At 41.9% G+C, this 62,798-nt stretch overlaps 1 protein-coding gene across 1 annotated transcript; it reads right to left on the bottom strand.

Moving 5' to 3' along the window:
* Positions 1–25,995: 25,995 nt before the first annotated feature.
* Positions 25,996–29,808, bottom strand: XCL1 (X-C motif chemokine ligand 1). Its single transcript, XM_039241907.1, has 3 exons — positions 29,730–29,808; positions 27,151–27,265; positions 25,996–26,309 (listed from the first exon to the last, which is right to left on the bottom strand). Exons 1-3 carry the CDS (start codon positions 29,788–29,790, stop codon positions 26,147–26,149), a joined length of 339 nt encoding a protein of 112 aa, XP_039097838.1. The 5' UTR covers positions 29,791–29,808; the 3' UTR covers positions 25,996–26,146.
* Between the last annotated feature and the right edge of the window lie 32,990 nt (positions 29,809–62,798).

Genomic DNA, 62,798 nt, shown 5'->3' with positions numbered 1-62,798 from the left:
GCGCCGCCGCCCCCCCGCCCCCCCGCCGCCCCTGCTCCGCCCCCCCGCCCCTCCCGCGGTGCTGTGAGCCGAGCCGCTGCCTGCGGGTTACAGAAGCCGCGCGCAGGCCCCGAACCCGTCTTCTCGGTCACCCAGACCCCGGGGCGCCCGGCGGAGGCTGCGAGGCCGTAGATTATACCCCCCCCCCCCACGCCCCGGGCTGTCAAAGAGCCGCGCTCCGAAGCAGAAACCGCAGCCGCAGCAAACGCCCTCGGACGGGTCAGAAAGGGGGCTCATCTCGTCGTGAACAGGGACCTGGGGACGGGGCCGCCCTGCGCGCTACGTAGACGGGGACCCGCAGAGAAATGAGGCGCAGACTGGCTTGGGCCGACTCTTCTCAATGACCACACCGACTAACTGACGCTGTCGGTGTTTGCTCCAGCCTGACTTTACCAGAATGTTCTACCCTGCAAACAAGAATGTTCCCCCGGGGCAATGAGACAGCCCCAGTTTCCCGCAGGCAGGCGTGAGGCTCCCGCCCCTTCACCACCCGCCGCGGCCGCTCCCTTCACCCTCGGGGGCTCCTCAGGCCGCACCGAGGAGCCCGCGTTCCAGAAAACCCGGTGCTTCACGGGGCCGGCGGGCAGCTGGGGCGCCGGCTCTGAGACGCAGGAGCCCGCGCCCGGGTCTTTGCAGCAAGAACACACCACCTTTGAAGGTCGGCCTCAGCGCCCCCTGAGGCGGCACGGCCGACCTGGACCCCATTTGCCCTGGATCAAAGGGAGCACGTGAGATTTTCAGCTGAGAGGGCCCCGGGCAGACAACCTGGCCAAGCCGAGGCAGGGAAGGGCTGGCAACACCCCGTTTGCTGGTGACCTGAACCCTAGACTAAAAGAATGTTTTTTCCTTCCCAACTATACGAGAGAATAGCTGCTCCTTGAAGAGAGGCAAGGAAGGGGACATCCCCCCAAGGACGTGTGAGAAATTCGATAAAGAAAACTTGACTGGGGAGGTACAGAGAAGTATCCAGAAACCTGATGGGCTTAATAATGTTCAGGACATTTAATCTTCAGCTCTGCCTTGTCTATGCCAGCTGGAATGGCATAAGCCATAAAAAAAAAAAAACAACAACAAACACACACACACAAAACTTCCATGTCCAAGATGGCAGGATGGTCTCCCCACAGTCCCCCCCCCCCCCCCCGGCTCACACCCTCCCCACCCCCACTCAGGCTCAGACTAGTCCCAGCGGCCTCTGCGGACGGTTGCCGGGCACCCACTGTGGCTACGTTGGAAGCAGGCGGCTGCAGCAGAGTGGCAAGGGCCCGGCCTGGAGTTGGGACACCTGAGTTCTGCTTTCATCAGCCCCGCGCCGTCCCCGACTGTGTGACCTTGGGCAGGCACTCAACTGTAAAGCAGAGAAAACGGTCCCCGCCCCGTCGTCCTCCTGTGTGTGATTCCAAAGACTCGGAACCTCACTAGCAATTCCCGGGCTGGCTTAACTCCTGATGTCCCGGGCTAACCCACGTTTGCCCCCCCCCCCCACTTCAGAACTGATCAGATCCACTCCGCTGGATTTGTTCTGCACCCTCTTCTTGTGCATTTGCATATTCTTGAGGATAAGCCCCTTGACCTCTGATGTTACAAGTTAAATGTCTTCCCGGATAAGCTAGGGGTGGGATGGGAGCCAGCCTTAACCAGCCGCTAAAAGCCTACAGCCACAACTCAGATTTGGGGGGGCACCTGAAGCTCTGCTGACCTTGGAAGAATTTCCAGGGTTGGAATCCCTAAAAGATGAGCCTTTGAAGCTTGAGCAGGAACTCTGAGGGCTTGGGTACAAGTCCTTTCTTTGCAATTTACTACATGAATACTCTGAACTTCAAGTTCATCATCACTGTGTCAACTACACACAACCTGCTTCCTTTAGAAATTATTTCTTGAGGAGAGCACACTGTGTGAATATGTGGTTCAAGAGAGAGATGAGAAAACTGAAAGATGGGCAAACAATTAGAAAATTCTGGCCCAACCGACGGGGCAGCTGAAAGACTACCTGCCAAGGGTGTGGATGATACGCAGACTCAGGACTTCTGGGATCCATTGCTCAAGCTAATGCCTGCTCTTTGCTTTCGGTCTCCAACCCACAAAACTTACATCACTGTCTTAACTTATTTGGCCAGTAATTTGTGAAATTATATTATTGTAATTTCTGCCTGCTGTATACTTGATGAGATGCGCAAGATATATACAATAGCATGATGGGATCCTGCCTCTAATTGCCAGGTCTACTGATGTGTATCTTTCCATTAAGGCTCCCTGGCCCGTCCAAATTGGGTTTTTTAATTTGGATGATGGAGGCTCTATTCATTAGAACTTGAGATGCTCATCACAGAGACCTGCTGTCTCTCCTTCTTCTCTCTTAGTTTCTTTCTCTGCTTCCTGATGTTTTCATATATTTTTTCTTGTTCTTTTGTCAAGGAAAGGACATGAAGCCAAGCTCCCCTGCTCCATCTGAGTGTTTATTCTTAGGCCGGTTAACGGCAAGACAGAGAGGCTGGGCGAGGAAAGGGAGCAAAGCATGAGAAATTACAGCCATGTGAATTCCAAAATGAAGCTGAAATATCTCCGAAGCTATAATCTGTGTCAAAGCAGACTATAATTAAAAGAAAGACAAACAACAGGCTCTTGCCCACAGCATTGTATTTTCTATGTAAAGGAGGGGCACAGGCACCCAGGAAATAAGTAAACTGTGCCCTTTAGGAAAGAACAATGTATCTTCTACTTCTGAGCCTTGGGGACAGGGACCACTATTTGTTCCTTGGTACCTGTTCTCTGCTGAACTCCTGCCGTCACTTGGAAAGAAGACTGTTTCCCACCCTCCTTGAAGCTGAACCTGGCTGGATGGCTGCCTCCTGGGCAAGGAGCGCTGAGAGGAAGGGGATGCCCAGCTTCTGCACAGTATCTTCTAGAAAGCAGAAGCATGCCTCCCCTTTCTCCTTCCTGCTGGATGGGTTGTGGATGCAAACCGGAGAAAGGAAGGTGGAATGAACCTAGTTCGGTGGATCTCATACCAACTGAGATCCTGCTTAACTCCTGATTGTTGCTAGGCAAGGAGACGTAAAATCTGGTTTAACCCACTGGTATTCTGGACTTCGGTCGTGTACAGCTCAACCTGCCCCTTAGTGATCTACTCCTACAACTTGTGGAAGAGCACCTTTTATTCAGTCCACAATTAAAATTACCACAATTGCCATTGACTAAACAAATACGATGAGGGTGTCATTTTCCTCACATTTTTAGAAGGTTTGTTTTTGGAGCCTCAAGAGTATACGTGAGAGAGAGGATTGGGGGCATGATTCACTTTAACGGTGAATGAGGCAGCCTGTGGGAAATGGCGACATATTATAACATATGTTCTGTAATATGAGATACACAACTTATATATCTCATATATAATATGGGGAAATATCTACATAGATGATAAATAGACGGATACACACGAAACACCTTCCGGCAGAAGGTGCAGTGAGGCAGGGCTCCGGAAGAGGCGCTGTCAGTAGCTGGTGGTTGCACAAATCGGTAAAACTTTTTGGAACCAATTTGCCAATATGTATCCCAACCTTAAAAATGTTTCTTCTCTTTTCTACAGGAATTCCGTTATTCAGGAATCCGTGGGAAGAACGTGGACAAGGGGCGATGCCCACAGCTGCGTGGCAGCTCTGGCTGCGCGAGGCTCAGGACACGCACGCCCCAGGGCGCCCGGGGCGGCGGTGGGGTCCGCTGCACGAGCTGGGCCCCCGAGGAGGGGCCTCCGGGAGGGGGTCTGGCGGGGGCGGCGGGAGCGGGTCCCACCCGGGCCGCGGGTCACGTCCGCCCCAGCGGGGGAGGCGCCCAAGCAGGCGGGGGAGGCTGAGCGCGAAGGCCCGGTCCCGGGCTCGGGAAGACGCGGAGGCCGCGGCGCGGGGCAGCCGCCCTCGGGGACGAAGCGGGGCCCCCTCCCCCGAGACGCGCCTCGGCGCGGGGTTGGGGGGGGTCTGCCCTCGGGACCGGCGGTGGCGGGCAGGTGCTGCCCCCCAGTGGCGGTGCGGCGGGCGCGTCCGGGGCGGGGGCGGCAGGCGGAGCCCCGCGGGGGTCACCTGAACCCCAGGCCGACGACCCAGGACGCGTGCGCCGTCGGGACGAGTTAAGACGCACGGGGCGGGGGGGGAGGGGGGCCTGCGCGGCGCGAGCTGAGCTTCCGATGTCTCGTTGGTAGCCGTAGGTGAATAACTGAAACGTACGGTTACGGGGACTTAAGTGAGGTTCGCCGCGTAACCCTCGCACCCTGGGGTCTCCCCGTCTGCTGAGCTTCCGGCCTCGCAGGGGCTGCGGCGCAGATGCGGCACCGCTCGTGGTGCGCGAGGTGGAGGGAAGGCTAGGCCGCTGCCTGCGCAGAAGATCAGGCGGGAGTGTGGGCATGGGGGGGGGGGAGCACTCTCAGGTGCTCAGGTTGTTATGGGAAGGGGGGAGGGGAGCACTCTCAGGTGCTCAGGTTGTTATGGGAAGCGGGGGGGGGGAGGGGAGCACTCTCAGGTGCTCAGCAGCACTAACATCTCTGACATACTTGTGCTTCTTCCAGATCTCAGGCTTTCCCGATCTCTTCCAATTGCCTCCTTCTAATGCGAAGTGTGCACAAGGTCGTATGAGCCTGGCATTCCCCGTATTAAACCCCGTCAGCCAAAACCTGACGGATACAGCACGGCCTATTGTCTAGCACCTGGGCCCTAGGATTGCTCAGACTTGGTTCAACCCCGATTCTGCACTCCATTCTAGAGAAACGTTGACCATCCCCTAGCCCATATTTTCCCTAACTCTTCGTCTGCAAAATGGGTCGATAAAATAACCTACCTCATAGGACTGTCCCAGGGATAAATTATATGATATGTATTCGCGTCCATAAACACTGGATATCATCCTTATTAAATATCACATGACCATCAAATTAAAGTGACATAATGGCAGGTAGAAAAAGAAGAAGAAAAAGGTACATATATAGTATAACCTTGACTCTAAATGCACAAATAGAAATACACTAATGTTTTCTTTCTAGGTGATGGGTTTACAGGTGATTTTGTTTCCTTCTACGTATCTTTCTTATTTTTTAAATTATCTACAATAAGTATGTATGTACTACTTTATAAAAGGAACTAATTAATATATGTTATTAAAATAGCCTACAGGGAAGTTATTTACGTATATATTCAGTACTCAGCATCCATCACAAATTCAACGTCCCATGCAAACACACCAGAATAATTCTGTCTTCTTAGCATCTAATATTCACCCTTTTTTTAGTTTTTTTCCCACCAGCCCAAAGTAAACATTGTTATAATTCCAGATCTGGGAACAGGAAAGCCCCAGTGCAGGGAAGTCATAAAAGGTAAACTCTGGAGGTGGCAGGAACTTTGTAACATTATCCTGGGCAAACTGTTTCCCTCTCACTGCAAAGGAGAGGAGAGTCAGGGGTGCGGCTTCAGCTCAGGACCTCACTCATGGGTTCGGGCCCCGAGTCAGGCTCCAGGCTGACCGCTCAGAGCCTGGAGCCTGCTTGGATTCTGTGTCTCCCTCTCTCTTGGCCCGTCCCCTGCCAAAACATTCTGTCTCTCAAAATAAATAAGCATTAAAAAAAATTTTTTATAGGGGGCGGAGGAGAATCTACTTTTGGGTCAGCTGTGGTTTGACACTGAGAAGGGATTTTATGGGTCTTCAAGTGTCTTTATGTTTTGGTTTGCCCCTACTTCTTTTCCTTCCCTTTGACAGCACTATGGGACTAGCGTGGCCGTACTCCAGCTTTATGTCTGCTGTCATCACAGACTAATTGTTAATAACAGCGCCTCCTTTTACTTCCAAAAGTGTCTCAGTTTACAGAACAATGTGTATGTGTACTCTGGTCAGGACCTTTCTGAAGAGCAGTGACTTGGGTTTTAATAAAGGTCTATATACAACAATATGCCTAGAATCACTCCTTAGTTAACTACCAAGAATGGCATCTGTTTTGTTTTTGGTTTTGCCTTTGTTTAAAAAGTTTGTTTTATTTTTATTGAGGTATAATTGCCACGCAACATTGTATTATGATGGTTTTTTATGAACTTCCTACTTAAAAGGTTGTAGCTGACTTCTGGTCTATCTGACACCACTATTCCTTATATGTTCCCCTTCTCTAGGAGTAAGTTGGGCCCCTGGGGTTCCTCTTAGAACTTAGCATTTTATTTAAGAAAATAGTTTGTCTTGTGTATCTGTGTTCCTATTTATAACTGAATAACATGCCTACTGGCCAGGAAATTCTAAGCAGAGTCATATCAAATGTAACCCTATAACTATGTCTTATTTTTCTCCCTATCACCAGGGCCTAGCACATCAGCGCTTTGTAGAAATGAGACAACCCTGATTGAACTGTATTGAATTTGTTGTGTTACTGAGATGACAGAGTAGTCCATTATTAGGCTTTAATCTATTTATCATTTCTGTGTATGTGGTTTTCCAGTCAACATCTTAAGAAGATATATTGTTTTGGGAATTTTTATTTGCTTTTTAATTTCCTTTTTATTTCTTCACTGTACTTAGAATACGGTCAGCCTAGAACAGATGAATCAATCAACTAAGTCACCGGGCTGTGTGCTGGTAAAGATAAAAAATCATTAACACAGAGACACCGCCTTTGAGTTATAGTGTAGTGCAGAAGATAAAATATATACATGGCACATTTTTGGTTTGTTGGTGCATAATCATTAACCTACAACATGCATCTGCATTTTCTACCTGTTGGCTGTGTCTCCTTTCTTTGCTTCTCTACGTGACTTTAAGGACTTCTTGGCAGCAAGATGGAGTGCTAATTTACCTGAGGAAGTCATATTAATGAGGGTTTGAAGGTAAAGGTGATGGAGCCCATTTCTAGAGAGGCCTACAAACTCTCATGAAAAAGACCCTTGTCCTTAAGGACTAGACAGTCCTTGCATGGCAAGTGCTAGGTGAACACCGTGTAATCCTAAAGGGAAAGAGATGAGGTGGGGTTTGCAGGGACACGGAGGGACTTTTGCAGAAAGTGAAGGCGAACTGGGTCTTGAGATGAACAGAAGGATGGCTCTTCTGGAAAAGACCACCCTATACAGAGAGAGCTTGGGCCTTGGCAGAAGTTCTGGGACCCCGGGAAGCAGCGGTATGATCCCCTCACTAGGAACTAGAGGAGACAGTCACATGGACACAACTGAGGGACGTCCCAATGGTGGCTGCATGGAACAGCGGATGCCAGTGGGAACCGAGGACTGGGTGGGCCCTTGCTCCCACGCAATGGCTTTCCCATGTCTCCTCAAACTAGACTAAACCCCAGGATGATACCGGCAATGGGAAGAGAAGACTCCAAGTTGACTGAGAATGCACTGCCCTATCCTAGTGAAATGGGGCTTGAAATTAACATCGAATAGAGATTTGGAAAGCAAAGCAAACTAGGTGAAAGTGTACGAGAACGTACACTTCTGTTTGTAGACTGAAATGTATACTTGCTATTTGTGTCTCTGTGACAATCTCGAAAATGACAATCTCAGCTCATGCTGCTGGCTTGGGAAGGGGCAGAGGATGCCCCATCTCCAGGGCTCATCACCAGTCCTGTGGCACCTGTGACTTACCAGAGATTGATTTGCAAGGTGAGGTTGTGCAACAGAGCAATGTGGGTCTGGATCCTTTCCTTCTGCCAAAGTGAACTCAATACAAACTTTACCCAATCCAATTTGAGCTGCAAAATTGGGCTATAAATCTCAGAAGAGCAGACAGCATTACCTGTCAGATGATTAACTTACGACTTGTCTCTGTTCCTCCTGAACCAGATGGACACTTTTCCCTCTGGTGGTTGATTTGACATTTCTGCACCCTCATAAGCATAAAATAGGAGGTGTAAGAGGAAACAAAATATTTCTCTTAATGGTGGAATTAAATGTGTATTATACAAGTCAGCATACATGTTGCTTTGTTTCATATAGACTATTGACATCATGTTTATAATCACACATTTCCAAAAATAAATACATATCCTTTGTTTTTAAGAAGACTTTGCATCACCGTACTCTTTAGTAACTCAGATTTATGTGCCTGTCTTGCCAAAGTCAAGTGAGTTAGCTGATTTCCAACATGAGGTGGTCCTGCCTCGTGGAAGGCAAGGGCTTGTCAGGGGAATGAAATAGTGGCAGAACGAGCCTGCTCCAAACAACATACTGTGAACAGCAGCCTGGAAAACAGGCATTCAGTGTCATCGTAAATCCCCTTTTCTCGATTCTCCTGAAATAGGAGTTGGCCAACCCAGTTCCACCCATGGGTCATTTTGCAGACTTCTCCTGGGTGGAGAAAAATTCGCCAAAATCAGAAACACGGAGTGGTGTTTACGATTTGTCCCTCCTCCCAACATCTTGAGGTCCTAATTCAACCTACCAATCATAGCAGCTGGCTGTGCACTCACCGGAAGCGAAGACAAAGGGCTCTGTTACACTGAGGCAGGGCAGAAATGGAAAACGTCAGCTTGCCTTTTTTGACTTACTGTTTTCTTTTTCTTGTGGCTGAGATTGTAGAGTAGGTAGGAGTTAGCCTCCAAAAGAGGCTTCCAAGGTTGCCTCAAAGGAAAACTCAGATTTATTCATCTGGTTTATTTCTTCAATCAAATTAATCGATAATAAGATCTTAAAGAAATCTCTGCTTGTAACATTTGTTATTTTTAGAGGCAGGCACAAAATTAAATATCCCGATTCAATGCTTTAAAAATCATAAGGGCAGAAGGGAAGCAAAATAGAAATAGTACCAAGACCATGATATCTATGGATGGTAAGATTATGGATGATTTTTGTTTTCTCCTTTTACTTTTGTGTGTCCTCTAGGTTTACTATTAAACCATAAATTTTACTTTTTGTGGTTTTTTTTTTTTTTTTTTTTGGTGGGGGGAGGAATTTGTAAGTGCCCATGAGAAAAATATACTTAAAGCTGTGACATATTGAGGGATGCACGGAACTGACGGGGAGTATGGTAAGTGAGAGCTGACACTGAAAAGACTTTGGGTTCTACATCAGAATGGATAAATTGGGTTTAGCCCCGTTGACTTGACTGTGATGGAAAACGGAATATTCACAGGTTCTACCCATTCTTTACAGAAGTCCTTATGCCAATATAATAAATTTTTCTCCTCAGCTGGTGGGTTCATGCTTAGGTCAAATTCGATCTGACCCAACAGAACAGAAGCGCAATGGGATGCGTGGCAAGCGTGCCTCCTTTGTGGGGGTGACAGCGCCCCACCCCCAAGCATCTGCTTGCATCCAGCAATTGACGACAATGTCAGTGAGCCTAGAAGAGGGTGAAAAACTGAGAGAAAGAAGGGAAAACGTAAAGCAAATCTGTTCTTGACTCTTGGGGACCCTCAGAAATACTGGGAAGAAAGTGGCTTTGTAAGGGGCCCGGGAGCTGCATTCACAGGCGCTGGCCTAGAGCCTGCACACCTGCACACCTGCACGCCTGCAAGCCTGCACGCCTCTTCCTGGGGCAACATTGGAACCACAAAGCCGATGCTGCCTGGGTGCAAATACAACAGCAGAAAAGCAGCCTCACTCCTGGATCTGTGTCCGTCACACAGTTATGCAACTTCACGTAGAGAAAGTGCAAGTTCAGAGCCGCAGAAAGAGAACGAACTTTAACCCACCATCCCGCCTTCAGAGTGTGTAACTCCGACAGAAAATGACATTTCTTTAGCTGCTCTGAGAGTATTCCTGAGGATCTCCATGTGTGAGTGTGTGTGTCCCAAGAAATATTTAGGTCCATTTAAGACAGAACCAAGCATGATGTGTCTTAAAAGCAGATTTAAATAGTGCACATGCCAAGCCACCACACACTGGAGCGAAGCCACATGACAATTTAAAAAGTCAGACATGCAGGTTTCGGAGACCCTGCTGCCGACTCAGAAAAGGGAATGAGCATCCTTGGATCACCGGCCCTGTCCCAGGCACATGGTGGCCATTTTGTCTCCTGTCCATCAAACATGGCTCGTCTGGAAACAGATTAAGCATCCTCCTTGCGTTTGTTGCTGCCTCCAAACAGCTGTTTCTCCCTCTCTCCTGCCTTTCCTGAAGAGACTCTGGACATGAGATCATGAGACAGTACTACCAAATGCCCCTCTTTGTTGCAGGCTTCTTCGGAATTAAAGGATCCTAACCTTCATTACTAGAAAATGCTCACGCCCAGAGCTTGTCTCCCTCTCATTAGCCCTGCTACAATTCTTGCTGATTTCAATATCCATGTGGACTGTGTTTTCACATACTGGCCTGCCCTCCCCTCCCCCATCCTATGATTTCCACTACATCTGAGAGCCTCACACACGTGGTCACACTCTAGACACTGTCATCACCAAAGTACGGCATCTCACCTGTCATGTTGGTTTCTTTTCTTTAATGTTAGTTTTTTTACTTTTTAAAATTTTGTTTTAGTGTTTATTTATTTTTGAGAGAAGGAGGGACAGTGTGAGCAGGGGAGGGGCTGAGAGAGAGGGAGAGAGAATCCCAAGCAGGATCCTCACTGTCGCATGGAACCCAACTCAGGGCTCAGTCCCACAAACCAGGAGATCATGACCTGAGCCTAAATCAAGAGTCCAACACTTAACTGACTAAGCCACCCAGGCGCTCTGGCACGCTGGCTTCTGACCCACATAACCTATCTTTTTTTTTTTTTTTATTTCTAGGAGAGAGAGAGAGAGACAGCATGAGCAGGGGAGGGTCTGAGAGAGAGGAAGTCACAGACTCTGAAACAGGCTCCAGGCTCTGAGCTGGCAGTCAGCACAGAGCCTGACGCGGGGCTCGAACCCACGAACCGCGAGATCATGACCCAAGCGAAAGTCGGACGCTTAACCGACTAAGCCACCCAGGCGCCCCCGTCACATAACCTATCTTTGTACCTCATTCATCCTAGTATCCTGATTCCAACAACTCTTCGACCGCACTCCACATGGCCCTAAATACATTGACCTGACCACCTTTCCACCGGCTGTCACCTCCTAAGGTCCTCACTCACCTCCTCTCAATTCCAAGCTCCATCATTACTATCTCTCCCTTACATACATGACCCCTTTTCCCTCCTTCAATCTCACATATTTTTCTAATTCACTAACTCCCACTCTCTTAGACGTCGGCTTTCTTCTTTCTTCTCCCTCCGCAAACTAACAATATCCTTCTCTCCTCATTTCCCCTTTCAGCTGATAACCCTGAAAAAAATAAGATCAAACAGAAGCAAGCTTTCCCATACTCCCACCTCCAGGTTCCACCATATACAACTCTTTTTATGAACTACCTGCTTTGCTCTCACAATGATCAACCATCCATGTTCCTTTCCATAGGCACAAATTCACCAGGACTCAGCGATTACACCCTCAGGGATCTCACTTCTACAATTATCTCCTCTCTCTCTCGGCATCAATTTCTCCCTCTCTGTTGTAGTATCACCGTATTTTAAAAAAGGAAGAGAGGGAGAAGGGGAGAAGGGAGGGAGAAGAGGAGGGAAGAGGGAAAGGAAGGAAACGAAACCTCCCTCCACCCCGCATTTCCACCCAGCTGCTATCCCATGTTTCTGCTCTTTACTGTGGCTAATCTCTTCCTTATGGCTAAACCTTGTCCCTAACAACACGCTGTGCTTTCTCTTTCCCCCATTTGAATCAGACATTGTCCCCATTACTCCATGGATACTACTCTTGCCAAGAACACGAATGGCCTTCATGTCGCCAAGTCCAATAACAACTTCTCTACCCTACTGCCCTGCCTCGCACCAGTTTCTTACTTGTCCCCCAGAACACCTGACACCCCCGACACCCTTCTCAATCTCCACTCGGATTTCTCTCCTTTCCCCTCACTTCTATTAATGTGAGTGCTCCAGGAATCAATTATTTGACATCTTTTTTTCTGTGCATATTCATACCTTAAGGAATATCCTACAGGCTGTGGCTTTAAAAACCCTCTTTCTGCGATGACTCTTGTATTTCTATCTCAGACAGCTGGACTCTAACCGTCTAAATCTAACTGCCTGCCTCACACCCTCACATCAACACCTAATGAGGATCTCAAATCTAACTTGATTTAAACAACTTTGGATTCCCCCAGCCTAACCTTTTCTTTCTCAGTCTCTCTTCACTTGATAAATGAAAACTCCCCTTTTTTCTGATTGCTCAGAACATAACCTTCACTCGTCGTTGACTCTTCTTTCTTACCCAACATCAAATCCGTCATCAGATTCTGTTAGATTTGCCTTTAAAATAAAAAAAAAATCTTAGACATGACACCAAAAGTAAATAAGTTGGACCTTATCAAATTTTAAGAATTTTATGCTTTAAAATATATGTCAAGAAAATTATAAGGCAAGCCACAGATTGGAAAAAAAATATTTGTAAAACATAAATATGACAAAGGTCTTGTGTCCCAAATATAAGAAGCATTCTTATAACTCAAAGATAAAGAAACAAACAAGTCAATTAAAAGTGAGTAGAATATTGAAATACTTCATCAGAGAAGACATATGAATGGTCAATAAATGCATGAAAATATATTCAACATCATTAGTGGTTAGGGACAGGCAAACTAAAATCACAAGATGTCTACCAGATGGCTATAATTTTAAAAAGGTAATAAGTTCTGATGAGTACATGGAAAAACCTGAATCCTCACACACATTGTTGAGTGTTAATATGTAATGATATAGTCAAATTGGAAAAACGGTTTTTCACTTTCTTAATATAAGAAATGCTTAATACTAAATATAAGCTTCCAGTAACATCCAGCAGCTCCATTGCTAGGTATCTACCAAAGGGAAATGGAAACCTATGTCTACACAAAGACTTGTCCATGAATATTCACATAAGCATTATTCATATTAGCCATTAAGTAAGACCATCTAAATGTCCACCAGTTGGTGAATAGATAAATAAAATGTGGTATATTCATGCAATGGAATACTATTTAGCAAAATTAAAAAAAAAAAAAAAGGAATAAACCTAGATTTTCAAAAAGAGAATACTAAGTGAAAGAACCAAGACTTGGGGCACCTGGGTGGCTCAGTCAGTTAAGCGTCCGACTTCGGCTCAGGTCATGATCACACGGTTCATGGGTTCGAGCCCCGTGTCAGGCTCTGTTTTGATGGTTAGCTCAGAGCCTGGAGCCTGCTTCAGATTCTGTATCTTCCTCTCTCTCTGACCCTCCCCTGCTCACACTGTCTCTCTCTCTCTCAGAAATAAATAAAACATTAAAAAAAAAAAAAAGAAAGAAAGAGCCAAGACTCAAAAAGTTACACATTGTATGATTCCATTTATATGAAATATCCAGGAAAAGCAAACGCATAGAGGCAGAAGGCATGTTAGTAGTTACCTGGGATCACACGTGAGAATAGGGGTTAAATGTGAGTGGGAACGGGGCATCTTTTGGGGCTGATGGAAACATTCTAAAACTGGATTGGGGTGATGGTCGCATAAATCTATAAATTTTCTAAAAATACTGATTGTACATTTAAAATGGATAAAATGTATGGTATGTAAATTATACCTCAACAAAGTTGTTTTAAAAATAGAAAACAATCTTCCAAATGTGATCATTTTTTCACCACCTCTCCTACCCACCACCTCAGCCACTATCTCTTGTTTAGGTTATTTTAATAATCTAACTGAAATATTTGCTTCCACCTTGACCCTTTAGAATCTATTTTTCATACAACTGACGGAATGATTCTTTCAAAATATAAAACAAATTGTATTATAACTTTTCCCAAAAATCTCTAATGACTCCTCATTCAGCTCAGAATAAAAGAGTTCTGTGGCCAACAAGGGGCTGCCGCTGTGCTGTGTGAGCTCCATGACTCTTCTCCAGTCACTCACCAGTCCTGGCCACATAGCTCTTCCTCTGCTCTGCAACATATCAATCCTGTTCCTGCTTCAGTGTATTTGCTTTAACTCCTCCCCCTGCATGGAATATTCTTCATTGAGATACCTTCACGGCCACTCTCATTTCATTCAGGTCTCCCCAATATTACATAACAAGACATCCTTGACCATGCCCTTTTTAAAGAGTGCCACTCCTTACTCCCCTCCCCCCATATCATCTCTATCCTGACACATTTTGATTGGTGAGTGTGTGTGTGTGTGTGTGTGTGTGTGTGTAGTTCCCCCACCACCCTGCCTAGAAAGGCAATTCCATGAGAACAGGGATCTTGTCTCGAATCTATTTTGTTCATCACTTTATTCCATTTGATTCCCACGATTATCATGTGAGACAGGTCATCTTATTTATAGGGGAAGACAATGAAGCTCTGAGAGGTGTAGCAGTTTATTAAGTCACACACCCAGTGATTATTCAACCTGGAATTTGAGGCCAGGGCTTTTTGACCCCAATGCCATGGAATCATCATCACTACATCAAGGACTCCCAAGAAGAGCAATTAAACCAGATCCCACTGAACAAAGTTTTATTTATTCTGTTCCTCTTAAATCAGAGTTAATGGTCTTAATCATTTTGAATTCTCTGAGTCTGTATACATCAGCAAGACCTAGAAAAACAGAAAGAAGGAAAGAAAGAAAGAAAGAAAGAAAGAAAGAAAGAAAGAAAGAAAGAAAGAAAGAGAAAGAAAGAAAGAAAGAAAGAAAGAAAGAAAGAAAGAAAGAAAGAAAAAGAAAGAAAGAAAGAGAAAGAAAGAAAGAAAGAAAGAAAGAAAGAAAGAAAGAAAGAAAGAAAGAAAGAAAGAAAGAAAGAAAGAAATGTAGCTGTGCTTTCTTGGCTTTCTCAGATTTACTCCAGCCTGTTAAGAAGTCAACCTTCTTATCCTAAAAGTTGAAATAAACACATTTCAGAAAAATTAAAAATTCGAAGCACTTACATAAATCCAATCTAACATCAAGATTAGAAGGGAAGGAATATGTAAGATAGATGACACCAATTCATCACAGTTACTTTCTTCCTCCAGAGTATAATATATTACACATCTTCATAGCGATCCATGTGATTTAGTAGTGTAATCTGAGGATAGCTATACCTTTTTAAATTGCTTTTTTGCTCAAAAGTTGTACACACAAAATGTAATCAAGGAGAGAATAAAATAGTTATGTCTAAGCTCATCTCAATGCCAAAGAGACTTTTTGCAGTTTTCCTCCTTCTATCTCTTCCTTTATATCTTCGAAATATTCTAAATATACAGATGTACTTACGGACATGGTGATGAAACCAGAATGTTCTGAGCAGATTAATTAGTGCCAGGGAGAAAAGAAAGAACAGAAAGTAAATATGGCACCTTGAGTAATGGGAGCATGATCTCCTCCCAAGGAGGAGATCTTTACCTCCTTACCAAGCCCCCATGTCCATCCTTTTGTAAGTTGTGAATATAGAGGTGCCGTTATGTAGAAGATGGTGCTTCCTCCAAAGACCACCCCCATTAGTCAGAAAGAAAGGCAAGGACATCCTCCCTAGTCCTCTCTGTGGAGTTCCAGAAGGTGAAGTAGAGAACTTACTCATATAGCCGAGGATGAGAGTCATCACCATGGTTACCACTGGAGGTAAAAGCCAGTGTCCTGCAGCCAACCAATTCCAACTCCAGTTTGGGACTCAACACAAGCTAAATATGATGCTTGAAAAAACAAATGCACCTAAACACCATCGTGGCCCAAGAGGAAAAAAGCTGATTCCTTTTCCAGACTTGCTGTTGCACACCAGCACAGGATAGTAGCAAAAAGGAGATAAGCTTTTCCCATCTGAAATCTACCGCTATCTTTACAATGTAGTTTTTAAGTTCCTTGCAGTAAATTCCTATGCGATCTATAAGGTTCCTCCCCCAAGATCTGTTCTGAAGCCCGCTGGCAACAGTAATTAGGGACAGAACCAAACCCTGAAATCACTCGTGCATCCATTTTCAACATAAAATAATAAAATACTCTGTATTTGTATATGAAGCAATACTCGTGTTTATTCGGTAGTAGCTAGAGGTAGAAAATCATTGTACCTTCACACGATCCTTGCAGACTGCCCCTGTCTATTCATGGGCCCTTGGTTCAGCTGTGCTAATTAAGGATGACTTGGCTCCCATCCTTCTTCTTGAACGTCTGTGCCACATTCAGGTCCTCAGAGCTTCAAACACAGAATGTTGACCAGGGTCTTAAGAGACAGCAGTAATGCAAGAGTTACTGAAGTTTTGCTCGTAATCATTAAAATATCCCCCATTCAACTTGAGAAGGCAAAGGACCTGGCTGGAGGAAACTATGCATTTAATTAGAAAGGATTTATGGATTCTCATCACTGCCCAATGCACCCAGCACTCTGTTTTATAGAGGACAGACACTCAATAAAGACTTGTGGGTGTTTTTTGTTAAACAATCCTTATTTAAATCTATTCTAAGTATAAAAATAATAAATATTCAATGCAGAATACTTGAAGAACACAGAAAACAGGACTGGACCAGAGTCAATGCTATGTCTGAGCTCTTACCTTGGCTGTGCAGCCTGGGGTAAGCTCTTACCTCTCTTTGCCCTCATTTGTAAACATTACAATTCCCATCTTCCTACTGGATCCGACCTATCTTTAGCTCTGAAGCTTCTGTGAAGTAATGCAAGTAAAAATGTTCTTTAAAAAAAAACAAGGACACTTACAAACAGAAGCATTTGGCACTGTTTCTTACTTGCAAGGCATCAAGATAATACGCCAGAGGTATACATCAAGGGTGTTCTGAGATCTTTTTCTTTTTTTGAAGTTTTCCTCTGCTTGTTGATCTTGCTTTTGACAAGATAAATGAAGAAACACTTCATTGGTTAGGGGGAAAATGATTTCCAAACCCTTAATCTTTCATCTTTACCTATGATGCTCTTCATTATTAGAATCACACTGGTGATTATGATTAATACTATACCAACTCCATGAAATTAATTGTTCAGGGTGAATGTGCTTAGCAATAGCTTTAGTGACCTTAAAACTTTCACTTTTAAAACAATCTGCTACTGGGGGCACCTGGCTGGCTCAGCTGGAGGACTGAGTCGACAATTCTTGACCATGGCATTGTGAGTTCAAGCCCCACACTGGGTGTAGAGATTACTTAAAAATAAAATCCTAAGGGGCACCTAGGTGGCTCAGTCAAAGGTCTGACTCTTGGTTTCAGCTCAAATCATGATCTCACAGTTCATGAGTTTGAGCCCTGCATCGAGCCCCACATCAGGCTCCATGCTGAGAACACAGAGCCTGCTTAGGATTCTCTCCCTCCCTCTTTCTCTGCCCCTCCCCTGTTTGCACTCATTCTCTCTCTCTCTCTCTCTCTCTCTCTCTCTCTCTCTCTCACACACACACACACACACACACACTTAAAAAAATAAAATCCTTAAATACATAAATACATAAATGAAAACAATCTGCTACCTCTATACTTTGTCAGATTTAACTCTTGTAAATTCTTAAAGAAATCCACTCTTAAATATGATGAAAACAAGTGAAATTTTTCCAGTTTTTATTGAACAATAACACACATATCAAAAAATACACATAAGTTAACAACTGAGAGAATTTTTATGAACTGATCACCCCAGTACAATCACTAGGCAGATCAAGAAACAACCCCAACTACATTAAGCAACTCACTTAAAAAGAATCTGATGTTCATCCTCAATGTGTTCTTTACTAAATATTACAAGTCTAGTATATGGAATGTAAAACTTTAGTGTATCCACATTCAATCATGCAAAAGTGTTAATCCCAACAGACACAGAGCAGTTTCTTTGACAAATGTGAAAGGGCTGTTGGTATCAATGGGGAAGAGTGACCTCTCATCTAATCCAACCATTAGATTCCCCTGCTGTTGTTGATCAAAATATTTAAGTAATTCTGATTCCTTGACACCGAAACAACCTCTTCCAAGCACACTGCAAATTTTTCATACTGTGATGAGGCAGTTAAGTTAGAGAATTCCAACCAAGGTAGAAAAACAATACCAGAGTGATTAAAACAGTCATGACACTACACTGATAACTCACTTGCCTTTTCTGTTTCCCATGAAAACTAAACACAAAGGCCTATATTTTGTCAAGGTGGAGAGTTAAAAGCTTGGGTGTGTAAATCTTCACTATTTCTCTCAACCCATTTTGACGTGGATGTGCATGGAGGCCTCATAGCACAGCTCTTTCGTGGAACTGTCCTGAGGAATGAGACGAATCTTCCTACCAAACTGAGCTGCTGCTCGTGGAGCCGTGAGGCAGAGGAGAGGATTCAGGCTGCAGGTATCTCTGCGCATGATTGTGTGTCCTGGCTCTGAAGCCCCCTCACAGATGGCCTGCCCTTCTATGACAGGACAGAGTGCTCTACCCCTGGGAACTTGAGGCACCCAGGATGCTCCACCTCAGCTGGACAGCCCCAGAAACGTGTCTGGACATCCACGCTTTACTGGGACTTACATTTCCTACTGGTGTGGGTGCTGGCACGTAGGGCTGTGATGAGGCCACTCATGGGAGACGGGGCTGAATGAATGACCTTAACGCAGCTGTGAGATAGAGTGCTCAAATACCATTCATGTCTCAGCGGGACTCAAGGTGTCCCCGAAATAAGTTTAACTCTCCAAAGTGACTGCAAAATAAAGTGAATTCTTCAGTCCCAGGAGCCCTTCCTAAGCCACATTTGCATTTATCCTACTTGTCATCTTAACTCTCCTTAACGCTCCTGGCTCTTTTAATGCAGAGTGTTTGTACTGCTCTGGGCACACTGCCACCATTGGTATACGGTCATGAGGAGAGTAAAAATGAGCTTTGACTTCACAGCATTTATAGTCTAATAGAAGAGGAAAATTAATTAAATAATCTACAAAAATATCTTGGTCTTTTGCCTGACCACACCTTGTCTCTTACATCACTTCTTCCCATTCATTTTTAATTCCTACTCCTTCTCCGTGGCCCATGGAAATCTCTTTATCCATGGCACAAGCTGTCTGTGGCCAGTCCCGATCAGCCCTTAATAACCTGATTCTTCTCAGCCCCATGCATTGTTGACCATAAGCATCACCAAATAATCTAAATCCATGCCACCAGTGAGCTCATAGCACAAGGAAAGACATCCATAACTGACCACAGCCCTCGTTCCGCTGAGCCAAAAAGTAGCTTCAAGATCTCATCAAATACAAAAGATCAGGCAGCCACCACCAACCGACTGGAGTGATTCTTTGAAAGAAACATAACATCATCCTCAGTCCGTTCCTTTACCTAGGCAATTACTACTCACCTCTACTTTCTGCTGTCTTTGTATCCTCCTGTGTGCATATTGTCTCCACAACTGCACCATAAATGACTTAACTGAGAGGGACCATACCTTATGTTACTTTTAACAACTCTAATTCGGCACGTGTTTGTTGAGCACGGACTGTGGGGACACCCTGTTGCTGGTACTACAGGAAATACAGAGATGAATGAGACACAGTCGCTCCTGACAACAACCTCCAATTTTTTTGAGGGATAAAAAGTTCACAAATGTCTACAGTTTGAGGCAGAGTAAAATGAAGGGCCTAAGAAAAGGCCGGAAGTCTAGAGAAGCCACGGGTGAGATCCAGCTGGAAGCCCAGGAGAGGTTTCTTAGAGAAGGTGGCATCTCAGGTGGACCCTAATGACTGGAGAAGGAGGAAAGAGGAAGCAGTGTGTCATTCTCCCGACATAAAGAAGGACGTACACAAAGCCAAGGAAAGAGGAAAGCTTAGAATCCTTCCAGTATTCTCAGAGTACTCCCAGAGTACTTAGCATGACATCTCATTCACAGAAGGTATGCAACGAGGGCTGGTAAGTAGATACTTTAGGCAGTACCTGGTCAATTACAACAAAAAGGAACCAAAGAGCCTGTGAGCACCTCACATGCACACACACCCACACACACGCTCCAGGGTAACAGACATTTCCAAAGCGGGGCTCTAGGCTCCACCAGGTTACAGAGATAAGAAGTGAGTAGACCTGGAGTAGATTCCTCTTTCTCGCTGTGTTGGTGCTGCTAACGCACTGTAGCTTTGTTCTTTCAAGATTATGGATCTGAGTAGATTTTTGGCCTCCGGTGTTTCGAAAATTCTACGTGTTCTCTGGATGCTGATAAATGGTATATGGAAAGGAGTTTTGTACTCAGGTTAACTTGAGACACAGTGAGATAAGCGAGGTTTAACACTGTCTTTTTCATCATGATTATCCGAGAGGAAGAGGGAGAATATGATCATTTTGTAAATGCATATGGCCACAGTATCTTTAATTTAAAAATGGAGACTCTCATGGTATTAAGTATTCCATAGAACACTTTAGGATTTCATAAGTTAGATGCAATTATAAAGGAAATATAGAAAATTAAATCCAGTTTTGTCTAAATGATGGAGACCGAGGCCTCAGCCAGTAAATGTCTTGTAGGTGTTCCATGTATCTAATCCTTTTTCTCCCCACCCTCCATTTTACCACATCTTTTCCCACCCTACGCACTGGGGATAATAAAAGCTCACATGTATTGAGCCTTCACTTTGTGCCAGGCCCTGTTTTAACTGCTGTAACCCTCACAGTAATCTTCGGCATTATTATCTTATATTTTATAAGTGAGGTGACATAATGCACGGAGAAATTGAGGAACTTTCCCGTGGTCACCTGTATCGTAAATGGTAAACCAATATACAAGTCCGGGTGGAGCTCAGGCTCCTAACCACCATGTTAGTATCTACCCCAGGAGGTGAGAAAGTGGGAAGGAGATCTAGCTACCTCAGGAGGTGAGAAAGGGGGAGGGATATCACATGAGGACCCTTGGTTCTCTCTTTTCCCCATTGCTCATGATGGGTTAGTCTGCCAGTGCTTCCCTCCCCCATCTACCCCTCCACCCCTTCCCCCACCCGGTGTTCAGAGAAATGGAATCCAATTATCCCTCACACAGCACCTGCTGGTTCTGATTAAGACCATCTGAGTCTGGCCACGTGGCCCTCTGTGTCCTTACTCTAGAATGTACTCCTTCCCAAATATCTCATCCAGCACCCCACCTTGACGAGAGAAACCACAAGTTTCAGGAGGAAGCAGATCAGACGGCCCTAGCAATTACTGCAGGCCGATGGAGTGACAGAAATCAACAGGCATCGCTTGAATTTCACTGAAATTTCACTGAGAGTGGCTGGGGGAGCGCCACTCTCTCTCAGCTGAGATTCCTTTAAATTTCCTTCCAAGCCTCCAAATGAAGGTCACTCCTGTGCCCTTCCACCCTCCACAGTCTGTCTCGTTTCCACCAGTCCCCCCCAAAGACAGAAAACAGACAAGTGCCTCTGGCCTCCGCCCTCACCCCGTGTCCTCACACACCGCCTCACAGTCACCCCCGATTCCCACTCACAACCTTTTCTTGCGTCTCCTTTCTCTCCTCTCTCATCACGGATTCCTCTCTCCTCTCCTCTCTGCCTCCCACTGCCGAGTGACAAATCCCTCTTAAAATAACACTGGTGACTCACCCAGCAGATACCGTGTTCCATTTCTGGATGCCTTTGTTTCCCCAAGGGGCACAGAGAATCTCACAGATACTCAGTCTTATTTTTAACCTCACCCTTGTCAAAAGGTGGCCTGTCAAAAGGGAATAAAAATCTCGTTGGGGCTTTTGTCTGAATGACTTGAGCACTGAGGCTGATACAGGCCTTTCGCTCTCCCAGGCCTCATCCTTCTCAGCCCCTTCTCCTCGGTGCTGTTTGACTTCAGGGTCTATTAGTAACCTCGCCAGAGAGGAGGCTGAAGCCATTCTCATCCCCTGTGCTCTTTCTTAACCAGTCATGCAAGCGGAAAGCCTCAGAGCAGCCTTACTTCCTCCAGCCGGCTCAGCCCGCACCCCCAGCGGACAACCAAGCCGTGCTGGTCCCCGCCTTGGGGCTCTGACTCATTCCCACCGCTGCGACCTCATCCGGGCCACCACTTCTCCTGCCCGGCCGTACACAGTGGTCACCTCGCCATTCCCGGCCACCGCCAACAGTCTGCTGCGCTCCGCCACGTTAGTATTCCCAGCCTCAATCTGATCACCCTGCCCCCTCCCGGGGGTGCTCCGTCCGCACACCTCCCCTTTTCCAGGGCTTCTCAGTCTAGCCTCAGCCACCTTGCCTTTATGGCCCCTGCGTCCCCGCCCGGCAGTCCCAGACGAGACATTCCTGGGTTCTCGGGCCTTCGGGCTTTCACACACGGGGCCCCCGGGGAAGGAGCACCTGCCTGCAGCTTCTCTTCCCAGAAAGCTCCTTCTCGGGTGTAAGGGTGCAACTTTTATATCACCTCTTCTGCAGAGCTTTTCCGAGCCTCCCTGGGGCACTTTGAACGCTTCTCTCTTCTGCATGCCTATTGCTTGCTACGATAACCGCTGGCGTAGAGATACATAGAATGTAGTTTATATTCCACTGACTGGAAGCCTGTGATGTCTCGGGCACTATGCCAGGCACCAGATAGGGAGAGATCAAACTCACAGTCCCTACCTCTACTACAAAGACGGGAAATAAAGAAAAGTGGTTGACGTTCCAGAGTGATACGAGCAAGAATAGAGCTAAAGCCGGGGCCTGGGTGGGCACGTGAGGGGCCGTCACCTAGGGTTGGGGACATCACAAAACTCTGAGAGGAGATGAGCGCTGAGCTGGAATGCTGGGAATACCCAAGTGGGAATGGCTCTGGAGACTGCACTTTCTCCGCATGAGGTCGTGGGCTCTGAAACAGTGGACGAGGTCCTGTGTCCCTTGGACCACGCAAGTGCTCCACAAGTTCGCAGGGCACTGAAAAATCAGAAAAGGTTTGGGCCGCGGATCTCTGAAACCCCCACCGATACCAGGTTTACTGCTTCTCAGCCCAGCCTCCCCCTCCCTCTTGGTGGTTGACTAATCCTGGTCCCACAGACCTAATCCTAGCCAATAAATAACGCAAACAATAAGATGACTCCACAAATGCAGTTTTTCCCCATCCCGGCCCTGGCTCCCCACAGCTCGGGAATCGAGGACCCAACTGGCTGGCCTGAGGCATCTGGCATGACAGCTGAGCCACCCTTCAGAGTCAGGCGATCACGCGTCACTGACGTGCACCCTGGCTAAGCAGAAAAGGCCCAAGAAGAAAAGGGAAAAGGTGCCACATCAGGCCAGGCCAAGTTCAGAGAGTCACCGGGTTCCAGAACCACCTCCCAGCTGGCTTCCCAGCCGCCATCTCACTCTCTGCACTTCGATTTCTACCTCGAAGCCAGTGTCATTTCATTTCCCACAGCCTTTCACACGTAGTGCGCTCCCCTTGTTCCGGCTGAAGGCCCCGGTGCCATCTCTGTCTCTCTGCCTCACTTTTGCCCCCACCCAGATTATTCTCTAACCTTCTCTTTTTCCCTCAGTCTTATGAAACCCTGTGCGCTTCCTTAACCCATCTCTCTCAGCTGCACGCATTTGGCAGGCTGCCCGTTCCTTTGGCCTGGAATGCCCTGAAACCCTCTGGGTAACGGTCTCATCCTTCGGTCTCAGGTTAAAGGCTACTTTCCAGGAGAAGCCCGACCTGCCCCCATCCACGTGCGGAAGCCTGGGCAGCCTGGCGCCTGCGTGTCACTGCCCCGCTCTGCTCTCCCTCTCATCACCCATGTGGCACGCTGGTGACCTTGTCCCTTGTGCTGGGTAAGCTCCCCGCAGGTAAGGGCTGTGTCTCGTTTCCCCTCTGTGTCCCGGTGCCCGGAAAAGCATCCAGACTGCGTGCACCAGGCACACGTAAGCATCTGCTGGATGAGTAGACGAAAGAATCCTCGAGAAAGAGGAAGAGGGCACATTTTACCACAGTGTAAGGTCTGGGAGAGCAGGGACTCTGCTCTGCTCCCTGCTGCACTTCAGTGTCTGGCACAGAGTGGACCCCCAATAAGTATTTACTGAATGAATGAACCAGCTCATTCGTTGGGTCTCTTCATGGTTCTGTATCTGTGGTTTGGCCTTCAGGGGACTGGCTCCCGAGGACGGGAAGGTAGCCTGACCTAGCGATCACCAGCTTGAACTTGGACCACACCTCCAGGGGCTCAGATCTGAACTGTATCCCTCACAATCTTCATGTGTTAGCTGTTTTGTCTTTAATTGAGTTTGGTTATGAGATTAAACGCCTTAACAGTTGTAAAGCGACAAACTAGAACTAGTGACATAATAAAAACTATTTAAGTATTTGCTATAGAAAACAGAAAAATATTAACACATGCAAAGTCACGAAGTACTGCCCATAGTTGACAGGACGAGAAATAAACGAGAGGTATATATTGTTTAAAGCTATAAACATAACTAACCAAAGACATCAACATAATCATGCAGCGACAATGGCAGAAACTTGGGGCTAAGTGAGCTAAATTCTCATGGTTCATAGAGGCAGTCACAGATAATGTCCAAAATTGACAATCCAGGAAATAGTGATGTGTACCTCTTGGTAATTTGAAGGTGACTATCAGAAGGACCCTCTGCTAAAAGGTTTGTTCGTGAAGAGGAAGACTAGAAAAGAGAAAGAATAGGGCGGGAGATTGTGGGTTTCCTTAGCAGTCCTTTTATACGATTTAAATTTTGTACTATATATATTGGGGGGCGGAGAGAGAAATCTTCTCCTTAAACTACTTATTTGGATTGAATTAAAATCCAGTTAACCATTAGAGTACAGTTAACAGTCTCAGGTGCTACACAAATGAATTCAAAACAGCTAGTCAAGTAGTTAAAAGTGCTGCACACGGCTTGACTGAAACCCCCTGGCATCACACAGCACCACTTCAGATAATGCGACAAGTTAACAAGATGCACATACCTACATTCTTCCACACATCATATTATCTCATGAAAACGTGTAGGGTCTGGGAGACATTGGGGAAATGCACATACATAGCTCATTCAAGAATCTGTTTCTTCCCTCTTCTGTGACTTTGCCTTGTGTCACCCCTCACAAAGCAAGTATTTTATCCTTAGTGTTTATTTCTTCAAGACCAGCTTTCAAAATGATCGTGGGCAAATAGAAGAGGGAAAGGATTTGCTGGGAATAAGCTTTCTGGTGGTTTCCATTCTGGCTCCCTAGCTGGATGACCAGAAGTGAGCTGATTGCAACCAGCTGCCCTTGGTTACTCTCTGAAAGTATTTGATATTGTTGAGGTCCCCCTGAGGACTAGACAGTAGTAAGTACTCTCTCTTCCCTTCAAACAATCAAGCACAGTAAGTTCTTACTATTTAGAGTCAGAACTAGATATATGCATCATCAGCTACTGGAATAGTATAGCCATGAATCAAATTGGCAATTTAATGAAACCATAAGAGAGTATGAGTCTGGGATATTGAGTGACTAGATGAACATTTAATTAAGACTTTACTGCAAGCATGGTCACATTCAAGAAATGTTCCAGGTTGACAGTGTTTGAAGTGTTTAATAGCTCAGTGGCAGACACGCATGCCTAGAACGATACCTAAAGTAGAGACAGATGTCACAGAAAGGCAGCACTGCCCATTTCGAAGAGCATTGACTGTTATTTGAATAAAGTATCTTTTCACCAAACGTCTAACCTTTGACACCTTGACAAAGAACCGACAAGTTCCGTGTTTGTGCTCTTTCATGGGAGACCAAAAGAAACAGAGAGAGATAAGAGAATTTGCCAGGGATCAAGCATGAGCGAAGCCGCTTTTTGAGTAGTGGACTCTTGGGACGGAAATGCAATGACAGTGGGCTTATTTTCTCTCTCATTCCTTAAATAGAATTCTATTAGGAAAACAAGTTGAGGTAGATCTTAAATTGTATCCATTGTCACCGTTGTTACTTGTGACACACGTGTGGAGAACCGCTGCAAGCTGGAACCTAAGAATGAGGAATATAGCTTTCATCTCTGATAAACACTGGCCAAAATCTCTCCCATCATGCATACCATCAAAGGGAGGTACAGCTAGGACAGAGATAGAACGTACGTGATGTATTTGCTTCCCCAAAACGTAGTGAATAGGCTTTGAGACTCTTCAGAATAATAAATATTTATTTATTAAAGCATCTAAATGAATATGAAAGACATAAAAAATAAAATTACAAGAAAGTAAGTTGGCTCGTGCAGCACTTTTATAAAAAGTGAATATAATCTAATTAGTCCCTGAGTTTATAAAGGGAAATGAGCTGGCTGGCTAGTAAGGGGAGAAGGTGTCAGAAGGCCACTATGTGCTCAGGGTCACAGCTGAATTGGTGAACTGTTGAGCTCTTGTTGGCTTGGTCTGTTTCATGTTTCTTCTGGTGGACTTGTCCACGTTTTCTACTGCCTTTTTCACCCAGTCGGCTTGTGGATCCGCACAGACTTTAAGGCCACGTCTGGTAATAAATCTGCAATACAAGGAAAAGATCGAGTCAGTCACATCCTCACAGCCTTGGGACCAGGAGTTAAGATCAGACCAGATAGTAGAGATTTTGTGCAGAAATTATTCTCAAAACTGTGAGACCATAGATGGAAACCTTTCTTCTGCAATCCACGTTAACACAGAAGAGAAATACATGGTCATCCTAATTCTCAGACTCTTTTTTCCATCCAATTACCAAATGTTGCAACTAAACTGGACATTTCAGATCATCTTGTTCAATTATTGCCTCTATCTTCGTATTCAAAGCTAAACACACCCATCTTGTTTTGGGGACAAAGGTGACTTCTTTCTTTAATTTCTTTGGGTAAAATTGCAATTATGTGTTGGGAGGAGCTGCTATTCTGAAAATGAGATTCTGGAAAGCGAATGGTACCCTGTAGGCTAATTTGTCACACATTTCCTGAAGATACAGTAACTGCTAAATCATGGTGCTCAATTTTAGCACACCATAAGGAAAGGGAAGGGAGGAAAAGGGGAGGGAAGGGAAGGATGGGTGTGGTGGGGGAAGGGAGGGGAAGGGAAGCATCTCAGGCCAGTGTAGCCATATGGTCAAATCCTAACCCAGACCAGCCGTCTCTAAACCTAATCTTCAGAACTAAGCACAATAGTTATCCGATTCCCAGTCAGATTGTTCTGCAAATTTTTTCCAATAATTGTTATTTGGTGCTCCATAAAGACATGGCTAATATGGAAAAACAAAGAGGCTGTTCGTTCACATGAAGCCTTCCTCTGTGCCAACTTCCTGAGGAGGGCAGCATTTGTATACTGTGTCCCGTGAAGCCCAGCTTTGGGGGGAACAAACTCACATTACTGCTCTCATGGAGCCCTCCCTGATGGTGTAGGTCTTGATGTTTTTAATTGGCAGTTTCTTGGTCGTTAGACTCACACAGATGCTCTTGTCTAGAACTTCACTCCCCACACCTGGTGAAGAAAACCAAGCAGAAACAAAAATAAAACATCATTTCAAAGAGTATGAATGTTACAGTGCTATAAATAAATTAACGAAGAGTGATGTGATAAAGAATTATTGGGGGAAGGCAACATCAAATGTAGGGGAGGCACATGTGTTATTTTAAATGTTCAAATGTGAGATATATAAAGGATGTAATTCACAAATTGTTCATCCTCTATAGGAATACCCCCGAGGGGGATTACACTTCGGCTTAGAGAGCAATCTCACATTGGAGAAGAGGAAATAAATGGGAAGAGGTAATAATATTAAGAGTTTGGTAGAATCTTTTTTTTTAATGTGTATTTATTTTTGAGAGAGGGAGAGAGACAGAGCATGAGCAGGGAAGGGGCCGAGAGAGAGGGAGACACAGACTCCTAAGCAGGCTCCAGGCTCTGAGTTGTCGGCACAGAGCCCGACGTGGGGCTTGAACTCACAAACCATGAGATCGTGACCCGAGCCCAAGTTGGATGCTTAACACACTGAGCCACTCAGGTGCTCCAGGGGTTGGGTAGAGTCTAATCACAGTGTCTAATTGCTGATTTTATCCTAAGCCAAAGACACTGGCATTTGCTTCCCAGGGAAATAGCTGAAAAGCATCTAAAGAAACAGCTGATGATGATCAGGTTTGATCTATAGTGTTGCTGATATCAGAAGGCTTTTTTTAAACATGAACCTAAACACAAGCTGTCTGTCACCCCGGCCCGTCTTCCTCACTCCTTCCTCCCTCCACTCCCGGTATCCGGTCTGCTCATTCCTGGCCCTCCATCTTGGCCAACTGATATTTAATGCTGAACTGCCTGTCAGCCCAGTGAAAGACGGAGATCTTTTCTTCTATTCCTCTCGCTACTTAGGAAACAGCATTTTCCTCTAAGAAGTACCTAACATGCATTCCCAAGACCCAAAGAATTCTAGACTCTAACCCCCCAAACCTTTTTATCCTCAGCAGCGTCTGTGCATGCGTGTTATGGGTGAAGACACCACCCTCACTCACATTGCTGAGCTGAGTCAGGGCACAGATTGCTTTCCCACCGATGTCTGCAGCACCCCTCGCCCCGTCTCTAACGGAGCGTTGCCATCCCCATACCTGGGTTTCTGCCGAAGAGCAAGCCTATCGCCTCAGAAAATGCCAGTCACATTACAACATTGGGCCTGATTTACTAGACTTGCTGTTGTTGGTTTCATCAATATTTATTCTGCCCACAATTTCAGGGAATTCCAGATTTTGCCACCACCTCTACTCATAGATACCATAGGGATCCATGAGCAGGTTCAGATATTCTATTCTAAGTAGTTAGTCTACAAATTAAGAGACTGAAAAGAGAGTTAACTGAAACATTAATTATACTCGAAGGATATTCTCTCTTACTGCCAGAGCCACAAGAAGGAAACTCCAATCAGTTGCGGGGGTAAATGATCCTTTAAGAAGTAAAGATGTGTGAGGACGCCTGGGTGGCTCCGACGGTTAAGCATCCAACTCTTGATTTCAGCTCAGGTCATTATCTCAAGGGTTCATAAGTTCGAGCCACATTGGGCTCCGTGCTGACAGTGCGGAGCCTGCTTGGGATTCTCCCTTTCCCCTCCTCTCCGCCTCTCCCCTGCTTTCTCCCCCTCTCTGTCTCAAAAATAAATCAATAAACTTTTTTTAAAAAGGAAAAGAAAAGTGTAGAACAGTCAGGTGAGGCTTAGTATAGCTAAGTCTCAATTTCCTATGTCTTACAGGATTATCTGAATCTATATAAGGCATTGATCTGTTAGCATTTATCATATGGTCTCTTATAAACTAAAGAAGTTTATCATTAGTGGGAACAACATTCATAGCAGTAATAATAGACTCTCCCTCATACTTTAAGGTAATATTGATTTCCTGGGTATGAAGGCATGAGATCCCATTCATTTTGTCAAACAGAAATTATTGATTTGCTTCAAAACATACACCCTCCAACTCATCCTCGCATTGTGACTAAAATCTCAAAAATTTTGAGAATTCCTCAAGATGCCTATTAAATAGGCGGAAGCTACAAAGCATATATAATTATCACCACCATGCCGTGGCTAACATTAATCAAGAAACTATTACTTGTGAGGAAATCTGATAAGTCATCCTAATTTCTTTTTTACATTTTAATCCCAGGTGAGAGTGCCTGTCATTATATTCAACTTATAAGTAAGTGTAGGTCCAGAGAGGCCAAGAAATATGCCCCAAATCGCCCAATTATGAAAAGCCGGAGCCCAGATTCTAAGCAAGTTCTGTCTGTCTTCAGAATCTATCAAGTCCCCTGAAATCAAAATTATAATTCCCATTTTGCACATGGAGAGGCTGAGGCTTACCCTGGGGAAAGCAGTTTTCTCCGGCCGAAACCTGACCCGGACCCCAGATGTCTGCCCACCTGCCTACATATCTGTCCCCGCTTCACGCAGAAGCTTTGGGCTTACCTTCCACCATGAATTCAGTGAGAAAGCAGATCCCAAGCAGGGCCAGGAAGAGAGGTCTCATGGCTGAGGTCCTGGTGAGCTGTGCAGGCAGAGTGAAGACCGGCTGCTCTTAAACACGTCTTTATTCCTCCGGTGGCCAGCGCACTTCCTGTGGCAGAGGGGGCTTTCGGGGTGGGTGTGGGATCGTGGAAAGTCTTTGCAGTACAGATGCCTTTCTCTTTGAAGAAAGGTTCCTTTACCCCCGCTCGTACTAACCCCACTAACCTTGTGGCCTTTGCCCCACTCCTGTGGTTAAAGTGTCAATGAAACCAAATGTACGCGTAAAAGGAGCGTACTTGTCTCCTCTCCTGCCACCAGCCCGAGTTCACATCTTCCACTGCGGACATGTGCCAAGGCCACGTCCGGGCCGCGGCCCAGGGCGGGACGTGTGAGGAAGCGAGGTGCGTGGCCGTGGTGCTGCTCCCCACCTGGCTCGTGTCACATCCGCCGCGACGAGGCTTCCCCGATGCCACCCGGAGAAAGCGCCTCGGGGGCAAAGGGCTGCCCCTGGCGCTCTGGGCTTCTCGGCCTCTGTTTCTTCTCACTCAAGTGACTCCCATTTCTTTACAGTCCCCCACCCCACCCCACCCCAAACCCCAGGAACCAGGCAAATAAGAGTGTTCGGAGCATGTCTGTGTGCATATGTTTGGTTTATTACAAATTAATATCTACCTTGTAAAATGCTTTTGAGAGACGCCTGGGTGGCTCAGTCGGTTAAGTGTTCGACTTCAGCTCAGGTCATGATCTCACAGTTTGTGGGTTCGAGCCCGACATCAGGCTCTGTGCTGACAGCTCGGAGCCTGGAGCTGCTTCAGATTCTTGTCTCCCTCACTCTCTGCCCCTCCCCTGCTCACATTCTGTGTCTTTATCTCTCAAAAATAAAGAAACATTTAAAAACATAATAAAATAAGATGCTTTTGATAAGTAGTTGTCCTGACATGAACTTTATTTTGAAAAAAAGACAGAAAGAGAAAATTATCTACAAACATATCATCCTGACAGTTTTCATCTTTAACATGTTATTCCAGTAAATCTCTGTCGGTAGACATAGGCTTGCATTCTTGTGACAAAATGCTATTTTAGCATCAGTGTAAATAACCTCCCGTGGTCCTTCATAGTCTTTGTGTTTCTCCTCTGAGTAAATGTACACACACACATTAAACCATTCCTTCTAACATTGTTATATAGATCCTATCTGTAAGCTACGTTTTTATTAATGTATACGGAATTATTTCCCCTTAAGAACCAGGAGTAGGATCGCTTGGCAAAACTGTATGATCAACTTCTAGTTCTTGCTACATGTCACCATATCGTCTTCCCCAAATGTAGCCTCCACTTGCAGACCGCTAGCAGGGTTCAAGTGTGCCCGTGGCACCTTCCTGCCACTCCATTTGCTGTCATTTTGTCTGGTTTTGTTTACACAGGTGTCTATAAAATGTGTGTATTAAGTATGCGTGTAGCTAAAAGGTTCGCCACTGCTGTTAGGGATAGGAGAGTAATGGTCTTATTCAACACGTGTGTAGCTAAAAGGCTTTGCCTATATTTTATAGGCAAATATAGACTCCTATATTTCCATGAAAACTGCAGGCTAACCTCTAAGAGATTAATGGCATTTAATTTTCCAGCCAGACTTTGCTCTGGACTGCAGAATGGCCTTTTAGGGGGCGCCTGGGTGGCTTAGTCAGTTAAGCGTCCGACTTTCGCTTAGGTCATGATCTCGCGGTTCATGGGTTCGAGCCCCGTGTCGGGCTCCGTGCTGACTGCCAGCTCGGTGCCTGGAGCCTGTTTCAGAGTCTGTGACTCCCTCTCTCTCTGACCCTCCCCTGCTCACACTGTCTCTCTCTCTCTCTCTCCTAGAAATAAATGAAACATTAAAAAAAAAAAAAAAAAAAGAATGGCCTTTTAGTTGTCTCGACCTTGCTAACCCATCAGCCCTTAATATCTGAACACATCTTCCCACTCAAAATGCTTTTCCTCCTATTCCCCCCTGACATGGAAAACGATGCTATTTTCTATCCAGTTCCCAAACACAGAACCTGGGGTCATCTAAGACTCATTGCTACCCACTCACATGTCGCCCTCAGCCAAGTTGTACTAAGTATACGGTCTAGGCAGCTTCTCTTCCCACACCGCTCTAGGCAAGGCCTCGTCATCCCTCGTCAGAACCACTGCGGCAGAGCTTCGGGCTTCCCAGGGTCAGGTCTCCTCCCCTTCCAATCTATTCTCACAACACTGCCAGACTAATCGTTGTAATGCCATCGCCACTGAGAAGCTCTTTGCTAATATCCATTGCCTGCAGACTTTATTTCAACTCTCTTCTTGTCACATACAAGGTTGTTCAAGATCTTTTCCTTTTAGATTCACTGTCTACCCATCACACACACACGTTCCCAAAGCCCCTCGCTTCAACAAATGTGTGTGCGCTCAACCAAATACACCGTCTTCTCTTACACCCCCAGCACGTCACTTCTTTTACCCAGAATGCCCATCCCAACTCTGTACTTGTCAACTGCTCCTCCTCCGACATGGTTTCCTGAATTCTCTAGATAAAACTGAGTTGTGCCATCCTCGGTGCTCCGTTGGAGCTTTGTCTCCACGACTCTTCTTATTTTATTGCCTGGCTCAATTCTGTTCCTGCATCTCCCACTAGATGGCAGGCGCCTGGAGAGTGGGGAACCTGATTTAGTGGTCCCTGGGTCCCTGGCACTAATGCAATGTCTGCTACGTAGTCGTGGGCTCACCAAATAGTTTTTGAATAAATGAATTCTTTTTAAAAGGCCAAAAGGAGTGTGATGGTACAGTAAGTGAAGGGTGACCATTTTGTGCCTGTGATTTTCTCTTATGTTTTCGATCAAATAGACAATTTGACCAATGGCTCAATTTTTCTTTAGCATATTAAAATGTAATTTCTTAAACTCTCAGAATGAATTATTCACTTCCAGTTTTTCAAAGGGTGACTACAGTCTCTGGTGGGGAAGAATTAGGGGACAAAGAAATAGAAACCTAGGACAAAACAGGTCTGATCTGCTAGTAGGCGAATGCACAGACACTAATTGCTGGGCCACCTGTATGTCTTTGGAAAAGTGTCTAGTCAGCTTATTTTTAATTGGATTCTTTCATTTTTTGCTAATGAGTGAGTCATATGAGTTCTTTATATATTTTTGATAGTAACCCCTTATTGGATAGATGGCTTGCAATCTATTGTTGATTGGTTTTTTTATTGTGCAGATGGTTTTGAGTTTGACAGAGTCCCAACTATTTATTTTGTTGCTTGTGCTGTTGGTGTCATAGCTGAAAAATCACTGCCAAGAGCAATTTCAAGAAATTTTTCTCCTATGTTTTGGTTCTAGGTACAACATTTAGATCTTTAATCCGTTATGAGTGAAATTTTACAAGTGGTTTGGGATAGAGACCCAGTTCTACTATTTTACATGTGAGTATCCAGTTTTCTCGGCACCATTTATTGAAGAGACTGTCCTTTCCCCACTGAGTAGTCTTGGCTCACTTACCAAATACTAATTGATTGTAGAAGTATGGGTTTGTCTCTGGGCTCTTGATCCTGTTCCATTGGACTATATGACTGCTTTTTGGCCAATATCATACTGTTTTGATTACTGTAGAATTGGAATATAGGTTGAAATTAGGAAGCGTGATGCCTCCAATTTTGTTCTTCCTTCTCAGAATTGCTCTGGCTACTAAGGATCTTTACTGATCCCACATGAACTTTAGGATTGTTTCTCTTTTTTATTTCTGTGAAAAAAAGCCATTGGAATTTTGATATGGATTATATAAGCTATCAAAGGCTTTGGATAGTATGGATGTTTTAACAATAATAATTCTTCCAGTCCATGAGCACAGGATATCTTCAATTTTTAAAAAATTTTTTAATCTTTATTTCTTTTTGAGAGAGAGAGAAAGAGAGACAGACAGACATGAGCAAGTGAGGAAAGACAGAGAGGGAGACATAGAATCCAAAGCAGCTCCAGGCTTTAAGCTGTCAGCACACAGCCTGATGCAGGGCTCGAAATCATGAACCACGAGCTCATGACCTGAGTTGAAGTTGGATGTTTAACCAACTGAGCCACCCAGGCACCCCTCTTTATTTTTTAAATTTAGACCCACCTTAATTAACAGATAGCGTAATAATGGTTTCAGAAGTAGAATTTAGTGATTCATCACTTACAAATAACACCCAGTGCTCATCCGAACATTAAATGCCCTCCTTAATGTCTAACGCCCAGTTAGCCCATCCCCCCACCCAACACCCTCCAATAACCCTCAGTTTGTTCTCTGTATTTAAGTGTCTCTTATGGTTTGCCTCCCTCTCTGTTTTTATCTTATTTTTCTTTCCCTTCCTCTATGTTCATCTGTTGTGTTTCTTAAATTCCACATATGAGTAAAATCATATGATAGTTCTCTTTCTCTGACTGACTTATTTTGCTTAGCATAATACATTCTAGTTCCATCCATGTTGTTGTAAATGGCAAGATTTCATTCTTTTTAATTGTCAAGTAATATTCAATTGTGTATTTATACTACATCTTCTTTATTCATTCATCCGTGGATGTACATTTGGACTATTGACATAATTTGGCTATTACTGATACTGCTGCTAAAAACATTGGGGTGCGTTTGCCCCTCGAGTCAACATCTTTGTATCCTTTGGATAAATACCTAGTAGTGCACGGGTGACCTGGGCGGCTTAGTCAGTTAAGCATCCAACTTTGGCTCAGGTTATGTTCTCCTGGTTCATGAGTTCCAGTCATGTGTTGGGCCATGTGGTGACAGCTCAGAGCCTGATGCCTGTTTCATATTCTGTGCCTCCCTCTTTCTTTGCCTCTTCCCTACTTGCACTCCATCTCTCTCTCTCTTTTAAAAATATAAACATTTTAAAATTTTTTAAAAAATACCTAGTAGTGCAATTGCTGGGTCATAAGATAGTTCTACTTTTAATTTTTTGAGGAACCTCCATACTGATTTCCAGAGTGACTGCACCAGTTTTCATTCCCACCAGCAGTGCAAAGTGTCCCCTTTTCTCCGCATCCTCACCAACATGTGTTGTTTCCTGAGTTGTTCATTTTAGCCATTCCGAAAGGTGTGAGGTGGTATCTCATTTCTTTTCCCTGATGATGAATGATGTTGAGCATCTTTTCATGTGTATGTCAGTCATCTGGATGTCTTCTTTGGAAAAGCGTCTGTTCATGTCTTCTGCCCATTTCTTCATTGGATTTTTTTTTTTTTTTTGGGTGTTGAGTTTGATAAATTCTTTATAGATTTTGGATACTAACCCTTTATCTGATATGTCATTTGCAAAAATCTCCCGTTCTGTCTGTTGCCTTTTAGTTTTGTTGATTGTTTCCTTTGCTGTGCAGAAGCTTTTTATCTTGATGATCCCAGTAGTTCATTTTTGCTTTTGTTTCCCTTGCCTCTAGTGATGTGTCTAAAGAAATTTCCGTGGCCACAGGTCAAAGAGATTTTTGCCTGTTTTCTCCTCTAGGATTTTGATGGCTTCCTGCCTTACATTTAGGTCTTTCATCCATTTTGAGTTTATTTTTGTGTATGGTGTGAGAAAATAGTCCAGGCTCATTCTTCTGTATGTCACACTGTCCAGTATTCCCAACACCATTTGCTGAAGAGACTGTCTTTTTTTCCATTGGATATTCTCTACTGCTTTGTCAAAGATTAGTTGGCCATACATTTGTGTGTTCATTTCTGGGTTCTCTATTCTGTTCCATCGATCTATGTGTCTGTTTTTGTGCTAGTACCACACTGTCTTGATGATTACAGCTTTGTTATTCAGCTTAAAATCCAGAATTGTGATGCCTCCAGGTTTGGTTTTCTTTTCAACATTACTGTGGCTGTTCAGGGTCTTTTATGGTTTCATAAAATTTTAGAATTGTTTGTTCTAGCTTGGTAAAGAATGCTGATGTTATTTTGATAGGGATTGCATTGAATGTGTAGATTGTTTTGGGTAGTATCAACATTTTAGCAATATTTGTTCTTCTGATCATGAGCATGAAATGTTTCTCCATTTCTTTGTGTCTTCAAATTATTTCATAAACTTTCTGTAGTTTTCAGCATACAGATCTTTTATTTCTTTGGTTAGGTTTATCCTTAGGTATTTTAGGGTTTTTGGTGCAATTGTAAATGGGATCAATTTCTTGATTTCTCTTTCTGCTGTTTCATTATTGGTGTATAGAAATGCAACCAATTTCTGTACATTGATTTTATATCCTGTGACTTTGCTGAATTCACATATCAGTTCTAGCAGTTTTTTCATGGAGTCTTTTGGGTTTTCCACGTAGAATATCATGTAGTCTGTGAAGAGTGAAAGTTTGACTACTTCCTTGCCAATTTAGATGCCTTTTATTTCTTTCTGTTTTCTGTTTGCTGAGGATAGGACTTCCAACACTATGTTGAACAACAGTGGTGAGAGTGGATATCCCTGTTGTGACCTTACAGGGAAAGATCTCAGTTTTTCCCCATTGAAGATGACATTAGCTGTGGGTCTTTCATGTATGGCCTTTAAGATCTTGAGGCATGTTCCATATATCCCTAGTTTCTTCAGAGTTTTTATCAAGAAAGGATGCTGTATTTTGTCAGATGATTTTTCTGCATCTATTGAGAGGATCAGTGATTCTTTTCCTTTCTTTATTAATGTGATGTATCATGTTGATTGATTTGTGGATATAGAACCATCCCTGTATCCCAGGAATAAATCCGACATGATTGTGGTGAACAATTCTTTTAATGTATTGTTCGATTTGGCTTGCTAGTATCTTGTTGAGAATTTTTGCATCCATGTTCATCAGGGAAATTGGTCTGTACTTCTCCTTTTTAGTGTGTGTGGTCTCTGTCTGGTTTTGGAATCAAGGTAATGCTAGCCTCATAGAATGAGTTTGGAAGTTTTCCTTCCGTTATATTTTTTAAATATTTTATTTATTTCTGAGAGAGAGCAAGAGAGAGAGAGCGAGAGCGAGAGAGAGAGAGAGAGAGAGAGGTAGCATGAACAGGGGAGGGTCAGAGAGAGAGGACGACACAGAATCTGAAACAGGCTCCAGGCTCTGAGCTAGCTGTCAGCACAGAGCCCGACGCGGGGCTCGAACCCACGAACCGTGAGACATGACCTGAGCTGAAGTCGGACGCTTAAATGACTGATCCACCCAGGCGCCCCTCATTATATTTTTTGGAATAGCTTCAAAAGAAGAGGAATTACTCTTCTTTAAATGTTTGGTAAAATTCCCCTGGAAAGCTATTCAGTCCTGGACCCTTGTTTGTTTGGAGATTTTTGATTACTGATTCAATTTCTTTACTGGTTATGGATCTGTTCAAATATTCTATTTCTTCCTGTTCCAATTTTGGTATTTATATGTTTCTAGGAATTTGTCCGTTTTTTCCAGATTGCCCAATTTGTTGACATATAATTGCTCATAATATTCTCTTATTGTTGTTTATATTTCTGCAGTGTTGATTACTATCTCTCCTCTTTCATTCATGATTTTATTCATTTGGATCCTTTCCTTTTTATTTTTGATAAATCTGACTAGGGGGTTATCAATTTTGTTAATTCTTTTAGAGACCAGCACCTGGTTTCATTGATCTGTTCTGTTTTGTGTGTGTGTGTGTGTGTGTGTGTGTGTGTGTGTGTGTTTTAAATCATTGACTTATGCTCTAATCTTGTTATTTGCCTCCTTCTGCTGGTTTTGGGATTTATTTGCTATTGTTTTTCCAGACAAGTTTGGGTTGTGTATTTGAGACATTTCTTCCTTCTTAGGAAGGCCTGGATTGCTGTATACTTCCCTCTTATGACCTCCTTTACTGAATCCAAGAGATTTTGGACTCTCATGTTCTCATTTTCACTGACTGCATGAACTTCTTAATTTCTTGGTTAAGCCATCCATTCTTTAGTAGGATGTTCTTTAAGCTACAAGTATTCATAGTCTTTCCAAATTTCTTCCTGTGGTTGATTTCAAGTTTCATAATGTTGTGGCCTGAAAATATGCATGGTATGTTATCGATCTTTTTGTATTTGTTGAGGGCTCATTTGTGACCCTGTATGTGATCCATTCTGGAGAATGTTCCATGTGCACTGGAGAAGAATGTGTATTCTGCTGCTTTAGGATGAAATGTTCTGAATATATCTGTTAAATCCATCCAGTCCAGTATGTCATTCAAAACCATTGTTTCCTTGTTGATTTTCTGCTTGGATGACCTATCCATTGCTGTAAGTGGGGTATTAAAGTCCTCTATTCTATGGTATTATTCTCAATGAGTTTCTTTATGTTTGTGATTAATTGATTTATATATCTGGGTTTTTCAAGTTGGGGGCATAAGTATTTACAATTGTTAGGCGTTGGTGCATATACCCCTTAATTATGATATAATGCCCTTCTTCATTATTACATCATGATATAATGCCCTTCTTGTTACAGTCTTTGTTTAAAAATCTAGTTTGTCTAAGTATTGCTACTTCAGCTTTCTTTTGATGTCCATTAGCATGTAGATGGTTCTCCATCCCATTACTTTCAATCTACTGGTGTCTTTAGGTCTAAAATGAGTCTCCATAAGCAGAATATAGATGGGTCTTGGGGTTTTTTTTATCCATTTTTATATCTTATGTCTTTTGATTGGAGCATTTAGACCATTTACATTTAAAGTGATTATTGAAAGATATGAATTTAGTGCCATTGTGCTGTCTGTAGAGTTGGTGTTTCTGCTGATGTTCCCTGATCCTTCCTAGTCTTTGTTGCTTTTGGTCTTTTTTGTTTTGTTTTGTTTTGTTTTTTCTCCATTCAAAGAGTTTCTGTTAGGGGCGCCTGGGTGGCTTAGTCGGTTAAGCGTCCGACTTTCGCTTAGGTCATGATCTCGCGGTTCGTGGGTTCGAGCCCCGCGTCGGGTTCTGTGCTGACTGCCAGCTCAGAGCCTGGAGCCTGTTTCAGTCTGTGACTCCCTCTCTCTCTCTGTGACCCTCCCCTGCTCACGCTGTCTCTCTCTCTCTCTCTCTCCTAGAAATAAATAAAACATTAAAAAAAAAAAAAAAAAACAAAGAGTTTCTGTTAAAATGTCTTGCAGGGCTGGTTTAGTGGTCACAAANTTTACAAATAGTTTATTGTCAAGTTGGTTTCCATTATAACACCCAGTGTTCATCCCCACAAGTGCCCTCCTCCATGCCCATTCCCCCTCCCCCCCACACCCATCAGTCCTCAGTTTGTTCTCAGCATTCAAGAGTCTCTCATGGTTTGCCTCTCTCCCTCTCCCCTTCTATTGTGAATGACAGCCTTGATGGATAAAGAATTTTTAGCTGCATATTTTCCTGATTCAACACGTTGAATATATCCTGCCACTCCCTTCTGGCCTGTCGAGTTTCTATGGACAGGTCTCTGAACCATATCTGTCTTCCCTAGTAGGTTAAGAACTTTTTTTCCTTTGCTGCTGTCATAATTCTTTCCTTGCCTGTATATTTTATGAACTTGACTGTGATATGCCTTAGTGATGGTCAGTTTTTGTTGAATCTAATGGAACTTCTTTGTACTTTTCTTGGATTTTGATGTCTATGTCTTTCCCCAGATTAGGAATGTTCTCGGCTATAATTTTCTCACATAAACCTTCTCCTCCTTTTTCTCTCTCTTCATCTTATAGGACTCCTATGATTCAAATGGGATTCCTTTTCAATAAGTCACTGAATTCTTTAAGTCTTGTATCATGATCTTTTGCCTTTTTTTCCCTCTTTTTTTTTTTTACTTCATTATTTTCCATAATTGTATCTTCTATCTCACTGATTTGCTGCTCTGCTTCATCCAGCCTTGCAATAATTATATCTATTAAAGATTGCATCTCAGTTATAGCATTTTTAATTTCAGCCTGACCAGATTTTAATTCTTTTAAATGCAGGAAGAGATTCTCTGGTGTCTTCTATGCTTTACAACCCCAGCTAGTATTCTTATAATCTTGATTTAAATTCTAGTTCAGACATCTTACTAATATTTGTGTTCATTAAATCCCTGGCCATCATTTCTTCCAGTTATGTCTTTAGGGGTGAATTCCTCTGTCTTGTCATTTTAGAGGAAGAAAAACTTAATAAAATAAAAAATTAAAATTAAAAACAAAACAAATCAAAAAATAAAATAAAGGAACCTAGATGTGTTTCAGTCTGCTAGATGGGAGAAATTTGATAGAATAGAGAAAAAAGAGAAAGGGGGAAAAAAGTTTTAAAAATTTTAAAAATAAAAACATTTTTAAATAATAAAATAGAATAAAATAAATAAAATGAAATAGAATTTAAAAAGAAAAAAGGAAAAAGAATTTGCTCTTGTAACTCTGATCTTTATTATGTTCTTCATTCTGCTAACTTTAAACTTAGTTTGCTCTTCGTTTTCTAGTTACCTGAAGTGTGTAAAGTTAGGTTGTTTAAGATCTTTTTTTCTAATATAAATGTTTATCACTATAAACTTCCCTTTTAGAACCACTTTTCCTGAAACTCTTAAGTTTTATGATTCCATTTTCAGTTGTTTCAAGATATTTTTATTTTGCCTTTGATTTCTTCTTTGACCCATTGTTTGTTCAGAAGTTTGTTGTTTAATTTCCACATATTTTTAAATTTTCCAGTTTTCTTCCTGTTAATAATTTCTAATTTCATACTACTGTAGTCAGAAGAGATATTTGGTATGATTTCCATCTTTCTAAATATGCCAAAACTTGTGCTGTGACCTATTATATGACCTATCCTGAGGAATGATCTGTGCGTGCTTGAGAAGAATGTGTATTCTGCTGCTATTGGATAGAATCATCTGTATACGTCTCTTAGGTCCATTTGGTCTAAATAGTAGTTCAAGTCCAATGGTTCCTTGTTGATTTTCTGTCTCAATATTCTATCCATTGCTGAAAGTGGAGTATTGAAATCTCCTGCTATTATTGTATTATTGGTTCTTTCTCCCTGCAGATCTCTTACCATTATTTGATATAAATATATTTTATATATATAGGTGCTCCAATGTGTGTTAATCACTTAACTCTAGTGTAAATGTTAAAGGACAAAAGTATTAACAATAAATATTGCTACTATAATTTGCTAATGGATACACAATATAAAACAGAGACAAGCTGTATCATAAAAATAAAATGTGGAGGTTGGGTAATAAAAATATAGAGTTTTATTATGCAATTGAAGTTAAGTTGTTATCAGCTTACAATATACTGTTATATCTGTAAGATGTTTTATGCAAGCCACATGGTAACCACAAAACAGAAACCTATAGCAGATACACAAAAGATAAAGAGATAGGAATCAAAGAATACCACTACCAAAAGTCTAACTCACAAATAAATACAGAGAGGAAGAAAGAAACAAGAGAACTACAAAACAACGAGAAAAAAAAAAAGATGTCATTAGTAAGTTCTACCTGTCAATAATTTCTTAAATATAAATGGATTAAATTCTCCAATCAAAAGGCATTGGATGACTGGATTAAAAAAATCTACCCAACTATGTGTTACCTCACTTCAGCTTTAAGGACACATATCAGTTCACATAAGAGGATGAAAGAAAATATTCCATGCAACCGGAAACCAGAAGAGGGTAGAGGTAACTATTCTAAGACAAAATAGACTTCATATAAAAAATATAACAGGCGGCAAAAGACATTGTATTATGACAAAGGGGTCAATTCATCAAGGGGATATAAAAGTTATAAAATTATTATATATAAAATTATGCACCCAAAATCTTTACAAGAATTTACAAATGCTTCCATGACCTGTGCCTTTCTTTCTCACTCTCTAACATCATCTCCTGCTACTATTTCCCCCTTACCCCCCTCTGCAGTCACTATGACCTCTTTGCTGTTTCTAAGACGTGCCAGCCATGCTTCTGCCTTTGAGCCTTTTCACTTGCTGCTTATGCTGCCTGATATTCTCTTCCCACAGACACAAGAATGTCTAACTCCCATTGCTTTCTCACTATGGCTTTTCCTGACCGTCCAATTGAAAACTGTACTCCCACACCAATTCTGGTATCATTTGATCTCTCCTTGCTTCTCTACATCTATTCATAGTACTTAGCACAATATAATATAACAATAATTTACCTACTGACTTTTAAAATTGTCCACCTATTTCCAGAAATTGTTTGTCTTTTTCATTCCTCAGAGTCTAGGACAATGCCTGACACAGAAAAGTGCTGGGCTATATATTTGGAATAAATGTAAATGTTTTAGAGTACATAAGCCTATGAGTGTGTGAGCATGCATAAACACAAGCAAACATAAACATTTATACTCTGAAACATCAGTGCCATATATATATGTGTGACCACACAGTGGAATGGTAGAATCCATTTTTGAAGGAAAGCATTCACTTTTGAGGGAAGAAGATATAAATTATGAAAGATATAAGTGAAGAAACACAATATATCTCCTTTTATTTTTACTTTTTGATCTGAATATTTTAATTCAGCTGAAAAAAATTAACTTGCATTTCCTCATACATAATAGATGATCCACGTAAAAATGTCTTCTTCTGTAGAATGTCTGTGTGTGATATCCCATTTTTCTATTGGATAATTTGTTATTTTATTACCAATATGTAAAAATTATGTGTTCACCATACTAATTCTTTGTCTGCTGCAGCTGTTGCAAATATTTTGTCTCAGTTTGTAGCTTGTCTTTTCACTTTCTTTATCATGTCTTTGATAAACAAAAAAAACACTAATTTTTATGTAATCAAATTTCTCAATGTTTTATTCTATGGTTATTGTTTTTTGTGCTCTAATTAATGTTTCCCTTCCCCAAAGTCAGAAAGACTGACCCCTACTAAAAGTTTTAAAGTTTTGCATTTGACACTTAAATATTTAACCTTTCTGGTGGTTATTTCTGTATAAGATGTGAGATAGACATCCAAATGCATTTTTTTCCTCTTTGGATAACTGAGTTTTCTAGCTCTGGTCATGGAATAGCTCCTCCTTTTCCCATGCTACTGTCATATATCAAAGGCCCACATGTGTGTGCATCTGTTCTGAATTCTCTAGTCTGTTTCATTGGTAATTTGTCTCTGCTTGACTCACACTCTATGTTATTTATTGTAGCCTTATAATTTAACCTTAATTTCTAGTAAGGCAAGCCCTCTTTTTTATCTTTTTCTTCAGAAGGATCTTGGCTTAAGCTCACTAGTGATCATGAAAATGTAAATCAAGACCACAGCATGACCCCATTTTATTCTAATGGCCAGAATCGAGAAGTTTAATAATACTTCTGTGATGGCAAAGATACTAAGCAACATCTATTACTTTTGGCATTAGAAACTGGTACAACACTTAGAAAAGCAGTATGGCATTATCATTTAAAACTGAACATTTAAATACCCTGCAGCTCTAAAAATTCTACTTCTAGATATATAGATAGATATAGATCAAAAGGAAGGAGCACATAGATGTAAGTTATTTGGAATGTTCAAGTCTTTTCATTGGGGGTAGGTTTGTGGTGGTACATTACACAATTTAATTGAGTAAAAGAGGGTCATACACAAGACCAAAGAAGATGATGTATAATGGTAGAACTCAGATAAGACCGACTGCAATAACAAATAAGCTCAAGCTCTCAAAGGCATAACACCAGTAAAAGCTTACTGCTCATTTACACAAAGACCAATGCAGAAGTTCCTGGTCAGCTGTGTCTCTCGGAGCCCTCCTCCCCCACCCCCAAGCAGGTCTATCAGGACCCTAAGCTGCTTCTACCTCTGGGCAAAACCAGCCTTTTCCCAGCTGCCAGGAATCCTTTCTTCCAGCTGCCACATATGGAAGAAAAGACCAGGGAAAAGCCATGCTTATTCTTTACTACTTTGATCTGGAAGCGACCTTTATTCTTTGGTCATGTTTCACCAGTAAGAACTAGTTATCTGGTCCCATCTAGAAACAAGGAGAGAGTGGGAGGAGGAGGTTGCATCTGGGAAATGTAATCTAGATCTGTGCCTGGAAAGAAGAGCAGTTCAAGCCTAGCGTGCCCAGCCACAGCCAATCAGCTATGATTAATGCAGTTGTGCACAAGCTTCCCTTTTTTTAAAAGATAAAAATAAAAGAAAGATTACTGTGACTATTATTTTATTTAAAATATGTTCCCAGTATAACATCTCTTAAATTGTACTTAGCTTCTTTCCCTAAATTAAAATAGCTTTTTTATATTTTTTCTGATTAAAAAAAAAACAGTATAATTGTTGTAAAAAAAATCAGACACTACAGAAAAGTAAAAAAAGAAAACTTTACCCAAATCCCACTACCCAGAGATAGCAATTTAGTCACTGTTGATGGACTGTCCCCCAGACATCTGTCTAGGTAAACATACCTGTGTATATTATATCCTTTCATTACCTTTCTTCAGCATTCAATGGCTGAAGATTCATTGTACACTTACAATGAGTGAGGCTCTGTGCTAAGATCTTTTATCCCAGTAGCAATATAATATATTGAGTAGAGTTATTATTTACATATTATAGATGAGAAAAATTGAGGCTAGGAGAGGTTAAGGAATTCACTCACAATTACACAGCTGAGTGATAACAAAGGTTCAAACTCAGGTCTGCCAGATTCCAAAGCCAATTTTTTTTTTTAGATATTATTTAATGTTTATTTATTTTTGAGAAAGGGAGAGACAGAGTGCAAGCAGGGAAAGGGCAGAGAGAGAGGAAGACACAGAATCCAAACCAGGCTCCAGACTGAGCTGTCAGCACAGAGCCCAATGCAGGGCTCAAACCCACAAAACCAGTGCCTTGTCAGATATATTCTGGTGCACTCCCCCCCCACCCCCAACTACTAGTCCCTGGCTTATTTCTTTTTTTAACCCTAGAGCACACAGCAAGGAGAATATACATGTCTTTGAACTTCTTACACTTTTCTGTGTATCTCTTTGTCACAAGTTACTCCAGGAAATTTGCACAAGATAGTGTCTTACTTTAATACATATTGCTTTCTAAGAACATGTGCAAAAGTTGGATATGTAAAACTGAAGTTGGCTGGCAAATTAGGGCCACATAAGATAATTCTCAATGGTCGTTGCTTGTCCACTGGTCTACAAAGCCAAATTTATTACGTGAAAAACCAATTCATGAGTATTTATGTATAATGTATGAAACTGCAGCTTAAAGTCAAAAATAGGAGCTGACTTACACTCCCATCAATAAGGCATGAAAGTACCTGTTGTCCCAGATCTACCAACACCGGGTTTTATCTATCACTTTAGCCATCGCAAACTCATAGGTGAAAGGATAGATTATATCTTATTGTTGCTCAGTTTTAATTGCTTTGACTACAAGTGAGGTTGATAATCTTTTATGAATTATCTTTTCAAATTTTTGTCCATTTCCACTGGAATGTTTGTATCATTCTTTTTTATTGGTGAGAGTGCTTTATCATGTTTATTACAACTATTTTTCTACAAAATTTCCTGACTATTGCAATGCTAGCAATGGATAAAAAGTAAGGATCCTAGCTATATACACATTTATGCAATTCTAATTGCCAACAGGAACTACAAATACTTCCTGCAAATCTCAAGAGTGTGTTTTCTAACAGAAAACCTCAGCTTAAAAACACAGATAAAGCATTTTAGTTTTCTTTTCTTGTCTAAGATCCAGACCAGGAGTTTCTATGATAGGAACGTATCTTGTAGTTCTGATATTGGGGGGGGGGGTACTCTTCATCAAAACAATAATGAAGACAACACTACTTACCACTTCTACGTGTTCCTTACTTATTAAATAAGTGACATATCACAAAAAAACACCACTAAAGAGGTAGTAAAATAAACTCTATGACATGAATATCAGGAAAGGTTCTACAACTAGCTTTGACTTATCAGCAAACCATTTAGGCCTTTCAGTGACTCAGTGCTCCTATGTTTACACAAATAATCCTGGGGTGAATAGGGCATATAACCTCACTCTCAGGTATTAACTTTGGACTATGGTTAATACATTCCATGATGGGCTGTCACCCTGTGAAGCAGAAGGGGTCCCTAAGGGAGTACACAAAGAAGCTAAGTTCTGAAAAACAACAACACAGGTAGATTCATAAGGATTTCTCAAAATAATTCATACCAAACACATTCTGTAAACTATTCTGTGAAAAAAGAAGAGGGAAGTCCATTTCTAACAAGCTTGGGAAATTTTGTGCATTATGAAATCACAGTGCATATCACCATATTAAAGACTCTGAGAAATCCTGTGGTAAAAATTGGCTCTTCCAGCATTTCCTAAACACTTTTAAGTTACAGAACCCTTTTCCATGAAAGACTTAACCTACTGAGACACATTTCAGGAGCACCAATCTAGAGGTGCCTGCTGGCTCAGTTGGTGGAGCATGCAACTCTTGATCTCAGGCTCATGAATTTGAGCCCCACATTGGGTGTAGAGATTACTTTTAAAACAAAATCTTAAAAAAGAAAGAAAGAAGAAAGAAAGAAAGAAAGAAAGAAAGAAAGAAAGAAAGAAAGAAAGAAAGAAAGAAAGAAAGAAAGAAAGAAAGAAAGAGAGAAAGAGAGAAAGAGAGAAAGAGAGAAAGAGAGAAAGAGAGAAAGAGAGAAAGAGAGAAAGAGAGAAAGAGAGAAAGAGAGAAAGAGAGAAAGAGAGAAAGAGAGAAAGAGAGAAAGAAAGAAGCCAATCTGGAGCATGGATTCTGTCTAGGGAGGGTGGTACTGATAGTGTAGTTATGATAGGGGTAGGTATTAAACATAGCAGCATCCAAGCTAGAGCCTGTCCTGGAGCAAGAGGGATTGGAGACAGTTCGATGGTGAATTCAACAGAGGTGGAGACAGAGAACTTGGTGCTGGGAGGAGGAAATCCAATTGGATTATACATATTTTAGTTGAATTCTCCAGCCTGGGGGCAAGTCTTGTGTCTGTGGTAATTTACTCCCTGATTACTACTCTTCTTCTGCTTATTTTCCAATAAAATTGTAAGTCTTCATTTTTTCACGGTTCAGAAAAAATGTCTTATTCAGTAACCACTTAATACAATGACTGATGCCCCTTAGTTCCAGAAATCACTAATAAGGAATGGCTTAACTTTTACTTGATTGGTTATTTCTTTTAATTTTTACATAAGATACGTGCAAGGATAATTTTTCCCCTCCAAAACATGAGAATTACATAGAAAAAATAACTATTTCCTGCCATGGACTTTGAGTAATGATAGTCAAACTCATAAAATTATGGGAGATGATCAAACCCCCATACTGGGGTATTTTTTAATTAGTGAATTCTAATGAACTATGCTAGACAGATATTATCTATAACTGATAGGTATTATTAATAAGTTTGTTTCAGGGCACCTGGGTGGCTCAGTCAGTTAAGCGTCCGACTTCAGCTCAAGTCATGATCTCTTGGTTCATGTGTTCGAGCCCCGTGTCGAGCTCTATGTTGACTGCCAGCTCAGAGCCTGGAGCCTGTTTCAGACTCTGTGTCTCCCTCTCTCTCTGACCCTCCCCTGCTCATGCTGTCTCTCTCTCTCTCTCTCTCAGAAATAAATAAAACATTAAAAATAATAATAATAATAATAATAAATTTGTTTCAATAGCATAGGTCCACATCAGCACAACACACTTAGGTCATGTTTTGTAAATAAAGTTTTATTGGAACACATCAATGCTCATTTGTTTGTGTATCATTGATGGCTGTTTGCACACTATGACAGCAAAGTTGCTGAGCTGCATGGTCTTCAAAGCCTAAGATGTTTGTTGCCTGACTCTTTATAGAAAAAGTTTGCATCCCTGGCTTGTATGCATTATTAAAACCAGTTATGTTCAATAGAATTCAACTACATAAAACAAGTGGGGGGCCTGGGGGCGTCTAAAGAAGTATATCAAACATTTATGAGAATTCCCTCAGGAAGTTACCAAGCTCATGGTCAGGCTGACAGTGTAAGGAGGAAGTCCAGTAAGACCTAGCTTCTGACATTTCAAGCTCCTGTATCATTTATAGGTATTCTATTTATTCTTTGTTAGTGAAAATATGTGCAATTAACAGGCAGGCATATTCTCATTCACTGGGTTCATATTCACCCTTGTTTCTTGATAGAAGGTACGCCAAAAATCTCAAAGAAATTTCTAAACAGGTTGTGGTAGTCAACAGGTTTAAAAAAAAAAAAAAAAAAAAAAACACTGTTCTGCACTGCATAGACATATATTACTTAGGGCCAGGAATCCACAGGCTCAAGGTGACGAGGGAATGTTGCACATTGACCACCACCCAGAAGCCGCTTAAAAATAGTCTCCATTACATTGTTCATTGCTCACAGGTCAGTGGGGAATCTCACCAGAACAAGCCATAGAGTCAAAGTAACCAAGGCTGGAAAGAAGAAAGGTACCTAGTCTCTATGACGTCAAGTTAATCACTTTGCTAGGAAATTAAAATCAATAAGCAAAGGAGTAGGTTTTTGGTTTTGGGTTTGGTTTTTCAGAAGGCTGTCATTTTGGCCACAAAATCTACCATAAACATAAATTTCTCTGTGGTTCAGAATTGAATGTATTTATGGATTTCCTAAATTGGATGTTAATCAGACTCAGTCGGCCTGGAAAGAAACACGCACTGGCCAGGCCCTGAGGCCCAACCTCAGTGGCCAGCATCTGAAGGAGCACGTCCTTGAGAAGCCACTGCACTGGGAGCCATGAGCTCTAAAACCAGGGCAGCGGATTTATCCTTATCCCAGCTCAGCCACTACATGACGTTTTTCACAAAGGAGAATCAACACCCTCCCCGCTTCACAGGCATCAGAATCAGAAACAGAACATGCAACATGTCTGGATCATAAAAGGGACTCCATAAATGGCAGCAATTATAATCAAGAGGCAGACACTGAAATCATCACAAAGACTCTGAAACTGGAGCCAAGTCTTCCAGAGAAGCTGGTGACAAAGAAGAAATGTGTGGTTTTCATCAGAGGTTATGACTTTATTTTTATGAATAATAATGACTGATTTTTTGAAGTCCGCCAAATTCTCTGCTTCCCCATCCCTGGTCTCCTCCCCATGTCTGAAATATCAAAAGGAAGATGTGTGCGTGTCACTAGACACCTTTAGCCTCAAGCTGGAAGACATTTTCATCTGATCCCAAAGGATCAGTCACCAGTACAAGACCTCTTTATGGTGGAATAATGAGTGTTATGGATTACCTAATTGTTTAATTAACAAAAATGATTTTTTATTTCAATCTTTATTGAAATTTTTTTCAATTTTGTTTTTGATAGAACAGAGTCTCAATCACTCTATATAGTATTAGTATATCATGCAGAACCTAGGTGGATTCTGAGATTTGCTTGCATTACCTTGGAAGATACAATACTGGAATGGATCCAGATGGGTCCCCAGAGTTGACTGGAGAATCAAATTGATCAAATGCTGTCTCATCAGAGGCCTACCCTGATCTCTCCACATAAAGTAGCACCCCTACGCCATTCCCAGAATCTCATGTCATCTGCTTTAATTCATGGCTTTTATCATCACCACCTGACACACTTGCATATATTCTGTGCACTGCTCTTCTCTCTCTACTAGAATATAATATCCATAAGAGCTGAGACTCTGTTTCACTATTGAAGCCTCAGCACCTATAATGTAGGAACTCAGTAATGTTTATTAATTGAATTTATAAATACAAACAAACTTTCTTGCCATTTGGTTCTTCCTTCTAAGAACTGAAAACAGAAGCCCTGTTCCATTTACCTCAGATCTAGCTGCTTGACACTGATATTGCCCTAGTATGACAAAGAAAAAGGGGCGAAAGGCCAACATATCTGGAGACTAGAACAGACTTTAAAAATAATCTACACAAGGGGCGCCTGGGTGGCTTAGTCGGTTAAGCGTCCGACTTTCGCTTAGGTCATGATCTCGCGGTTCGTGGGTTCGAGCCCCGCGTCGGGCTCTGTGCTGACAGCTCAGAGCCTGGAGCCTGTTTCGGATTCTGTGTCTCCCTCTCTCTCTCTGACCCTCCCCTGCTCACGCTGTCTCTCTCTCTCCTAGAAATAAATAAAAATATTAAAAAAAATAATAATAATAATCTACACAAGGCCACCTGTGTGTCTCAGTCAGTTAAGCATCTGACTCTTGATCTCAGCTCAAGTCTTGATCTCAGGTTTGTGAGCTCAAGCCCAGCATTGGGCTCCACATTGGGTGTGAAGCTTACTTTAATAATAATAATAATAATAATCTTGCTGATCCACCATCTTTTTACAAACGTGGAAACAAATTACAGTGATGAAACCAAGGCCTACTCTGTCACATCTTTAGTGGAAGTCAGAGCAAAGACTGAAAACTACAATACAATGTGGAAAATCCACATGATTAGAGCACATCTACCCCTGACACTTTGTAAGTGACATGACTTGAGTGGCTTTTAACAAATTCAAAGTGTTAGTCAGCATCTTCCTTTTAAGAGTAATCTTCATTTTCATTGCACATTTCCTTATTTATGGTATTTTAATATCTTTGATTATGAGCCTAAATGTAAAACTGCATTAATGCAAACTTCCCTATAATACCTGTAAAAGCTTAATATTGTCCTTTGCTGTTTAAGCTGAGTTTACAACTTACCTTTCCCTTCTTTCTGTGACAGTTTGGGTCTCAACCAATAGTCTACAGTAACGAGAATCACCACACCTCTGTTCTCCTAGAACCTGCCTTCTTTATAACTTTGTTCTTTCTTCCTTTCTTCATGTCTTATATTCTTCCTGCTGGAAGATTTTTTTTAAATCCTTGTATTTTTATTTCCTATTGGAATAGCTAAGTTCATGAGTTTCTGGGTTTACTGTCAAAACCAAAGATGGAATCATTATCCCACTGATAGCAGCAGTTGATAATCCTAACATTAAAAAAAAAATAAATACCTTTAGATATTTTTCCAGCATCTGGAGTTTTCTCAGCCAAAACAAATTTGCTAGCGGTAATTACATTTGCATAACTGGCATGGAAGGAATTGCATAAATATGTAAACTTTGCTTATTTTGTGCTTAAAATGTTAGCATGAGGAAACGTTAATCCTATTAACAAACAGTTCCTAGAAGTGAATGTATTGAGAGCAGTTTAAAAGTTACAGGTGTACTTTAGGCATTTCTAGCAGGAGCCTCCTCATCCCAAAAAGTGTACATACAGAAATTCAAGGAAGCAAATATCAAAATGGAGAAAACATTTTTTTCCCTTTCAGTGGGGAGAAGAGAGTGAATCAGCTATTCAGGTGTTATGCCTATAATGGAGTTAGTAGTTAAAAATATTAAGGTGGATTTCCCCCCCTTTACACATTGGTGTCTGTCATGGACACTTGTCACAATAGTGGCAGTATGGCCTCCTGTGTCTATAGAAGTTCTCATATCACAGTACTTTTTCCTCAAGGGAGAATCCAGATTTCCGTTTCCAACCCATCATTGGCATAAAGTGAGTCAACCAAACTATGTCTACAAGTTCAGATATGGAAGAGATCAGTAGGGAGTGGGGGTGAGAAGGCCCATCACTGTAAATTTTTTCCCCCATTTGTAAAAAGATGGTGGATTGGTTGATTATATTTTACGGCCTATTCTAGTCTCCATATCCATTGGCCTTTTCCCCTTTATATTCTTGGTCATTCTAGGACAATGTCAGTGTCAATTAGCTAGATCAGAGTTAAATGGAACAGAGCTTCTGTTTTTAGTTCTTAGAAGAAAGAATCAAATGACAGAAAGTTAGTTTCTATTTATTTATTCAGTTAATAAATATTTATTGAGGTGCTAGGATTCAATAGTGGAATAGAGTCTCAGCTCATAAGAGCCTTATATTCTAGTAGAGAGAAAATAACAACACACAGAATATATAAAAATGTGTCAAGTGATGATGTTAAGAGCAATGAGTTAAAGCAGGTGACAAGAGATTTTGAGAATAGGGTGGAGGTGCTACTTTATATGGAACAAGTGTTTCTAGAAATCCCACTTTTACAGTGAGCCTATGCCTAACCAACTAGAACATATATAGAGACTTCTAGTGATATTTTAGTGTAAACATGCAACTTATATGGTTCCACCTTGGTCCTAAGATATACTGATTCTTTCTTTTGTTTGGATATTGTACTAATATTTAATTACTATTTTTAAATCATAGAGCTTCTACTACTAAAAAATAAAATTTGGCTTTCTCATACTGAAAGTCCTTAAATATCCTTAAAATGTTTAATTATTGTCTCTGTTGTTATCATTCTTTCTAGGCTGGTACATCCAACAAATAATGAGCCTTAGCTTATCTTTTAAGTACTTAGGAGTAAGAAGATCACCCCATGTTTGACAGATAGTATATATAAATAGCCTTCATTAAAGGCTTGCTGTTAATCTGCTAAATGCTCTTGGTTACTAACACTTCTCCAAAATAGCCTTATGAGACAGAAATTATCCCCATTTTCAAAAGAATAAACAGAGATTCAGCAAAGTTCGGCGATTTCTAGCACTACAAAGTTAGCCTAGACTTAGACACAGGTCCGTTTATTTCTTTCTTCCATTACGTAGTAACTTACAAGAAGACTAATAAAGAACTAACTATATTTGACAGCTTCCCATCAAAAGCATACACTGGCTGTCTACAGAGATCATTCTTTCCCTGTGAGTTCTTAGTTGCAAACAACAGAACATGTTTTAGTCAGGAATAATTCCCAAATTACACTGTGAGACTGTCTACAGGTGGGTCCTCACAGCGCTTGTCAGAGGCACAAATTTGAATCTTGGATAATGCATGGGTCACACTCTCTAGGACACCTACCATAGCAACTTCTAAAAATTCCATGACTACAGTAATCAAGATAATGTGGCATTAGTAAAAGAATAGATAATCATATCAGTGGAGCAAAGTAGAGTGCCCAGAAATAGATCCACCCAAATACAATCAACTGATCTTTGACAAGGGAACATAAAATTCATCAGAGTAACTATAACCTTTCCCATTAAGATGGATTTATTGAAGTTACATTAGACTAGATACTGTTGGAAAAAAATTCTATATCTATTCGAGTAGTTAGGGATAGCTGCACTGTAGAAATGGTATTTACAGAAACAAAGATAAAGTTATATGGACTATTTATTTCTGTTTATTTGTTATATGAACAGTTTGATGAATATTAATTCTAGAAAATTGTTTGGAAAACAGAAAAGTTAAAATCATCTAAAATACTACTATCCAGAGACAACCATTCCCAGTATTTCTGTGCCAGTCTTCCCAGAGTATTTGCTAGGCACATAGGTACAGATAGATAATGACAAAAATGAAAATATACTCTGTATACTGGCCTTTAGCCTCTTTACTTTTTGCCTAAAATATTCATGACATGTTTCAGGTCCACAAATATAGAACTCTTATCAATTTTAATGGCCATGGAGGATCTCTTAAATGCATGTAACAAAATGTATTTAACTACTCTCACAGTGATAGACATTTAGAACATTTTAATGGGAGAGGGGGGGTTATTATCAAGACTTCAGGAAACATCTTTTCCCATATATCCTTGTTCAGTTGTCCAATCATTTCTTTAGACAAATTCCAAGAAGTGCAGCTACTGGGTTAAATCAGTGGTACCCATTTGTTTCTTGTTTTCACCCACATCTGTGGAGGAGAATCATTCTACTCCCAGAATCCACCTCAATGAAAAGGAGTCAAACAAAATCTGGGATTGTTTGTTATAAAGTAGCACAGAACCACAGGAGGAATAGCTCTACTGACAGCAAAAAGACCACTGCTGAAAGCTGCTTCCTCACCTAAGACAGCAGCAGCCAGGAGGCAAAGCACGCCACAGCCATTATCGGTTTCCTCCCTCACTCCTCCCCCATGCACACACGCATGCGTGCTGCCCCCAGTCTAATCCACAGTGGGTCTGTGTGGTTTATTGAAAGTAACCAAAGCTGCAGTGAAATTTCGTCACCAGTGGTGATGAATACTTTCAAAACCATTCCTCCCTAGACCCTGACCACCATGAGATATTCCCCAGAGGCTAAACTTAGTCACATGAAGCAAACTTTCTCCAGTCACTGCTTGCTGTCTCTAATGTCAGGTAACCCAGACTACTTTTCTTGATTTATCATCTCCCTCCACATTTCCATAATGCTGGTGTTAGGCTACGTAGGTAGAAGTTAAAGCAACTTGTTTGGTGAAATGTTTTGCTTTATAGAAGAACAAAGGCTAGGGGTGGGAAGACGCCTGGGTGGCTCAGTCAATTAAGCATCCAAGTTCAGCTCAGGTCATGATCTCCCAGTTTGTGAGTTTGAGCCCCACGTTGGTCTCTGTGCTGACTACTCAGAGCCTGGAGTCTGCTTTGGATTCTGCCTCTCTCACTCTCTCTCTCTCTCTCTCTCTCAAAAATAAAATAATCATTAGAAGGATGAAGGGGGAAGAATTGGAGGATGCAATCTCATTTGGCTTTCACTATAAATATTTTCACTATTTACACATAAACCCTCAGAAAAAAAGTAGCAGACTTAAAACAAAAGAAAATATTTCCTGGGGCTACTTAGTGGCTCAGTCACTTAAGCATCCAATTCTTGATTTCGGCTCAGGTTATGATCTCACGGTGGGTGAGTTACAGCCCTATGTTGGGCTCTGTGCTGACAGCACAGAGCCTGCTTGGGATTCTTTCTCTCTCTGTCCCTCCCCTGCGCACATACATTCTCTCTCTCTCTCTTTCTCTAAATTAATTAATTGATTGGTTGATTAATACAAAATATTTTCCTATTTTTTACTCTTCAGTGACAAAAATTGGTACAGCAAGGGCAGTGCACATAGAATCACCATGAAAAGTTAAAGGATAGAATTTCCATTCCAAAGTTCAATGAAAACTAATATTCTTATAGGTCTTGTGACCAAAAATTTTCATTTGAATATATGCTAGAGTCTTATGATAAGAAAATTTCTACAGACAGGCTTATGCCTGAGAAGTTATTTAGTCCTGTGGTTGTACATGGTTATACATACACAATCACAGAACTCGAGTGCGAACTAATTATTCTTCAAAGATCAACAGGAATGGTTGAAAAAGCTGGAGAGTGCTCGGGACGAAGCCTGAAGAACCTCAGGAAGGCACACGGATCTTACCTACTGGGGAAGGATTACTCGTAACTTAGTACGTTCCACAGGATCTATCCAGGATGAGTGGAAGGAAACTACCAGAGAAGAATTATCTAGCAAACCCACTTGTCTACTTTGGAGTTTCTCACTTTAGAGGTGTTATGTAGAAGCTGACTGGAGGTGCCATAAAATGGTCACTTCATTATTAAGTCAGGAAGTCTTATTGAAGTTACAAAGCCAAATATATAGCTTCGAATCTCAGAATACCCAGTTTACACTACTTTTAATGTAACATAATTTTGTTTATCTCTGGAATATCTACCTCTAAGCAGTAATTGATTGTAGTGGTTAAAAGCCAACTGGACTTCAGTATTCATAGCCGTTTTGATCACTTAGTAACTGTGAACTTCAGTCAGTTACTTAGTGCACTTAGCCTTTCTGTGCATCAGTTTTCCTCTATATAAAACAAGAAGTGCTGATATTAATTACCATATGGAGCTGTTGCAAGAACTAAATAAGTTAGCACATGCAAAGTACTTAGAATTGTTCCTGTCATGTATTAAGCACTCAATATATATTAGTGAGTGTTATTAATATAGTGTTAGCATTATGCAAACTCTTATGTACTTGACAGTGAAGATTCCTAATGGAATATTTTAGAGTCATGTTATGTGAGGATAATTACCTATTTAATTCGGTAATGAAAGAAGAAAATACTTGCTTTTGCTGAACAAATATCTGAATGGGAGTTTTTTTCTGATTTACCTAGATACTTAGCCTTCCTTTTCATTTTTTGTTTTTCAGATTTTTCATGTGAACCCAAAACACTGACCAGGCACACTCTGTTCTTACATGATTTGTTGCTCTTTGAAGATAGGGAGGCTGAGTGAAATGTGGGCCAGGAACCAGATCTGCAGAGCATGTTTCTGTATCAAGATTGCACTGAATTCTTCTGAGGTCTCCTGAAACCAGGGTGCCACATGAAATTCAGGATTCCCAGTTACATTTGAATTTTAAATAAACAGCAAATATTTTTTAGTATAAGTATATACTAAATATTGCCTGGAACATACTTATGCTAAAAATCATGTGTTGTTTATCTGAAATTCAAATTTAACTGGGCATCTTGTATTTTTATTTGTTACATCTGGCAGCCCTACGTGCAACTCTGAGACCATGGGGCTCTTTTTCTTTTCTTTTTAAAGGTTTTTATTTATTTTTACTTATTTATCTATTCATTCATTTATTATTATTTTTATTTAAATCCAAGTTAGTTAACATACAGTGTAATAATTATTTCAAGAATAGAATTTAGTGATTCATCACTTACATATAACATCCAGTGCTCATCCCAACAAGTGCCCTCCTTCATGCCCATCACCCATTTAGCCCACCCCCCACCCAACACCCCACCAGTAACCCTCAGTTTGTTCTCTGTATTTAAGAGTCTCTTATGCTTTGCCTCTCTCTGTGCTTTTATCTTGTTTTTCTGTTGTGTTTCTCAAATTCCACATATGTGTGAAATCATGATTTCTGTCTTCCTCTGACTAACTTATTTTGCTTCGTATTAATACCCTCTAGTTCCATCCACATTGTTGCAAAAGGCAAGATTTCATCCTTTTTGACTGTCGAATAGTATTCCATTGTGTGTGTGTGTGTGTGTGTGTGTGTGTGTGTGTCACATCTTCTTTATCCATTCATCAGTGGATGGACAGTGGGGCTATTTCCATACTTTGGCTGTTGTTGATAGCACTGTTGTAAACACTGGGGTCCATGGGCCCCTTCAAATCAACATTTTGCTATCCTTTGAATAAATACTTAGTACTGCAATTGCTGGGTTGTAGGGCAGCTCTATTTTTAATTTTTTGAGGAACCTCCATACTGTTTTCCATAGTGGCTTCACCACTTTGCATTCCCACCAGCACTGCAAAAGTGTTCCCCTTTATCCACATCCTCACCAACATATGTTATTCCCTGAGTTGTTCATTTTAGCCATTCTGACATGTATGAGGTGGTATCTCATTGTGGTTTTGAGTTGTATTTCCCTTATGAGTGATGTTAAGCATCTTTTCATGTGTCTGTTAGCCATCTGGATGCTTTGGAAAAGTGTCTATTCATGTTTTTTGCCCATTTCTTTTTTTGGGTTTTGAATTTCATAAGTTCTTTATAAATTTTGGATACTGTATTCAATATGTCAGTTGCAAAAATCTTCTCCAATTCTCTCAGTTGAAGTTTCTTCTCTAAGCAGAAGTTTTCTATCTTGAAGAGGTGCCAATAATTCATTTTAGCTTCTATTCCCCTTGCCTCCCGAGACACATTAAGTAAGGAGCTGCTGTGGCCGAGGTCAAAGAGGTTGCTGCCTGTTTTCTCCTGTAGGATTTTGATGGCTTCCTGTCTCACATTTAGGTTTTTCATTCATTTTGAATTTATTTTTGTGTATGGTGTAAGAAAGTGGTCCAGTCACGTTCTTCTCCATGACACTGTCCAGTTTTCCTAGAACCATTTGCTGAAGATTGGCTTCTATTTTCTGTTTGTAGTCCCCTCCAGACTAAACCTGGAATTTACACCCAGTCCCAAGTTTCTGTCCAGGCTTTGCGTCAAATGCTCACTCCTGGATCAATCATCTATTGCCAGGGGGATGAAGACTCTATTATAAGAACATAGTTTCTTTCATGTATGGGATGGTGATGGGGGCAGATTTCAGGAAACAGGAAGGGAAACTAAGCAGACAAATGGGTGGTGTCCAAAATAACTAATGTATCAAAGACCATATCAAAAGAAGTAATTATTTAATCAATTATTTTTTTATAAAAAGAAGGCCAACAAGGAACATTCTGAAACTCAGACTGAAACATACAGATCAGTAAGTAACAGAGCCATAAAGCAAATTCCTCCTTTCCTTCTCTCTGTAAGACTGAGGCAATCTGAAGATTTGTTTATTCCAGAAAGAATCAAAGAATGCAAGTTTTTTGAAATTTTTGAAATTTTATTTAAGGTGGGAGGAGGGGAAGGGTCCAGAGACAAGAAGTGGAGGTGGCTTCAAAAGCTATATACTTAAACTAAAGTTCTGATTTTTAGACACTTCTTAAAAGTCGATCCATGATTCCATGGTTTCTGGTTCATAAGAATAGACTTAATTATTACATTTCTCCTTTTGCTTAGAACTTCTAGTGTCATTGTCTAAATCTTATTGTTCCTTTCTCATTTATTAAGTTACTTGTTAGACATTGTTCTTTCATCCCTTAGTGCCTTCTTGCATGCTGTTCCCTCTGCCTAGAACACTATTCCTTTCAGTCAAGTAATGTTTGGGATGGTCTATTCCAACTATCTGTCCAGTTTCCTTACCCATGATAACAACTGAGTCTATTATTCAATATCTAGACTCTGACCCTTAAAGACGCTGTCCCCTATCCCAGCTAGGTCTTAATCATGACTTAAAATATCTCCTCTGCGTAATGGGAAATGGTGTCTACAATTATATGATTTCCATGGTGCAAACTCTCTGTTGTTATTTAAGGGAAACAGCTGAGCACCCCTGGATTTTTGTTATTGTTTTTGGCTTATTTTGTTTGTTTGTTTTTACCTCCCTATAGAAAAAAAAGAGACAAAATTTTATTTCTACTCAGTTTCCCCCTAGGTGGAAAGCACCCAGTTACCCTCTGGAGAATAATCCTGTATTTCCTCTTTTCTTTATTCAATCGTTCATTCAACTTTTTAAGTCCCCACCAGGTACTAGGTGTTATGCTGGCTGCAGGTGCAGAAAAAAGTTCCCATCCTCAAGGATCTCCTAAGCAGAATCTCCAGATCACCACTATCCCTTCCCCTGTTTACATTCAGACCTCAGGAGGTGATGTGTTTTTTCCAGAGCTTCTCACCAGCTCCATTCCCTCTTCATGTTGACCAGCCAAACATCAAAGGCAATTTTTTAATTGGGTCTGGCATGGGTTGAATCTTCCTCTGCTCGGTGTGGTGCCTGACAGGAAGGTTGGCAGCTTCTCTACCATCACTACACAATGTTTGTGGTAGACCACCTTGAAACTGAGGCTGGGGGCAGGTGGTGCGGCAGAGAGGAAATGGCTTCTATTTTGAAAGCATTGTGTGGAGGAGAGGTAAAGGCTGAAGAGGAAAACTCTGACCCGCTCCTCACCCACAAGCTTCTCAGCCTCTGCTATTCACCAACCTGAATTCTTACTCATTAGACTTTCCATGGGAGAGAGACTCCAAGTTTCTTGGGCCCTCCTCTGAGCTACAGATTTCCCCTGGGTGCGCGACCACCAGTGCAGCCACATAACCAGCAGGCTGGGGAAATAGCCAACTGAGTAAGGTGGGCTATTCTGGAGACTTGTTGCTCTGAGTGAGCCACTGTATGAACGGAAAAGCTGATTTTTGTTCCATTCTCCACCACATAAGTGTTACACTGTGATTCTCTCTTCCTGATACTTCACCATGCGACTTTGGTTTACAGCATTCTAATGTAATGTGCTTTCTGTGTACTGTATTCTGTGGGGTACATGTGACAAAGGCACATTTCCTCTGACACCCACATCCCCTTACTTTCTGTGGTCTCTACCTCACACCTCTGGAGAAGCACTAGCTTCTCTCTATAAGGAAGGGTCCTCAGAACCTTTTCAGTGTGAGACTAACTAGGATGCTCCTTGAACCCCTGAAAGTATTTTATCAAACTCAGTGGTGTTAAGAGGCATGGGACCAGTACAAGAACTGAGGTTATGCTCCCGAATTGTATGTGAGCTCCAAGTTTCATGTCATAGGCGCCACACAACAATTACAATTGGTTTTTTAAATAAATGTTTATTTATTTATCTATCTGGAAAGAGAGTACAAGTGGGGGAGGGGCAGAGAGAGATGCCAAGCAGGGTCCACGTCATCAGGACAGAGCCCGACACAGAGTTTCATCTCACAAACCATGAGATCATAACCTGAGCCAAAATAAAAAATCAGACACTTAACCAACTGAGCCACCCAGGCACCTCAACAATTAAAATTGTTTTGCAATCATTACCTCATATTTGACAATTCTCTCATATTTTGCTCATTCATACAAGAAACTTTACTGAGCATCTAGCTCAGTGATAGTACTGAGGACACACAAGGCCAGTGATAGTACTGGGGACAATGAGTGAATCAAGAAAAGAGCTGTAACCCTGAGTAAGTATTCAGTATTTGAAAACAGCAAAGAGGTCTCTGGGAGCACAGAGTAGGGGCCTCTCTTCTAGTGGGTAGGGATGGGACAGAAAGAAAGACGTCACAAAGGACTGATCACTCAGATAAGTCTCAAGGGATGAGTAGGGACTTCTAGTTAAAGAAGCAAGGAAGGGTGCTCTAGCTTTCTGGACAAAGGAAAAAATCCAATGGCATAGAGAGGATGGAGAAAGCAAAGATGTGGATGTGGATAGAGCTGGTGTGGAGGGAGTTACAAAAAGCAGAGGTAAAACAAGCCAGATGATGAAGGACTTTACCTACTAAACTGACACATGTGGATGTTAACCTTAAGGTGTGTGGGGGAGCCACTGAAGTCTTTTTTTTATATATTTTATTTATTTTTGAGAGAGAGATAGAGACGGCATGAGCAGGGGAGGGTCAGGGAGAGAGGGAGACACAGAATCTGAGACAGGCTCCAGGCTCTGAGCTGGTTGTCAGCACAGAGCCTGATGCGGGGCTCGAACCCACGAACCACGAGATCATGACTTGAGCTGAAGTCGGACGCTTAACGGACTGAGCCACCCAGGCGGCCCAAGCCACTGAAGTCTTTAAGCAGAGTGGTAATGGAATCAAGATAAGAGGTAAGAGAATTTTGATGAAGTTGTCAACTATCCAACCAAAACCAGTGATCCAATCTTTCCTGGGAGATTTCACCTCCCTTAGTGGCAGACACGTGATAGCCCCTTGAAGAAAGCTTGTTGATTGGACCGCCATTTTCTATCTCTCGGTTCATTCCTTTGTCGGACACCCATGAAACCACAGGCACTTTTCATCCCACTGAGTGCCAATGAGGATGTGAAAAGGAGCTTAAAGACTCTTCCTCAGTGGTTTTCCACATCCCACTGCTGGCCTTGGAGGACCTCCCCAAAGGAATAGGAGAAGGTGTATTAGAGGCTGAGGTAGTTTCAATTCTGGCCAAGAACACTGACATTGCAATAAGTAAAAACCAGTTAAGAGAAATGCTCTCATCCAGCTGACAGAATTCGTAGTATAGAAACATCAAACATTCCAAAGAGAGCTGGTTATAGCACCAGAAATAGTCTCAGCTCCACCACTAAGCCACTGTATCTCCTTAGACAAGTCACTTTAATAAGCCTCAGCTTCACCTCTAAAATGGAAAAGATAATATCAACCCTGGCTACTGAATACATTTCAAAATGAGATAGAATAATGAGAAAGTGCTTTGTATGCAGTAAAATTTTGTAAGAAGTAAATTATTGATGTTAATGACTCTTCATCTATGTAGAGTCTGTTAAGCCTTCTCCTGAATGTTAAAGTGACATTCTTCTCATCGCACATTTTTTTTCCTCTTCTTGCTTTTTCTTTTTATTGTATCTGTGTGAGATGAGGGATGCCAAGTAAACTTGCTGTGGTGGTCACTTCACAGTACATATAAGTCAGTCCATGATCCGTACACCTGAAACTTACACAGTGCTGTATGCCAATTAGATCTCAATAAAGCTGGAAAAATTTATATTCTTCTTGCCCCGTCTTCCCTGACAAGTACTACTTCCATTCCTTCCCCCACTGGGAAGTAATGGGCAGCCATGTCTTTAATACTTGCAAAAGCATACGTGTCAAAACATTTTAATACTAGAGCAACAATACTTATTTATATATTGATTGTAATTTATAATACCTGTAATTATTTCTAGTGAAGTTATATTTCTTTGGTGGCAATATCAAGCAGTGTGCAATTAGGCATATATTAGACTTTCACATATCCTTCAACAGCTCAGAGGACTGTGGCATACCACTGTCTCCATTCACAGGGAGGAAACTGAGGTCCAGCAAGATTTAGTGACTCTAAATTCACCCTGGCTCTCTCAGTGGGCAAACAATAAAGCTGAATGCCTCCAGACATCCCCTTTCTAGTGGCAATGCAAAAAATAAGCCAGTCCTGGGCACTAAGTAGGTACTCAGTAAATGACTGATTAAGATATACCTGTAGCTGCCATTAATGCTGTCACTTCTTAGTATTTGAAAGTTCTGGTGGCTAAAGATTACAGTAGTTCTGTGGTTAAGAATGTCCAGAATCATTGATCTTGAGAGGATGAAAGCATCCTTTTTAAATGGATGTTTGGAAAGACAGTAGTAGAATAGAGTTTTAGAAAATGTTTATCTTTGTCCACAATTCATTTATTTATATTCATTTATGCAACAAATATTTATTGAGGCCTACAACCTGTCAATCTTTTTTTTCCCCTAAGAACTAGGGCTACAAGAGCAAACAAAACCAAATCTGTGACTTCAAAGAGCAAACATTTTGGCCAGAAAGCAAGACAATAAACATAATTAAACAAGTAAAATATATTATATACCAGAAAATGGTAAGTGCTAAAGAGAAAAAAAAAAAAAAACACGGAAGAGGAGAATGAAAATATTAGGAAGGGGCAACTGAGATTTTTAGATAGGGTAGCTAGAAAAAGACCCACCAAGAAAACAAGTTTTGAGCAAAGAGCTGAAGGAAATGGGGGAGTCACCCATGCAATTTAGGGAAGAGCATTCCAGGCAGGCAGAGGAAACAGCAAATATAGAGGCCCTGAGTTGGGGGTGTGCCTGGTACATTCAAGAAGTAGCCGGGGCGCCTGGGTGGCTTAGTCGGTTGAGCGTCCGACTTTCACTTATGTCATGATCTCGCGGTTTGTGGGTTCAGGCCCCGTGTCGGGCTCTGTGCTGGCTGCCGGCTCGGAGCCTGGAGCCTGTTTCAGTCTGTGACTCCCTCTCTGTCTGACCCTCCCCTGCTCACGCTGTCTCTCTCTCTCTCTCTC

Source organism: Hyaena hyaena, unplaced genomic scaffold (genome assembly GCF_003009895.1).
Source record: "Hyaena hyaena isolate Hyena2069 unplaced genomic scaffold, ASM300989v1 scaffold_201, whole genome shotgun sequence".
NCBI lineage: Eukaryota > Metazoa > Chordata > Mammalia > Carnivora > Hyaenidae > Hyaena > Hyaena hyaena.
The sequence above is the reverse complement of the archived record's forward strand: the minus strand, read 5'-3'. Positions and strand labels throughout refer to the sequence as shown.

Coding starts and splice junctions, on each gene's coding strand:
- XCL1 (XM_039241907.1), bottom strand. CDS start 29,790: ATGAGACCTCTCTTCCTGGCCCTGCTTGGGATCTGCTTTCTCACTGAA. Junction 27,266..29,729: donor CACTGAATTCATGGTGGAAG/GTAAGCCCAAAG, acceptor TTTCTTCACCAG/GTGTGGGGAGTGAAGTTCTA. Junction 26,310..27,150: donor GGCTCCATGAGAGCAGTAAT/GTGAGTTTGTTC, acceptor CTTGTATTGCAG/ATTTATTACCAGACGTGGCC.